At 38.7% G+C, this 72,089-nt stretch overlaps 4 protein-coding genes and 1 pseudogene across 4 annotated transcripts; 2 read left to right on the forward strand and 3 right to left on the reverse strand.

Moving 5' to 3' along the window:
* Positions 1 to 2,491: 2,491 nt before the first annotated feature.
* Positions 2,492 to 3,778, forward strand: LOC143581190 (uncharacterized). Its single transcript, XM_077064020.1, has 4 exons — positions 2,492 to 2,596; positions 2,674 to 2,910; positions 3,008 to 3,055; positions 3,144 to 3,778. Exons 1-4 carry the CDS (start codon positions 2,507 to 2,509, stop codon positions 3,630 to 3,632), a joined length of 864 nt encoding a protein of 287 aa, XP_076920135.1. The 5' UTR covers positions 2,492 to 2,506; the 3' UTR covers positions 3,633 to 3,778.
* A 142-nt stretch (positions 3,779 to 3,920) lies between these two features.
* Positions 3,921 to 6,526, reverse strand: LOC143581186 (pentatricopeptide repeat-containing protein At3g02330, mitochondrial-like; annotated as a pseudogene).
* A 7,090-nt stretch (positions 6,527 to 13,616) lies between these two features.
* Positions 13,617 to 18,734, reverse strand: LOC143581180 (uncharacterized). Its single transcript, XM_077064015.1, has 12 exons — positions 18,397 to 18,734; positions 17,347 to 17,432; positions 16,987 to 17,066; positions 16,860 to 16,915; positions 16,673 to 16,721; positions 15,562 to 15,708; positions 15,386 to 15,481; positions 15,188 to 15,301; positions 14,995 to 15,125; positions 14,678 to 14,919; positions 13,775 to 14,602; positions 13,617 to 13,689 (listed from the first exon to the last, which is right to left on the reverse strand). The coding sequence occupies exons 1-12, from the start codon at positions 18,732 to 18,734 to the stop codon at positions 13,640 to 13,642; spliced, it is 2,217 nt and encodes a 738-aa protein (XP_076920130.1). The 3' UTR covers positions 13,617 to 13,639.
* Positions 18,735 to 25,504: 6,770 nt separating this feature from the next.
* On the reverse strand, positions 25,505 to 26,626 carry LOC143581187 (uncharacterized). The gene has a single exon (XM_077064018.1). It carries the CDS (start codon positions 26,624 to 26,626, stop codon positions 25,505 to 25,507), a length of 1,122 nt encoding a protein of 373 aa, XP_076920133.1.
* A 19,013-nt stretch (positions 26,627 to 45,639) lies between these two features.
* On the forward strand, positions 45,640 to 46,247 carry LOC143581191 (basic leucine zipper 43-like). Its single transcript, XM_077064021.1, has one exon. It carries the CDS (start codon positions 45,640 to 45,642, stop codon positions 46,183 to 46,185), a length of 546 nt encoding a protein of 181 aa, XP_076920136.1. The 3' UTR covers positions 46,186 to 46,247.
* Positions 46,248 to 72,089: the final 25,842 nt, after the last annotated feature.

The following is a 72,089-nucleotide window of genomic DNA, read 5'->3' on the forward strand; positions in this document are numbered from 1 at the left end:
CATGCGCTTTTAAAGTGGAGTTTTCATCTTTGCCATAAAACTTCAAACAATGTTTGCATCGAGCTTTTTGGCTACCGTTAGACATTTCGCATAGGTCGAAATGTTGCCAAACATCATGGTTTCGTTTCGTGGGGATGACCCGAACGACCGTTTCTCCCGTGTTCGAGGCACCCATGTTGACGGATGAAGTAGCACTTTGGGAGGCCATGATAATCGACTACGAAATTAGAGCGTATGGAGTGGTAATGTGGTATAATAGAGCGTGAGATAACAAAATAATCGCGTATGAAATAAACGTTTAGAGCGTTTGGAGCGTTTGGAGTTGTATAATCGAGTGTGTTCTAACCAATATCCAACCTAAACTATATATAGATGTTTGTGGGGGTAGAATGGTAAAAAAAAAAAACGGTCAAAATTGAAAAAAAACGGCTATATAGCCGTTTCACAACGGAAATAAACCGGTTTTTAAACCGGTTACTAAAAAACCGGTTAACCGGTTTTTCTATAACGGTCATAAACCGGTTTATAAAAAAACCGGTTAACCGGTTTTTTAGTAACCGGTTAATTAAAAAAACCGGTTTTTTTTTATAACCGGTTTCAAAACCGGTTTGGGCTCTAAAAAGTATAACCGATATACAAACCGGCGGTTTGTAAACCGGTCAAACCGGTTTTAAAAAAAACCGGTTTTTAAAATAACCGGTTTCCGGTGCAAACCGGTTCGGGGACCGGTTTTTTTTGAACACCTCTACCTTGAGCTAGACAGCTAACCACATATTATTATAATAATAATAATAATAATAATAACAATTCTCCCCCCTGTACCTTCCTTCACCTCATATGATTACCATTTTTTCCGTTACACTTTTACTTTCCACGCCGGAAATCCCTCTTCCTTTCTTTTACTCATTTTCAGTATATGACTTAATAATAACATCTACCAGTGTTTTCGTAAAATTTTCAATCAATCTGATCTCTCCAGATGGGAGGCGTGACGTCATCCGTAGCAGCTAAGTTACGGAGTTACAGTGAGTGTTGACAGGTTAACGATGACGGATGTTCCCGAGAGAGGAAACGTGGACGTGTTGAAGCTGAAGACGAAGCGAGGGACGGTGTATGTTAAGAACCCAGCCGCGTCGTTGACTGTGTTGTATTCGCACGGTAACGCGGCTGATATTGGCCAGATGTATGAGTTGTTCTGTGAACTCAGTCTTCAACTTGTTAGGGTTAGTTAGTTTGTTCGATTATTGTTGTGTTTTAATTTTATTTATGATTATGAAGATACAAGATTAGATTGGGGCTTTCCATATATAGATTTATGATAGGCAATGAAACAGTTCGTTTGGATCTCGAGCCCACTCGGGTTTTACACCTGAGAGTTCTGCTCTTGTGGCGGCAAAACGATCGGTATGGTTTTCATGGGGAACACATGAGCCGAACTCTGAAGCCATCGTAGGCCCGGTTAAGACAACATAAGTTTATACAAGTGGGGCAATGGGGCTCTCCAAATTGGAGAGTGCGGTTGCTTAAACACAAAAAAGAAAGTCATTGTTTTAAAAAAATATATAGATTTGTGATAGTTTTAGAATTGGATTAGTAGAAGTGGGCAAAAGAGCCGGTTTAAAACTGATTATGTAGAAACTTGTTTGGAACTGATTGAAACTGTAGGCTTGGAATTGGTTTGTAATTCTCTCCACCGAAACCGGTTAACCGAACCGAAACCGATCGTATTATGGTCAAGAAACCGGTTTTGACTTTTGTTGTCGAAACTGAACCGGTTTCAACCCAAACAAGTTTTGAGTTTTAAACCGATTTATGCACCTCTAGTTTTGGAATTGGACTAGCACAGGGATGAGATCGGTACCGTACTCGTACCGGACCCGAAAATCGCAATTTTTCGGTGCCGGTACCGTATTGAAGGTAAAAAATCGGGAAATACCGGTACCAGTACCGATTCCAAAACTCAAAACTTTGGTACCCGGTACGGTGCCGGCACCTATCGGTAACCAAGTTCCTAATTAGGCTTTTTAATTAAATTCATTTTTGTGATTTTTGAACTTTCTTATTTTTATTTTATAAAAATCAATATTAAGTCTGGTGACATGTATCAAATTAAATTTTGTGATTTTTGAAATGATTTTTCTCAATATCTAAATTAAATGTTTTCATTTTATAAAAAATACATATATTTATTAATTTCTTATTTTTTTTGTTTATAGTTATTGTTATTTTTTTTCCTTAAAATTCAGTTTATTCAAATCAACCCGAATTTGAATTAATTTATTAAAATTCGAATAATCTGTAAACCGATTCGATGAAGAACACCTGATGCTCTAGTTTAAATATATAGTCAATACTCAATAGTGTTCAACTGTTCAAGCTAGTGTAACTGTTTTAAGGATCTTTCATGTCATTTTTTAATTTTAATATTGTAAACTGAAATGATAATATAACTTGTTTGAGTAGGTGAGCAAGTTAGTTAAACTGTACTTTGAGTAGGTGAATCCTTATGGTTGGTATGCTATCTTTATGCAATATGTTTAATGTTTTGGTTGTTGCCAGGTATGACTACACCGGGTACGGGCGGTCTTCTGGGAAGGTAAAACTCTTGAAACACGTATAATATGCGTGACTATTTAATTCGCCTAATCTTTATTAGTTATGTTTATATTTTAGCCAACCGAGCACAACACGTATGCAGACATAGAAGCTGCATACAGATGTCTTATAGAGACATACGAGGCAAAAGAAGAAGACATTATATTATACGGTCAGTCTGTTGGTAGTGGGCCCACTCTAGATTTGGCATCTCGTTTATCGAGACTAAGAGCCGTTGTTCTTCACAGCCCAATCTTGTCCGGACTCAGAGTCATGTATCCTGTAAAACGAACTTACTGGTTTGATATATACAAGGTTAGTTATCATTTATCAACCTGTTATAGTTTTATTTGATTTATAACGCGTCAAATATAATATGTTCATTGATGAGTTTTATTTTCTTGTGATGCAGAATATTGATAAGATAACGTTGGTCCGGTCTCCTGTTTTGGTCATTCATGTAAGTTGTTTAATATAATTAAAATTGTTACATTTGAAAGAAATTATATTATTATTGTACTAACATTGTTTTTTTTTTTTTAATGTAGGGAACTGCTGATGATGTTGTGGATTTTAGTCATGGTAAACAGCTATGGGAGTTATGTGTCGAAAAGTACGAACCTTTATGGGTAAAAGGCGGTAACCAATGTGATTTGGAGCTCTTTCCTGAATACATACGACATCTTAAAAAGTTCATCTCGGCTGTTGAGAAGTCAGCCCGTTTGAGAAGCCCATGTGGGCCCATTACCGAAAACGGTGACAAGCACCGTATGAGTACGGATTGGAGAGATAAGCATAGACCGAGTACCGACTCGAGGCTGAGCGTTGACTGCAGAGACAAGTCAAGATCGAGCGTTGACCGGAGAGAAAAGTCAAAGAAGAATATGGAAATGGGCAGGAAGTCAACCAACAGCATTGACCAGCCCGAGAAAGGGAGAAATAGTATCGATCGGTTTGGAGGTATGGTTCGGTCCGCGGTGTTTTGTAATATTGATTGTTTCAAGCCTAATGGAGCAACAGGGGTAGGAAAGTCATAATGTCAGAAATGAAGAACTTCCAGAAATACAAATGATTTATGTATTTTAGTGATTTAATGTAGGTATGTTATTAAATGTTATTAAATTTATTTTATATTTTTCTAGCTGTTCAATGTCATGGACCAAAGTAACTAATAAGATTAGCTTGATCATTTAATCATAATTGTCAACAAATACTTACAACTTTAAAGAACCAAACCGGTACCAACCGAACAACGTAGGTACCAGTATCAATATCAGTATCAGTATCATCTAGACATATACCATATTCGTTTCTATAGTTTTCAACTAAAGTAAAACACATATATTATCAGCATTATCCACATATCCAGACCATGTCATCTCACCTACTAACTCATCCAACATGTCATAAATCTCATTGCATCTCGGATGAGCTTTATCCGCAATCACAAACATATGCACCTCGGACTGCACCTCAATCCAACTACAACCAGGTTCTTTCTTCAACCCTACATGTCTCATTGTCTTCCTAATCTTTGACATGTTTTCCCACATGCCAGCATCAGCATAAATATTTGCTAAAAGCACATACGCGCTCGAATCTTGCGGGTCCCACTGAATAAGCCGACTCGCAGCCGTCTCAGCCACCTCTACATTCCTTTGTAACTTGCATATACCAAGTAATGTTCTCCATATAACATCATCGGGTTCAATCGGCATATCATTAATAAACTTTAACGCCTTGTTAACCTGACCCGACAGACCAAGTATATCCACCATGCAAGAGTAATGTTCTAATTGCGGGTTTAGTTTATAATCACTAGACATTGAGTTAAAGTATTGTAACCCGAGTTCCACGTGTCCCATATGCGCACACGCTCTTAAAACCGACACGAAAGTCGCATGGTTCGGTTTCACATTATGTAATTTCATGGACTCGAATATACTCACGGCCTCGTTTCCGAGCCCGTGGTTCGCGTATCCACAAATAATCGCGTTCCATGTGACAAAATCTTTATTATTCGACTTATCAAACATTAATCTTGAATCTTGCATGTTACCGCATTTTGAATACATGTCAACTAAAGTGCTGCAAATGAAGACATCAGTTTGCATTTCTTGTTTAATAATTTGACCGTGTATTTGTCTTCCTAAACTTATGGTTGCAAGATTCGCACACGTGTCGAGAACCGTTGCAAATGTGAAGTTGTCGGGTTTAGTCCCGGAGGTTAACATATTATGAAAGAATTTTTGAGCTTCTTCACTTTGTTCGTGATCTGAAAACCCCGAAATGATTGCGTTCCATGACACCATTGTTTGATCATCCAATCTTTCATGAAGCTTTTTCGCATCTTCAATATTCGAACACTTGCAATACATATCTACAAGCGCGCTTCCAACAAAAGATTCAAAACCCGACCCTGATTTTATAATTCTACCATGAATCTCCATCCCATAGTTTAAAGATTTCAGACCCGCACACGCTTTCAACACGCTACCAAAAGTGAACTCATCGGGTTCTAGACCCGAACTTAACATGGATACAAGAAGTTCTAAGGTTTCATCTACATTACCGTTTTGCTCATACGCAGCGATAATCGCATTCCAAGAAACCGCATCTCTTATTAACATTTCATCAAAAGCACGACGCGCGTCACCCAAAGCTCCGCACTTTCAATACATATCAAGTATCGCGTTTCCGACACACACGTTTGACTGCAACATACTCTTGATCGTCAACCCGTGTAAACCCACTCCAAAGTTGTACGATTTAACCACCGCACACGCACTAAACGCACCCGATAAACTAATCTCATCAAAACCAAGATCGGTGCTCATAAGGTTACGAAACAGCTGCAAAGCTTCAAACCCTTGACCGACACGCGCGCAGCCTATAATAATCGCGTTGTACGACTGCAGATTACGAATTTGCAACTTGCAAAATAGCTTCTTGCCTTCATTTAACCGGTCGCATTTCGCATACATATCCAAAGTTGCGGTTCCTACTATTAAATCAGACCCGAAATTCATCTTTAGCGAATGACTGTGTAACTGAGAACCAAAGCTTAACGCAGTCAACCCTGCACATGACCGAAAAAGACTCGCATACGTTGATTGGCAAACTCCTAACCCTTGTTTTAGCATATTCTTGAATAGTTTTAAACCAGATAAAAGCTCGTCGTTTTGTACACAACCGGCTATCAACGCGCTCCACGACACCCAGTTTTTAACAGGCATTTCGTTGAAAAAGTTTACGGATTCTTTTAGTTTCTTGCATTTTGCATACATGTCTACGGTTGCACTACCCGCCACCACATCATAAACCAATCCCGTTCGAACAAGAAGCCCATGAACCTGAACTCCTAACCCATAATCCTCTACCCCCAAACACGCCTTCAAAACGACAGCAAACGTAGTCACGTCCAACCCGACACCCGCTCTTCTCACCCGCATAAAAACGTCAACCGACTTCGCGTAACTCCCATTCTGCAAGTACCCTGAAATCAATGAGTTCCAAGAAACCACATCTCTCACAGGCATTGAATCAAACACCTTCTGGGCAATGCCCATTTGCCCGATAGCAGCGTACCCGAAAAACATGGAGTTATAAGACACGGTGTCTCGTTGAGGCATTTTGTCGAGCACTTGGTGGGCATACTGCATTTGGGAACATTTAATGTACATTTGGATCAGACAATTGGTAACAAAGATGGTGGGTTGGAACCCGGATATGATCATATGAGCATGAGCTTGTTTTCCAGGATTCAAAGTCTTGTGATGTGAGCATTGTTGGTATATGTGGGAGAATGTTGTTTTGGCGGCCAACATTTGAAATCATAATAATAAACCAAACAGTCAATTAAATATTGACCGTTGACACTCAGTAGACGTGAATTCGGTTAGTTGGGTATTATTTTACCAGAACTAAAACAAATAAACAAAATAAAATGGAAGTGGACCAATGGGTTACTATCATTAGGTAAAACTTTTGTGTTGATAATAATAAACCAACATTTGAAAGTCATAATAATATACCAAACAGTCAATTAAATAAGACGCGAATTCGATCAGTTTTGATTAATGTTTGTTATTGCACAGGAATTAAACAAAATAAATAAAATAAAATTGAGGTGGACCAATGAGTTACCGTCGTTCGGTAAAACTCGAGCGTTGGTAAGACCGACCGTTGTCGATCCTGGGCTAAGGCGGTGAGTCTACTCAAATTTGGTCACGTTTGTTACCATACTGGAACTAATAAAAGTAAGTCGATATTTGATCGTTTTTTGTTATGTTAGTTATGGTACTGGAACTAGAACAAAACGCAGTGAGTGTACGAGAATCCAGGCGCAATCCGTCACATTTGTTACGGTACCCAAACTAAAAAAACAAAAACAAAATCGCGTAGAGTTAGTTTATATAAAAGGATAAAGATGTTTTTGGTCAATTTTCGTTATGTATGTTACGGACCAGAACAAAAAAATGACTTAAACCAATAAGGTGTTGCCAAGTGGCCCAATAAGGGCGTGACACGAAATTGGTTGGTTGTTACATATATAACTAGCTATAAAGCTCGTGTGACACACGAGATGATTTAAATAATTAAGTTACAAAATAAAACAACACATAATGTATATAGAAAAATGTATTACATTTATGAGTGTAATACATAAATTGATTTCAAAAAATAATGAACTTAATAAAAAAAATAATGTACGTGCAAAAACATACCCAATAACACTCCATCTATTGAAAATATTATCAGTATCATATATGTTTAATTGAAAGAAATTTTGTTATGGACCAATTTCGGAGAATACTTCTCATATAATATTAGTTTTGAGCTACACCATGAAAAAGATTTTGATAAGTTTGAAGAGTCTTTCGACTTTGCCAATTGACAAAAAAGAAAATCACAACCCGTTTAATTTTGTGAGTGTTTTACTTCACTTGAGCATACTTTTGTATTACATGTTTCATATACAACTTTCTGATCACTATTCAAGAAAAAGTCAATGCTGACATAAAATTTTATAATTTGATAAAAGTTAGAAGCATTGATAGGCCTAGATGTGGCATGTCGGAAGTGTTTGTCGTTTTCTTAAATTTTAATAGTCATGGGGAAAATACTCAATATGCAAAATCCCGAATCTTTTGACTATTTCCTAAATGCCCTTAAAAACAAATTTGAAATCCAATCATATTTAAAATTCTAACTTTTATGTTTTTACATTTTCAAGTCAAAACTTAAAACCCGTAACAATTTTGATGATAACTCTATTTGCATTCTCAAATTTTTAAAAATATTCAGATTACTTATTTTTTACCTGTAACTTAAAACCCGTAACTTATTTTTTACCTGTAACAAATTTGATCAAAATATAGTTAATTTGTACCAGACGATCTATTTACCGAAATTTAACTTCTAACAATCAAATTTAAGTTCCACAAATATAGAAGTAATAACCAACTCATCACTTCGTATTATCTGGATGCAAAGAACCAGTTAAAATATGATATATTGGGTCATATTGTTGTAGCAACGTGAATCTTTTTATTAAAAAAAATTCTAAGCTATCAATCGAAATCAGAAAGAAAGGGAATAGATTAATGGAAGGATGAGAGAAAGAAAGAAAAAAAATAAAGAATATTGATAATAGAGATATAGAATTCTAAAATGTAAGGTCTATGAGTCATCTCAGAAAAACAATCTGCATAATAAAACATCAATACGGATTCATCATTTAATGTATATGCTTATCGAACAAAAAATAAAGAGCTTCGAGCCAATAAAGACTAAGAATATTGACTCAAAACTAATAGCTCTTTTGTAGAATTCAAACTTAATCATTAATTAGGAAGCAATGAGTACAATGGAACCTGTAAATTCAAAATATTTTAGTGAAAAAGAATTCGAATGATTCATTGATCGGGATGGCGGAACCGGCCAGAGACCAATTCATCTATTTTAAAAATTAAGAACTAATGAGAGAACCGAAATAGAAATGGAAAGAGTAAACATTCGCCAGCGAAAACTTTATTTTCTTGGATTGCTAACATTAGGAATCCAATACGATAAAGAGTAAAACAAAAGAAAGATTTGTTTTAACATTATAAAACATTCTAAAATAGATAAATAAAAGAAAAAAATAGTTATTTTATATATTTAGATTTAGTTATCGATAAAAAAAAGATATACAAATTACTAATATATTTGATCTAGATTAAATGAAATCCATGATTCAGTATATTATTTATTGAACTGAATTCAAATTATTTTCTATATGAATTGAATTAAAAATCTTGAATTTGAATTAATTTATTCGCGAGGAGTTGGATGAGAAGAAACTCTCACGTCCGGTAAAAACCGAAGAAATTCTTGATAAAAAAACCCAAGAAACTAAATATGATAAACTTCATTATATTTGAAAGTGATTGGTATATATTATCCTTACAATTTAACATATATATGCCGGCCCATTTAGTGAATAGCCTCTGGCCCAGTTAAATGGCAAACCCTAATTATGTGTATATATAGACACACTCTTCCTTCCTTCTTCTTGTAACCACCTAAATAAAGATAAAGTAGATCTAGTACAGTCGCCGATGTGATTCCTTCGAAGAGGTTTGCCAAAGTCACCGATGAGAATGGTGGTGATTGTGGTTGAATCAATGTTGTAAAAGTAGGTCTATAAGGCCGAGTACTCTCCGAGTACTTGCTACAAGGTATGGTGCCGAGGGGAGTTTCTTTTACTCTGCCTAGGTACTAAAAAATGTTCAAAGGTGGTCAACATCAGTCAGAAATACATCTAGTCGGTTAACTTGGGCCTATTTTACCTTAAAAATACAACATAATTCGTATTTCTATAGTATTAAAGAACAAATATCATTTTTTAAATTAATGATTTAACATTTTTTAGAATAATTTAGTATTTAAAAATGTATTTCTCTTATTTATATTGATATTAACTTATTTTGTTATAAATATTAGTAAACTTATGATATTTGAAATATATATATTACCCAAAAATTAATTTCTTTATATATATCATGTCCAAGTACTCTCCGAGTACTCCCCGAGTACATCGAGTACTCCCTCCAAGAGGGTCGGACGCCTAGATACTGCCTAGCGACTTTTGCAACATTGGGCTGAATAGTCTTATGAAAATACCAGTTTTCATTCCCACAGCCTTCACGCCACTCTAATGGAGAGTCAGGTGCAGTGGCGGATCTAGGAATATTTTTCAATGGGTTCACTGTTTGGGTCGGTCTTACGGTTCGGGTCGTTCTGACTGTTCGGATTGCTTCGATGGTTCGGTTCAATTCGACGGTTTCGGGTCGATTCAGTGTACCAAGAATGATATTTTACTAAAGATCATATTTGTTTTTTCAAAATAATTACCAAAACATTCTTTTAGAAAGGCTAAGCCTATCTCTCTTTATATGTAATACATAGCAATCAGATTTCCATGCTAGCTAAGTTGTTGGGCCAAATAGTAAGATAGACACATTAAGTAACTAGTTATAAAAAAGTTAAAGAATCTGCTCCAAGTGGGAATTGAACCCGGGTTCTCACCATGGTTCAACTTTGCTTATGTATTCACTCACAATTTATATGTTGGAGTCGATAATAATGATGTTGGAGTCGAAGGTCCAAGACATGGTTGTTTTGGTAAACGGTGTCCACGTTCTTTATGAATCCGTCATAAAAGATAAAGAAGAACCGAATGTGGTGGTGGTCGAGGTAGATAAAGAAAATGATGTGGAAGTTGTTCGGGTAAAACCAAGTGGTGGCGGTGTGAAGGCTGATGGTGGCGGTAAAAAAATCGGTAAAAAAGCTTAACTTTAGCAGGAATATGGCGGCAACATACATCGGAAGTCACCTCGTAACAGGCATAAACAGATCATCACAAACCCCAACCCAATTGCTAACATATCATCACAAACCCAAACCCTAACCCTAACTCAAGAACAACAAGCCCAAAACCCGAGCCCAAATACGAGAAACGCCAAACACAAACTTCCGGTGAAGCAAGTGTTGCAGAAAGCACGCGAAATTATTTCAAAGAAAACCAACCCAACCGGTCTAGAACCTGTTCCGGCGAACCAAGAACCGGTTCCGGTTCCGGTGAATGAGCAAGTCGATGGTGGTGGAAGCGACGGCGGTGGTGGTGGTGGCGGAGAGGGTGGTGGTGGTGGTGGCGGAGGTGGTGATGAAAACGGCGGTGACGGAGAGGGTGGTGGTGGTGAAGGCGGTGGTGGTGGTGGAGAGGGTGGTGGTGGTGGTGGTGAAGGCGGTGGTGGCGGAGACGGTGGAAGGGGCTGGTTCAAAACTGCCCGGGACGTCGTCATTTTGGCTAACGGGGTCTTGGCCTTCTATGAGTCGGTTAAGCGTGATAAAAAAGAACCACCACCACGTGGTGGTCATTAAGGCTAAGAAGGACGTTGAAGTTGAAGTAGTGGCCTGGGTCAAACATGGAGGTGAGAGTGGAGTGGAGCCCGATGGGGGCGGTGTTGTTAACGCTGCCCGGGAAAAGGCGGTTGTTACCGCGGGTGATAAAAAAGAACCGCTTCCGGTTGAAGCGGATAAAAAGGAACCGGTTGAGGCGAATGATAAGGTGGATGAAAAGAGCGGCGGTGTCGTTCGTGGTGGCGGTGAAAAAACCGAACATAAGCCGTCTGAATGAAAACCGAAGCTTACCAGCATGAAAGCGAGAAATAGTTGGATACAATCACAAATTGTAAAGCACTGTGTTGCATAGTATTAACCCCAAATTGTAGGGGTGTGTCGGTTCGGTTAGCAGCATACTTTTAAATGTTTGAAGTTGAAAATATAGATGTAAAAAAGATGAAAATTTGAAAAAGCATAAACAAGCAAGATTCGGTTCAGTTTCAGTTAACGAAGACACATTAACCGTAACCATAACCTTGGGTTACGGTTAATTTCAGCTTCGGTCAAGGGTGGTTCGGCACTAAATAACAGTTTCTGAACCTAAATTACAATAATAGATTAATTAGGGCAACAATTAGCTAATTCAAAATACTGTAATCAAAGCTTAAAAACTAATACATGAACCATAGTGAACTGATATTGGAGGTGGCGTAAGCTTAGTTTCTGCAGGAATAACTATTGTTGTATAAGAAAAATGGAAATAAATGTCAATAATAAACGATTCAATCGTCAGCTTTAGAAATAAATTTTGAAACCAGCCGAACTTGAGCTCGATCTCTCGTAAGTTAAACAAGCTAGTCGAGCTCAGGTTCAGCTCGTTACACCCTTAAAGATCATAAACCCATAAATACCTCGGAGGCAGCCTTGTCTTGAGAAAATGACCATCTCGCAAAATATTGCTTAGACCAAAGCAGCAAGTTTGACATTGCACTTGTCATCAAACAGTAGATTCTCAGGACATGGATTTAATTGTAAACAAACTTATATAAATAAGTATAAACTGTATGACATGATTTCATAAGGGTTAACAAACTTGATGGCTTTTCAACAAGAACAATATTAGCAATAAGACTACTCGCTATGGGGCGTGGAGGGCTGAGGTGGCATTGGGCGACGGGCGGGGAACACCGCCGTGGGGCGCGGTTGATCCTTGGGCGCAGTGGATTTCGCTGTTCAAACGGCCGGCGCGGATGGTGTGGCTTTGGTGGGTCCCCCCACAACGTTCATTTGAACGGCTAGTTTAAAAAAAAACTAATTATTTTATTTATAAATACTAACTCATTTTATCATTCTATACACAAACAAATACTAAATACTATCAAATTTCAAAACAAAAACCTCTCAACTCTCTACCATGAATCCTTTCTCAAATTTCACCGGCTCGAGCTTAAACCCGAACCCAAACCAGAACACGAGCTCGAGCTCAAACCCTAACCAAAACCCGAACACCAACCCAAACCCGTGGGATCCGTCTCAAAGGTGGTGGGCTAGTTTACTCGCAAACAATGAGCCTACCAACCCTTACTTTGCCAACCAGAATGTACCCGCAATGCCTCCAAACGATATGTTTTATCGAATGCCAATGCCGTTTATGCCTCCGTCACCCCAAACCCAAACACCCCAAACCCAAGTTGTGGAAACCCAAATTCCCGAAACCCAAGTCGACGAACCCCAAGCTCCTCGCAAGCGAAGCCATAAAAAGAAGGTCGTTGCACTTAAAAGAGTTTCGCGAGGAAAAAAACACTCGAAAGAGGAACTCAAGATAATACACGAAGAGAGAAAAGCGATGCATGCGGAATACAAAGCCATGCATGAAGAAAGAAAGAAGGCTAAATCGGAACGACAACGAGAGAAGGACTTCAAGCTCCTCGCAAAGGATCTCTCGCATCTAGATTCGGCCACGCGGGCGTTTTTGGAGAAAAAGAAAGAGAGGATAATGGCAAAATACGCAAACGAGGACTCGGACGCCGAAAATTAGTTGTATTTTTTTTTTTCTATTTGTATGTTTTTTTTATGTATTTTAGTTTAATTAAGTTTGATTTTTATTATTTAGTTTGTTATATTAAGTTTGTTAGTTTTATTAAATTAAAAAATAAAACAAAATTAAGGGGCTTCGAAGCCCCTCACCACAGTGACCAGTCTAACAAATATACAATACGTGTAGTAATATTTGTATAAATATTAATATTTTAATATATTTACTACAAGGGTGCAAGTATTCTTACATATATATATATATATTTAATTTATATATAATTTGTACATATACTGTTTTCGTTTGAAAATTCTGAGTTTGGTCACCACGGTTTATGAAAAGTTTTATACTTGTTGGGTCCAACCACCATGACATTTTCGTCTAAGCTTTGTCGCCCTTAACGAGCATTGTGTGTTTTTATGTTTTACCAAATTTGGCATTGGTGTACTACATGAGCCTTGTTTGTAATTTTTTTTTCTTTCAAAAAAAAAAAGTTAATGTGTATATAAGGTAATTAATACATAATAAATGATAGAGATCAATTATAGTTTAGCCTCTTAAGTGTCATTTGTCTATTCTTCCTGTGTCCTATCAAATGACACACTGGTTGACCATCTTCACTTAGTATCCCAAACGGTCATTCAACGATGTTCGGCCATCACCCGATTGACCTGAGTCAACAAAAATCACAAAATTAAACAAAACCACACAACATATAACCGAACTTTAATATAATCAACCCATAATAATAATTACCTTTTGGAGGCACCCAAGCCTCGTAATCAGTTTCACTTTCCAAAAACGAAGGCCTCTCGGGTCCCAAAACCTTCGCCTTTTTCGTCCTTTTCTTTCCGTTATTACCCCTTTCAGCCTCGCTACTATCCATCTCTTCATCGTTTATAGCTTGAACTCCTCTCGTATGCTTCAACAACAATGCTACAGCATCTTCTACTCCAACTGACGACTCAACCGGTTCTGGAATTACCGGTTTACCCTTATCCTTTTCCTCAACCTGTTTTCTCTTCCTTATAATCAGACCCGGTGCTGCATTTTCAAGATCATCTTTATTCACCAAAACCTCCTTTCGGTCCTTATAATCTACAAACCCATCTGATTCCGGTTCCAGTTCCGGTTCCGCTAATGGTGTCTCGTGATCCTTTTTTGTTTCTTTGGTTTCAACTGCCCCGAGCCATTGTGGCTTTGTAACAGTATACACAACAGCTTTCAGTTCGGTTGAAGTTTCAGTTGCTGAAACAACCTCAACCGACTCCTCTTTCTTGCTTGCTTTTGTGGTAACCGTGACGTCTTCAGTTGCTTGTTTTTGGACGTTTTTACCCTTCTCTACTGTTGCCTTATTCACAGCTGGCGCTTTGGGAATATCTGGTTTAACAGATTCTCTTTTTGTAGAAGCTTCTCCGGTAGTAACAGATTCTCTTTTTGCAGAAGCTTCTCCGGTAGTAACAGATTCTCTTTTCCTAGAAGCTTCTCCGGTAGGATCGGCTATTTTCAGCAAATATACAACTCGTTCCAGTTCTGAATGCAGCTCGTCTAATTCCTTCTGGATTGACTTTGTTTTGTCTTGCACTGCAATAGAAAAAAATTACTTATATACACCCAACGAATTCATGATAATATGATATATAAGAGAAGAATACAAACCTAGTTGAGAAGAGAGTCCAGACATGAACGCATCAAGTTCGTCTCCAGTTTCTGCCACGTCATCGTTGGTGGGGACCACTTTGTTCTGCTCCTCAACAAGCAGTTTCTGCTTTTCTTCAATTTGTTTATTGATCGCGTCTTTCTTTGTAATAAGAGAATCAGCTGTTTCAACCGACTTTCCATCTGTACCCTTCTGTTTAGACGGTTTCTTCTTTGTTCGGTCATAAAAGTCATCTTCATCACTGGAAAAATAGTTTAATTTAATTAACTGATTTGAGTAAGAAACTAAATATTTAAAGTTATTGTCGATAAAATACCTCATATATTCATCTTCATCATCAGCAGCGGCACCCTTTTTCTTACCATGCACCCTACCACCACGTGCACCTAAACTTTCACGAATACTGTCATTTAAAGTTTCTTCCAAGTTTTCAAGCTCTTCTGCAACCTAATAATCAAATTCATTAAAGCATCAAGTAACAAAATTGTAAATTTGATTAAAAAATGTACCTGGGCCATTCTCTGCTCGTTACGCGCAATCTGAGTTTGTTGCCCTTGTGTTAAACCACCTTGCGAGATGTCCTTTGCACGTATAGCATCTATCTCTTTCTTCATATTAGAAATCTGTAAAAAAAAAAAAAGAATATAAATTTCTATATAATTGAAAATGACTGAAATAAAGTGTTAAATCTACAAAAGTGGGCTTGCCTTTTCAAGCCTCTTTAAAACTTTCTCACGGGTTTTTTCTTGCTTTTCTGTAAGCTGTCCTTTGAATGTTTGCCAGGTTATTTCATCTAGATCATCCTGGGTTTAAGATAAATACAGTTAAGATTCCAACACAATACAGAAACTATATAACCTTTTAACTCAGAAACAAAGTAAACCTCGTTTTCTTCAACAGCATCTTCATCCATTCCCCATGAGATACCATCTGCAAGTGCGGCTTCCCGTTTTGCTCTTAGAAGTGAAGCTTCCATGTCACGTCTTTCATCTCCTATCTTCATATTCCTTATACTCTTCAAGTCTTTTTCCTTGCCAAAGTAAATACAATATCAAATTTTCAAAAAAATCAATATACTTAAATGAACAATTTTTGGGCTTTGGATGTTTCAAAATAGTTCTCAAGTTCTAGCTCACATAGTTTTATAGATTTTGGTCTCATTGCTTGCTGGACCTTGGGACTCATTGTTTGGCGGAGGGAACTTGCCAGCCTTCATGGTAGCATTGATAGCAGCGGCTACAAGTGGAGTCTTGGCCTTTATTTTGCTTCCATCACCACATGGGGAGGCTCTTTCAAATGCTTCTAGGACAGCAACACCAACAATGCACTAAAGTGGTCCATGAGCTTGTCATATTTTTTCAAACTTGGTACATATAAAGTGTACCAAGTTTGGAAAAAAGATAACAAGCCTGTGGTCCACTTTGGTGCATTGTTGGCTCTGCTGTCCTAGAAGCATTTGAAAGAGCCTCCCCATGTGGTAATGGAAGCAAAATAAAGGCCAAGACTCCACTTGTAGCCGCTGCTATCAATGCTGCCATGAAGGCTTGCAAGTTCTCTCCCCCAAAATATGAGTCTCAAGGTCCAGCACGCAATGAGACCAAAATCTATAATACCAAATATAAAAACTATGTGACTTAGAACTTGAAAACTATCTTGAAACATCCAAGGCCCAAAAATTGTTCTTTCAATATGTTACATATAACTTATTTAAATTTTAACATTCATTATCTTGCCTTGAATGCTCACTATTCATCTAAAGATAACAAAAACCTTCTTTGTTTTTTAAAAGGTATTTTAGTCCATTGATAAAAAACTAACACAAGAAATGGACGCGACTAGAAAATTGGGCCGAAAGAACAAAAAAATGATACTGGTTTTTGTCATCGAAAATATAAAAAAATGAACTAAAACGTAGAATTGTACCAAACCTAACCGTAATTTATTTGTAACATATTATATGATTAGCTAAGGTTAACGTTTTTAATAACACTTACTGGAGGCATCAAGTCAGACGGTCCTTGAAATATGTATAACCGAGTCGAACTGTACCCAAGAAAAAGCAAAAGAAAGAATTATTATCAGAATTTAGCATCAAACTTTAAATATGATGTAATGACAAGGCTAACACACACTGGCACGATGTAACTAACTTTAAGTTAACACACAAGGGTAAAAACTTACTGGCCAAATCGAAGGACATCACCAACATGCAGCTCTACATGCACCTTCTTCTTCACCTGAATATTGAAAAAAGGGGCCATTAAAGAAACCATATTTCACATTAATTTGCGAAGTAGAAAGAGCATACCTGGTTTTTGTTTATGAATGTACCATGTGTGCTACTAAGATCATATATAAAAGCACCACCAGATTTGTTGAACTGGAGAACTAACATAGAGAAAAAATGTGATCTTAGTTAAAATCCCAATGTGGAAAACAATAGCAAAATAATATTCATTTCTCAATAAAGATCAAAAGGCACAAAAGTATAATGACAACAGATTGCAGAACTCATAACTTAATAAGTATGGAACACAAATGTATACACTCTAATCTGAATCATATCAGATCATTATAAAGCAAAACAACTTCTTACATGATGCTTTTATAAGTGAGTATGAAACATCATGCAAAAAAACAAGCAGTCTGAATGGAAACCGAAGCTTACCAGCATGAAACCGAGAAATAGTTGGATGCTCAAGGATAAAATCACAAAGATCCACTCTCCCAAACATGTAAGCCCCCTTCTCATGCCTGAATGATCACAAACATAAACAATTCAACAATTACATTACAACAACAAAGCACAGAGTAAGCAATGTATCTCCTGTGTTGCACAAATTAATGTACTAACCCTAAACTGTAAGGGTTTGCGAAGTCGGTTCAGTTTATAAAAGACTGCTTAGCCATAACAGTAACCAAATGGTCGATTAACCACAGGTCGGCTATGGGTCGATTTCGCCGTTTCGGTTAAGTTCAGTTAATTCTCCAATATACTTTTTACGTTTTTTTCCCTATTATTCTAGTATAAATTGGTTTCGTTATGGTGTTCTAGGCTAAATTATAAGTTTTAAAGCTGGAATATGCCAATTTCCAAGCTTGGTCATGGTGTTCCGAGCTATGCTACAGTCTTACAGATAATTGCAGCATACATTTAAATGTTCGAAGTTGAAAGTAGATATACAAAAGATAAAAATAGGGATACAAAATTTGCAAAAACATAAACAAACAAGGATTGGTTCGGTTTCAGTTAACAAAGACACACTAACCATAACGCTAACCTTCGATTTTGTTCAGTTTCAGTTAATTTCAGCTAATCTTTTTCGGTCAACGGTTCGGTTACGGTGTTCCAAGCTCAATTATGAAGTTTCGAACCTGAAACATGCCTATTCAAAGCATGGTCATGGTGTTCCGAGCTATGCTACAGATAATTGCAGCATACAATATAATGTTCAAAGCTAAAAATAGAAATATAAAATTTGCAAAACATAAACAAACAAGGTTCAGTTAGGTTCGGTTTCGGTTTCCATTAAAGTCAGTTAACGAAGACGCATTAACCGTAACCATAACCTTCTGTTTCGTTCAGTTATGATTAATTTCAGCTAATATTTTTTCGGCCAACTGTTCGGCACTTAATTACAGCTTCTCAACCTAAACTACCATGGCAGGTATTACAATTAGGGCAACAATTAGCTAATTCAACATAATAATAACTTACACGTCCAATTGATCAATAATAGATCCATCTTTAAGCACTTCGAGAAAGTAATCGTGACACGGAGGCTCACTCCACGTCGGAATCGTGTACGGAACTGCTTGTCGAGTACCGGAATCGTTTTTCTTATTCTCCGGCACAATAATATCTTCAGTTGACGTCGAAATATCGGCGGAATCGGCTGGACCGTCGGTAGGTGGTTGTGGTTGTGTGTTTTGAGGAATAAGTTGAATTGGAGGTGGTGGTGGCATAAGCTTAGCTTCTGCCGGTGAAGATTGATCGGAATTGGTGGTGGTGGAGCTAGGGTTACGTGGTGGTGGAGGTGGCATGTCCGTCGTCATAATTTGGGGATTCTTTCAGGCGACTAGAGACGGTGGCGGTGGTTGTTAACTGTACTTAAATGGCTGTAGATGGGCTTACGAGTTGCTTGATTTTGGATCGATAAAAAGTTTGTAATGAGCCGGGTTTTTTTAAAATAAATAAAGCTCATTTAAATCGGAGTAAAATGTTTACCTTTTTGGGCGATTTACAAAAATAAAATGAATGATGATTAGTATGACGAGAATGTTTCTCTTCGAAAACATGCCAGCCTAGAACCGATTGTTATGTACATGAGGGAATGAAGATGATTGGGCCGGCCAGTGGTCCGTGAGTGATCTAAACTATCGCTTTTTTTAAAAATATAACATAGGTCAGAAGATGTCGTATCAACTTTAAACCAACAAGCTTGAATGTTTACCTTTCTTTGCGATTTACAAAATAAAACGAACAGTGACTAGGATGACGAAACTACTTCACCGACTACAACGGCTTCACTTATTGTGAAAATTCGTTGGATCCCGGGATCAAAGTTTTACGAATGTGAAAGACGGACACAGCTTCATTAACGACTTTGATTTGAAAAGTCAGATATCTCAATAACAAAATTGATTTCATAACGACAACACTCGATCAAATAAATAGATATTCATCTCCGTTTCTCTTCATTTCGATATAAATTTTATTAACTCGTTTTAGTTTAGTTTTACCAGTCACAACAAATGCCGGTATTATAACGAACCGAACCCGAGTTTGCCCACAATGGATAACAAAATAACACACACAGTCTTCCTCATCATTTTGTTTTCTTCATTCTCATTCAAATTAGGGTTTCTTTCAACTTGACACCTTCAAATCAATGGCGGATATTACAAATTCAATACATCCTAAATCCGATGAAGAAGAAGAAGATGATGACGTCGTCAACATCCACAATACAGACGTTCCGTACATCTTCACCTTGGATCCATATTCATCATCTTCATATTATAATATTAATATTAATCAGGTAAACTCGAATTCATGCTCTTGTTGCTCATCTGAACCAGGCCCAGATACGGATTCAGCTGATTCAACTGTTTACCCTGATTGCTTGTACGGACACGATGATGCAATTGAATATGAATATGATCAGATGGATTTCCTCACCGATTTGTTCGATTCGAGTAATCTCGATAACCCGGGTTTAGAATTAGGATTAAGAGTTACCGGAATCGATTCCGAAGAATTAGCTCAATTTACTGAACAAATTGATAATATTGATGATAACGATAATCCGATTCCGAAGAATTAGCTCAATTTACCGACCGACCTGTTTAACATCGGATATGGTGGAACGAGTTTCAGTTTAACGTATAGGACGGTTTTGGGTTCGATCATCGGCTTGGGAAATTTGGGAGTCGGTATCCTGTTTAAACTTATATGATTGATTGTTGTATAAAGTACGCAGAACACCTAACGATATATAAACTACATCCCAGAACCCGACTTGGTTATACCTGAATTGAACAAGTCCAGGTATTATTCGAATCGATTTTTGTTTAAGTACTTAACACACTTATAAAAACTGATTGGCCTGTAGGCAGCTTGACCGGTTCTTACTAGTTCTTTGTTTGTTTGGGCATGAGTGGTTGGATTTAGGGGTGTAAACGAGCCAAGCTTGAGGTCGACTTGTTTTGACTTACAAGGGCTCAAGCTCAAGTTCGGCACGTTTCGAGCTCTTTTTCTAAAGCTCAAGCTTAACTCGTTAGTTGTTTTTTAAGCTTGGGCTCGGTTCGTTTATTATCTATTAATTAATTTATATACAATTTTTATTTTACTATTTTTATATATTTTGAGAAAGAAAACGTTAAAACAAACTTAAACTCAGCTCGAGATCGTTTAGTACCTAAAAAAACCCAAAGCTCGGCTCGAGCTTGACTATGAAGTGTAAACTTAATACATAGAAGTCCAAAATAGGTAAAATTTAATAATACGCAAGGCTCGATAACTAAACGGGCTATATTTGAGGCCCGGGCTTGGCTCGAGCTCGAAAAAGCACGGCTCGTTTCGAGCTTTTATTGATCTGAACTCGAGTAGCTTGGCTCGTTTGCACCCCGTAGTTGGATTAGAGTTGCTCATGGTAGTTATGGGCCATGATATATGCTAATGGGCTTGTTTCACTTATTCCAAGCCCATTATAGAGGTACAATACCACTTTATTGTTAGGATTAACAAATTGCTGTCAATTTAGTACTTCGTATTTAACATAAATAAATTCTTATAAAACTATCTAATCTTGGTTTTAAATCTGCCCATCTTGAGCACATAATGCGAGATGCGCTTGATACAATGATGAGACCGCATCCTTGTAGTTGATGCGATTCCATGATGTGCGTGTGAGGTGACTGATGTGGCACCTTATGCAGTTGACCAGCATCTGAACAAATCAGACCTTCGCTTACCATGAGAATGAGATTCATCGATTAAACAAAGTAGAACGATTGAGCAATAGTTGGAACATACATGACCAAATAATGCCCTTATATAGGTGTTGAATCAACACAAAGAGGGGTAAAACAACACAATGTTCAAATGCAACTATGACATTAAGCAGTTACATTCAACACCAGAACTGTACTTTAGTAGCGGATGACGCAACCTTTTCATTACTAAATTTTAACTTCACTTCCGACCTTGTGTTTACTACAAAATGGCAGTACCTTTCAAAGTTCATTTTCAATCTACCTTTTGTCATCCATGTTGATATGATGCGTTTCGGAAGAAGCAACTTTTTTGCTATCATTTTTAAGCAACCTTTTTTTTTTGTTTTCCACTTATGCTAGCTAGGTACTTGCCAGGGCGTTGCCCTTAACCCTTAACGCTATAAGGACAACTGCCCATGGCCTGTTACTAAGCAACGTCCCTTGTAAGCCCGTCATAGTATTGAAGCATATAGGCCCCTCATCACCGAAGTCACAACAGTCTTGGACGAGTGTGTACTCCACACCTCCTAGCTTGTACACGGTATATTGTGAATTCTCATTGGTGTACAAGTTAACCCCGATCATCCAAATAGCCGAAAATCTACCTATACAAATATTGAAAATAATGGACAATTTTACAACAACAATATACTTCTTTTTTCTTTTTTAATTTTGATTTACTATTTTTCAAGAATAGTTTGCAAAGTACATTTGAGTACTTGTAGAGTACTAGCTAGTGATGAATGCGTTGGTGAATGAGTTGTGTACAAGTGGTGAACCATATGATGTATTGGGTTATTTCAATACCATATGAATCCAAAACACATAAACCCCACTTTACACTCACTCTCTTTCTCATCACAAACAGTAGCTGGTATTTGATGTGTGTAATTATTATTAGGAAACATGATTTGGTGCAGGAGCCTTCTTATGTTGACCTTGTTATGTTGTTTTGATTGCATCAAATAGAATCCTATATTTGTTAAGGAAAAGATAAAAACAAAAGTTGGAAGTCTAGAAAGATGTAGATAATAAGTCAATTTAAAATGTTTTTCATTATCAAGTATCTCAATTAGTTTCTATTGAAGATACTGGATCAATAGATTATATTGTAGATGAATTTGATAATAAGAGAATCGTTATTGTATTCTTTGGTAACCGTCAAATGTATCCAGGGAGGGTTATATATAATCCCTTTGGAGAAGTTAGGGTTATCCGATTAGCAATCATTTAATTGGTATAACCTAAGTACAAGAGTTACATAATTACATAAATAAACTATACAAATAATACTAATAATCTAGCTTATAATTATAATCTAATATCCTCCCGTAAGCTAGATGATTTGTGCAACACACATGAAGGCTTTGAAGCGATGAAAGTCCTTTGGTTGGAGTGCTTTGGTTAATATATCTGCTATTTGATCCTTGGTTGCACAGAACTGAACATCAATGTCTTGATTTTTCACCAAGCCTCTAATGAAATGATATTTTATACGTATATGTTTGCTCTTTCCATGGTACATTGGTTCTTTAGTGAGACAGATTGTAGATTTGTTATCACAAAACATTGTTGTGGGTTGCTCATCATTGAGTCTAACCTCTTTTAGTATTCCTTTAATCCACAAGGCTTAACATCCGGCTAGAGATAATGCTATATATTCTGCTTCGGTTGATGAAAGTGCTACTACCTTTTGTTTTTTTGATTGCCATGATATTATCCCTGACCCTAAGTGAAAGGCATAGCCTGATGTGCTTTTGCTATCGTCAAGGTTTCCCGCATAGTCGCTATCACTAAACCCGATTAGTTTTCCACTTCCTTTTGTGTAAATAATTCCATGATTCACTGTTCCTTTTATATAACGTAGTATCCTTTTCTCGGCTTCCCAATGTGTCTTAGTGGGTTCTTCCATGAAGCGACTTATTTTACTAACCGCATACATTATATCGGGTCTTGTGTTGGTGAGGTACATTAGACTCCCCACTAAACTTCTATAAAGATTGGGATCAATTAACTCTTCTGGATCATCCTCTGATAACTTAGTCCGTACTCCATTGGTGTGATAGCTGATTTGCAATCACTCATGTTAAATCTCTTTAACATGCTTTGAGCATACTTTTGTTGTGAGATGCCAATAGTAGTTTCATTCTGTGTGACTTCCATTCCCAAAAAATAGTGCAGCATGCCCATGTCGGTCATTTTAAATTCAGCCTTCATATCCCTTTTAAAAGTGTATATTTCTTCCAGAGAATTGCTTGTTATGATTAAATCATCAACATATAGACAAACTATCAATCTAACATCGTTGTTGAATTTTAGAAACAACGTATGTTCGAATGTGCATTTGCTGAATCCATGTTTTTGAAAGTATGCATCGATTCTGCTGTACCAAGCACATGGTGCTTGTTTTAGTCCGTATAGGGCTTTGTTTAGAAGACATACCTTGTGTTCTTGACCTTTTCTAATATAACCCTCAGGTTGATCTATATAGACCTTTTCATTTAAACTTCCATTTAAAAAGAGGCCGATTTCACATCCATTTGGTGCATGTACCATCCATATTGAGCCGCTAATGCAATGACTAGTCTCACAGTTTCAAAGCGAATAATAGGAGCAAATACTTCTTGATAATCAATTCCATATTTTTGCTTATAACCTTTAACTACCAACCTTGCTTTATATTTGTCTACTTCTCCCTTTTCATTGTACTTGGTTTTGTATATCCACTTTACTCCTATGGATTTATGTCCTGATGGTAAATCCACTATGTCCCATGTTTTATTTTTGATAATGGATTCTATTTCACTATCCATTGCTAATCTCCATTTTTCGTTCTTATATGCTTCTTCAAAACTTTGTGGGTCATTATCAATATATAAAGCAAAGTGTAATCTCTCTCTATTGTTCTGAGTTGTTTTATCAGATTGTTCATATAATCTGGTTACTTGTCTAGGGGTAAGTGGTTTCGTCCTTCGGTAGATGTTTTTAAGAGCCTTTTCTTTTATTGGTGGATCATTAACACTTGCTGTGGCATCTAGAGTGTTCTCGACTCCAATAGTTTGAGGCTGATTATTTTCCTCTCTTATTAAAGGACTGTTATTTGCTAAACTTTCGGATGAGTCTGGTTCATTGTGATCATCATCATTTACGTTTTGTGTCCTACCAGAAAGTGTGTTTTGTGAAGGAGCATTTTCTATCTTGTCTTCTGATATCCAAAATGGTATTTCATTCTTTCTTTCATTGTTTCTTTCCTCCCATGTTCTATTTTCGTCAAAGATAACATCCCGACTTACAATGATTTTCTTAGTTGTTGGGTCATAAAGCCTATAAGCTTTGCTGTTTTCGCTATATCCGACAAAAACCATTTTTTCTGTATATCATCTAATTTTCCTCTTTTTTGTTGAGGGATGTGAACGTAAGCCAAACTTTCAAAAACTTTAAGGTGCCTTATGTTTGGTTTTATTCCCGACCATGCTTCTTGAGGAGTAACCTCGGATATGCTTTTGGATGTGGTTCTGTTTAGTATGTACACAGCACATGCAACAGCCTCTCCCCAGTAATAATTAGGTAAATTCTTTGACTTTAGCATACTTCTGCTCATTTCCATTATAGTTTTATTTTTCCGTTCTGCCACCCCATTTTGTTGTGGTGTGTAACTTGTAGTTAATTGGTGATGTATTCCGTGATCGTTTAAGAAGGTTTGAAATTCATGACCGCAATATTCACCCCCCCCTATCTGTTCTAATGCCTTTTATCTTCCTTTCACTTTGGTTCTTAACTCGATTCTTAAATACTTTAAAGTAATATAGGGCTTGTGACTTTTCTTTTAAAAAATAGATCCAACATTTCCTAGAATGATCATCTATGAAAGTTAGGAAATACTTGCATCCCCCTATGGTTGGAGTTCTCATGGGTCCACATATATCAGAATGGATCAAGTCCAATACCTTTTGTGCACGCCATGTTGCTTTCTTTGGAATTGTTTTCCTTGCATGTTTACCCATAATACAACCTTCACAAGTTTGTTCATTTCTGTAAACTGATGGAAGACCTTTAATTGTTCCTTTTTTGCTCATTTCTACTAATGTGTCATAATTGGCATGTCCATATCGATGGTGCCATAAAATTGAATCATCCTTTAGGGTGACCTTTAGGGCAAGGTTAATATCACGATCTAAGCTTAATGGAAACATTTTATTTTCAGTCATTCTGACATTGGCTATGTTATACCCTTGTTGGTCTCTGATTTTGCAGCAGTCTTTCATGAAGAACACCTCATATCCTTTTTGAATTAATTGTCCCACACTCAACAAATTATGCTTCAATCCTTAAACATAGAATACATTAGGTATTATTTTTTTCTTTCCTTGTAAGTTAATACTTACTTCCCCACATCCTAGAACTGCAAGTTTCTTATCGTCCCCTGTCCTAACTTCCCGTCTATCTGAATTACTCAGTGATAAAAACGCATCTTTATTTCCAGTCATATGATTACTACATCCGCTATCTAAATACCAACTTATTTCGTTTGTGTTTTCCTCCATGTTAAATATCATAAACATCGTATCCTCATCATCTTCCTTAACTTCACTCTCATGCATTAATATATTCTCTCTTGTTTCATCCAAATTTCTGGTTGGGCAAAACCTACTTATGTGGCTTAACTTTTGACAATTATAACATCTAATTTGGTTCCTGTTTTGGGGTGAGAATCTGCCCCCTCGTCCTCTTCCTCTGCCTCTATTTGGAATAAAATTCCTTTGATTTCTTAATGTATTACTATACCCATTCATGTTTTGGTTTTGCATTTGAAAGGCTTGATCAATCTGTTGGGTATCATATTGCTTTATTCTCAATTCATGGGATTGTAGAGTTCCCATAAGTTCTTCCGTGGACAATGTTGTTATATCCTTTGATTCTTCAATTGCAACTACAACGGACTCGTATTTTCGAGTCAAGGTTCTCAAAATCTTTTCAATAATTCTTTGTTCATCAATCTTATCTTCGTTCATTCTTAATTGGTTTACTATTAAAGTGATTCGATTAAAGTATTCTTCTATGGTTTCTGTTTCGTTCATACGGCATATATCAAATTCACAACGAAGTGTTTGAAGTTTTACCCGTTGTACTCGTTGTTCCCCTCGATAGGCTTTATGTAGTATATCCCATGCTTCTTTAGATGTGTTTGCTGTTGCAATTCGTTCAAATATTGGTTCACTCGATGCCTGGAATAGAATATGTAGAACCCTTCTATCCTTTTTTCCATTTTCTCTATGTTCATTGATAACGGCTTCGGTTGATTCCGCTGGTAATTCGCGATGGCCCGTTTCAACAATATTCCATAAATCTTGAGATTCAAGTAGCACTCGCATTTGAATATGCCAGTGATAATAATTGTTTCCCGATAATTTTGGTATTTGGGTTTGTATTCCACTGCCTTGCATCGCCATAAAGAAATCTTGTGATTTTGTTTTTTTTTTCGTGATGATTGAAGGAAAAAAAAACTGTTGAATCGCCTGATTGTATGATTTGTTTATCCGGCTCTGATACCAGATTATTGAAGATACTGGATCAATAGATTATATTGTAGATGAATTTGATAATAAGAGAATCGTTATTGTATTCTTTGGTAACCGTCAAATGTATCCAGGGAGGGTTATGTATAATCCCTTTGGAAAAGTTAGGGTTATCCGATTAACAATCATTTAATCGGTATAACCTAAGTACAAGAGTTACATAATTACATAAATAAACTATACAAATAATACTAATAATCTAGCTTATAATTATAATCTAATAGTTTCTGAATGCAGTCATCTTCTCTATATAATTCCAAGTTTCTTAACCCCTTGATATAGCTTTTATTTCCCCTCATCATTAGAAGTAAGCATGATCACTAGTTTCGATTCGGTTATTCATTTTAAAACTAAATCTATAACCAATACTTAGGGTTTTTAGATTTTCATAACAGATTGATTTCGGTTATAAATGGCTTAGTTAATTTGGTTAACAATTAATTAACCATCGGCTTTGAGCGTGAATTCGAGCTAATTTTGATTAATAAGTTCAATAATATCTTAGTTTAAACAAATTATTACCAATTAACTTCATTTATAATATATAAAAGAAAATAAGCAACAACCAACATGTTGTTTATAAAAAAAATTATAAAGAAACTATTCATATACATTACTTACTATTTGATAAAAATAAATAATATACAAGTATTAATATATGTTTGTTTAATTCGGTGAACTTACATATTTTATCATTTTTCTTATGACAAATATATCCGAATTTTAACCTGGTATGATATGAACTAAATATAAAATGAAGCGAGAGAGGATTGAGTTAACTTGAGGTCCCTGGTCCCTACTTGAAAATATTTTAACATCACGAGTTTGACCACTTGCTTGAATTTGAACCCGCTACTTAAGAATGTTCTCTCTTTCATATATTTTAACAACTCATAATCTACTCGCATTCTGCACGTTACATGATTTGAACTCTCGACCTCTTATCATTATCGGTATGATGTCTCTTGAGTACAGTCTCTCACATGTTTAACAACTTAAAACACCTAGCTATGATTCCTTAAAAGTATTAAGTGAACACTTTTGAAGGAAAAATCGAGTATCGTAAAAGATTACTACTAGTGTTGATATTTGAGCTATCTTACCACCATAATGTCCCTTTAGTACTGTCTATCACATGCTTAACCACTTAAACACCTATGATTCCTTAACCATACAAAGTATTAAGTGGACACACGTGATTTGTAGTCTTAATGAAACGATTTTTGCAGGATAAATCGAGTATCGTAAAAGATTACTAGTGTTGATATATGAGGGTGCATATCTATATTGATTTAATTGTATAATTAGATTGAAGTCCTTGATATTCTTCCATCTTTGCCATGGGTACAAAGCATGGTGCAAATGTCACAAGTCAGACATCATGTTCATTTACAATTGGTATCAAACATGACAAAAATACTTGTCGTTGTCACATAGGTTTTACAACACACTTAACTCTATTAATAATATTAAGGGTGGCTTTCACCTATATTTTGTCATTTGGGTAATGATTGTAACTATCAAGGAGTCTACAATGTAGGCAGATAACATATGATGATTGTAAGAAGTAAACTCATTTTTTAAGGGTAAATAGTATTGAATTCTACTGGTTAATTAATCATCTAGATTTTCCGTATGCATTATATCATATGAAAAAGACTTGTTTTGTTGGTGATTAGGGATTAACTTCAACAAAATGAGAAATTTGAGTATATACATTGATACAAGTAAATTAGGAACGAGTCGATACAAAAATATGGTTAGTTTGGTTCAAGTAAGGTTGGTACGGGTTCGGGTTGATAGAGGTCAGATCATAGCAACTTTCAGGTTAAACGATGTCGGGTTGGCATGAGATTCGGGTTAAACTAGGTTGGTTTAAAAAATAATTTATTTAGATTTGCTGTATATTTCAGCTTTGCTTATTGATTACGTGCGTTCATGCATTAGTTAGGCGGATTACATTTTTACATGTACCAAGAGCAATAAATACATGCCCAGTGCCATGTAACGCACGTAACCCGACCAGTTATGCATTTGGTTGTGTTTCTCGTGCGTACTCCGCTGCATCGCACGAGCACCCAGCTAGTATCATATGAAAAAGACGTGTTTTGTTGGTGATTAGGGATTAACTTCAACAAAATGAGAAATTTGAGTATATACATTGATTGATACAAGTAATTTAGGAGTTGCGGAGTGCGCACGTGATCTAACTATTCTAATTTCTTGGAACAACGGGTATATATGAGGTAGCGACATCAACAGTTACAGAGGTTATAATCACCATCGGTAGTTACGGTCGTTATACAACCACCAATATTTTTTTAGAGAAAATATTGATCCTTTTATATATAACACAAACCAAACTACATCTGGATAATGGGTAAGCGAGCAACAAGCTGCGCTGCTATCCTAAACCCTAAACCCTAAACCACCAATATTAGTTATTACGATTGTATTACTACCAAGGGTTGTGATAGTTATGAAGGTTATAAAATTACTGGTGGCTTGAGAAAATAGAGGGATCAACTAGAGAACTTTTAAATGTTTCGTTTATATATATATATATATATATGTATATATAAGATTAAGATTTGATCACATTAAGTGATTTTTATTCTTCACCTAGCTAGAGTTAATGTGTCAATCACACATCAATACAAATAAAAGCTACATCTTTCGACTTTTTATATAAAATTTTCACCTCCTAGATTAAGTTTTCAGCTTTGGTTTATAAACTATCAAAGATACCCTAATCTAAGAAAGACCCACACTAATAATAACAGTGATAAATAATATGGTCATCCGAGAAAGTACTAGAAGGTATTATTTTTGGGTTAACTAATTTATGCTAAAGGAAAAAACAATTTGCTTTGAAGCAAACAAAACAACTTTATTATCCATGATCTTAGTGGACCAAGACTTTATTGTAAGTACGGTTGGTAAGCATATATATATGAAGCAATGCGTCTTTACAAAAGTAAATGATAATAAAAAATTATAATTCTTAAAAAGTCTATTGATCATAATATTTTATACAATTTCAGCTTGTGATAATCGCCTTATCCTCTTTCAACCAATCTTATGAGATATGGATGATGGCCCCTTGTTAACTATAAATGTATACATTATTATATTTTTGATAACTATTAGCACATCATGGTTATTTCATTGGTAGCTCAAGATTATGTAGACAAATTAATTATGTACCAAAAATATAGCTTTCATATTTCCTATAAATGACCTTAATTCAAAATGTTTGACAACAAGAAGGATGCCCATAAGTAATAACATATGAAGCAATGTGAATATTGTATCCAATAAGACCAAATATGAACTTTTTATAGGTAGGGAATCATCAACACGACGTTGAGTTGGCACGACACACCTCTTATTAGTGGTTATACCCGTAGGCTGTTATTCAGTAACATCTATAATGACTCGTCAGCAGGAAAAACCCTCAACGATAAGTCACTAACTATTGATGAGTATGCACATTAGTAATAACTCAATTACCGTTGATCGCCCAAGTTGCTATTAGTGCATACTTATAGCTAATATCAGTAGTAACTTCTCCCAGTTATCGCTCACAATCGTCACTGATGGACCAAGATAACGATTATCATAGTTGTTACAGATGTTGATTACTGAAGAGGTAGGTCCCAGCAGAGCCCAGTTGGACCCGCAAGACTCACATTAAACAGGGACGTCTGCGCAGAAACCAACTGGATCCGCAGGACCAACCATGCTCAGAGACGTGACGTCCTTACGCGCAGTACGCAAGCTGGTCCCGCAGGAAATGCCTCCCAATGGTGAAGGACTCCGCCTGTCCCCGCAGCCTCGGATACAAGCCATTAGGGAAGGCCACCCGCGCAGCAAGGCTACACGCACAAGGCACTTAGCTCTCATTCAGTGTCACCTGAAGGAATGAGCGAAGCCGGGAACAATCCCGCACAAGGGCGGGAGGGGGAATACTCCCGCCCAAATAAGCCAGTCCGTACGATACGGGAAGATCTTCTGTACTGTACCTGACGAGGTATGGGAAAAAGATCTGACTAAAGATACGACAGCTTATGGACAACAGTATGGCGAGCAGCATGCTCCTACACTGTATGTCACTATTAGCCGCTGCCTACTCACCAACTCCTGTCATACCACGTGCGTAGCCGGCAGTTGGTGGAAAAGGAATAGTATACAGCAGGCCTGGTCGCTATCAGCCGCTACCTACCCACCAACTACCAGCAGGGCACATGCGTAGGCTACTGTTGGTGGAACAGGAACACTGTTGCAGCCGGGCATACCTCCTTGGAAACCTACCTTCGGCTATAAATACCCCAAATGGTATGATCATCATATCTTATCACATTATCATAACATCTTATCTTATATCATCATATTATACCTGATATCTGCTCTAGCAATCTCTTAATATACTTTTATATTTAAAGAGCAATCTAGTCTGATTCTCACGCCGGAGGGTGGTCACAAGGAGGAACCCCCCCCCTTCTCAGTGACGAGCTCACGGTGTCTGTTTTGCAGGTTATCAGAAGAACCATCTTCCAAGGGTCTAACCCCTCGTGGGAAACATCTATCTAACCCTCAGGTTACCAGTAATCTGCCCGGGGTCCGGTTAGTGTTTCTTCATTGGCGCCATCCGTGCATAAAGCTAGAACTACATTTTTCTCCAGTTTTTTCAAACTTCTACAAAGATGGTTAGAGAAATTCCGATAACCACAACCCCAGCTACTGGGGGGTATACCGGTAACACAGTTTTTACAAACACTACCCCGGTTACCCAAGCCGGGGCAAGTGAAGTAAATTTTACGAACACTACCCCAGTTACTCAAGCTGGGGCAAGTGCAGTAAATGATCGCCTACTGGGATCCAATGATACCCAGTTTGAGAAACGAAGACTCCCCCGTCAAACTCTCGATGAAGTTAAGGCATGGGCGGAGGCACAACAAAAGGAATTCCAGGCTGAGTTGGACGAACGCTTGCGTTCCGTACAACAGGCCGACGAATCCGAATACTGGGAGGATGACTCGGAGGAATCCGACTCCGACGCAAACCCTCGCCATAGGGCAAAAGGGAAGCGTAAGGAAATGGAATCCCAACCGAAAAGGCATTTTGGACAAGCCTTCAAACCAAAAAGCACAGGTGGAAGTCCACGAGACTTCTCCAAAACGTTCAGACCAAACGTTGCAAATGCGGGAACGTCCAAAATTGCAAGGGACATTGCTGAAGCAATCGCCCCAAAGAGTGCCAAACAAATGCCTAACATAGGCACATATGACGGTATATCTGATCCAGACGATCATTTGAACAGGTTCATAGCGGGGGCAACCGTCAGCAATTGGACGGAACCTACGTGGTGTTACATGTTCCAAATGACGCTTGTTGGGGCTGCTAGAGCTTGGTTTGATCGTCTACCGGTAAACCACATCTACGACTGGGCAGACTTCCAGCAGAAGTTTAGCCAACACTTCAGCCAGCAACGGAAGTATACCGAGGAGCAATGGACAATCCTCAAATGCATACGAGAAGAAGATGAATCTCTGCCAAACTTCATCACTCGCTTCAACTCAAAGAAGCTAAGTTTGGGCAATATCAGCGAAGATCTTGTTCGCGCTGCCTTCATCCAGGGCGTGCATGACCCAGAGCTCATCCGCACCCTAACGGGTAAAGATGGCATGCCATCCACATGGGATGCCATCATGACAGCAGCAAAACGCTATGCGGAAACGGAGAAGCAACTGGGTAGAGATCTACCACAGAGCACAAACCTCTACACTCAGAAGACGAGAGAAGACAACGTCCTCACCGCCCGACTAAATAAAAAGCGGAAGCGAGGCATTTGGCAGTCAAGGGTAAACTTTGACACCTCATCCGACTTGCAACATCGATTGGGCGGAAGGGATAATGTACAGCCGCACCGAAACTCCAGATGGACGCCACTCACCAAAAGCGTCACTGAGATATTCGCCACTGAAGAGCTCCCGTGGCCAAAGCCTCCAATAATCCGACATCGTCACGATGCTGATCGGAGCAAATACTGTGACTTTCACAAGACAAAAGGCCACAACACTGAAGAATGCATAGACGTAAAAGACATGGTCGAAGCATTTGTCAGAGATGGGACGCTCGCGCACCTCGTGGCGCAATAAAGGCTTAGCAGGCGGGTGCGTGTAGAACCCCAGCTGGGGAAAACACGAATAAAAATTCCAGCTTCAATGTCGAGACTACATGCTGCGTAAAGAACGAGATCCCGAACCAGGTGCGTATCGGCTCGATGGCACTCCCATCCCAACAATATGGAAGGGAGCTTATTTACACAGTTTGCATGTAAATCAATTCCAATTTGTAAAGAAAAGGCCAAGAGCCACTTCTAATGGAAATGATTCTCTTTAGAACATCGAAGCTGATGATTTTACATTTAATACTTTTCTGAACACTGGTGACGGCATTCACATTACGTGAAGTCGTTGCGTGGGAAGGCGGTCCTACCCGCACAAACCCAATAACGTGACAAACCTTCACGCAGGTCAGTTGAAGGGGAAGAGTTCAATTATCCCATTAAATGAAAGTGCCGGTCTATCCGCACGAATCATAATGAGGAAACTGAACAATAACCTATCAACAACCGCGCGTCGAACGGTTAAACTATGCAACACTGGTGACGGCATTCACATTACGTGAAGTCGTTGCGTGGGAAGGCGGTCCTACCCGCACAAACCCAATAACGTGACAAACCTTCACGCAGGTCAGTTGAAGGGGAAGAGTTCAATTATCCCATTAAATGAAAGTGCCGGTCTATCCGCACGAATCATAATGAGGAAACTGAACAATAACCTATCAACAACCGCGCGTCGAACGGTTAAACTATGCAACACTGGTGACGGCATTCACATTACGTGAAGTCGTTGCGTGGGAAGGCGGTCCTACCCGCACAAACCCAATAACGTGACAAACCTTCACGCAGGTCAGTTGAAGGGGAAGAGTTCAATTATCCCATTAAATGAAAGTGCCGGTCTATCCGCATGAATCATGAAAGGAAACTGAACACTAACCTATTGACAACCGCGCGTCGAACGGTTCAAAACAAAATTCTTAAAAAGGATGAGGAAAACCTACACGCAGGTCATATATGGGTAAAGTTTTGCCATCCTACTAAGTGCAAGTGACGGTTCTACCCGCACAATCACGAAAGAGGAAGCAAAACTTCACACCTATTATCAACCACGTTCAAAGGTTAACTTATCCTCAAAGGATGAGGAAAACCTACACGCAGGTCAGATATGGGAAAAGTTTTGCCATCCTACTAAGTGCAAGTGACGGTTCTACCCGCACAATCACGAAAGAGGAAGCAAAACTTCACACCTATTATCAACCACGTTCAAAGGTTAACTTATCCTCAAAAGATGAGGAAAACCTACACGCAGGTCAGATGAAGGTTAAAGTTTAGCCATCCTACTAAGTGCAAGTGACGGTTCTACCCGCACAATCACGAAAGAGGAAGCAAAACTTTAACCCATTATCAACCACGTTCAACAGGTTAACTTATTCTACACTTGGAAAATTGCTAATTTAAAACTAAGTATGCAAGTCATAAGTTTATAAAGCAAGAAACCCAAAGAAGGAAATAACAATCTTATACACAAAAAGATTTATATTTCACAAACGAATTATTACAAGAATGGCCGGGTAACTACCCGCCTACGAAAAGAAAATAAATACATCTGTACAAGACTATCTTAGCAATGGGAAGGGATCTTCAGGATCAAGCTTCAGGGCCGCTTCCACTTGGACCCGCTCCATCAGAAGAACGGGGCGGTTCGAGGAAAGCTTTAAGGATAGCTAACCCATCATCAGCAGCAGCTACTTGGTTCACCTTCTCCATCACTGGATGCGGGAAGGCGGCGTATTGATTTACTGCTTGGTCATATATGGCTTCAGTATCAACATTGTACAAAGGGAAGTTGGAAGGCGGGAAGCCTTTCTCAACGAACCCTAGACCAAGCAGGAAGCCGGCCCGTTCCCCATCCTCGTGAGAAGCGTTGAGGGCTGTGCTCATAGCATCATCGTAGGATGTCTCTGAGAAGACCCGATGCACAACCTACAAAAGAAAATATAGTGTCAAAACCTTTTCTATGTACAAAGGAAAGCGTGAAGACGTAAAGCTAAACATACCTGAGGCAACGCTTCTCGAAGAAGCCATTCCTTGGCAACCAGAGCTTCTTGGAGGGCGGCTTGAGCTTGGGTGCGGGCGCGTTCGGCTTCGCTTTTGTTGAGATTGGCAAGTAGCACTTCCTTTGCAGCAGCCTCTTCAACGCCCTTAAGCTTCCGCTCGGTGTGGTCAAGCACGCCCCTCTGGTCCAGGATCTCTTGGAGCTTCTTGGCATATTCCATCGCCAAGGCATCATGAGCACGTTGGAGAGCCTCTAATTTGGCCTTGAGCTCCTCGTTCTCCACGCGTAAAGGCTCAGCAACGGCTTCAGCCTTGGTGGCCCTCTCGGTTGCGTTCCTCGCAGTCTCCTTAGCCAGCCGAAGCTGTTCGTTAACAGCTTGGGCAGCCTTGGAGCGGGCCTCGAGTCGCGCTTGAACCTCAACCTCGAGGGCCTTGAAGGCCTTCTCCTTCTCCGCAGCAGCTGCGGCCAACTTTTGGTTCTCCTCCCGAAGAGCCCGCGCTTGAGATACTTCCTTGGCGCGAGCTGCTTTTAACTTGTCGTTTTCACGACAAAGCAGCTCGACGCGCGGCTGCATCCGGGCCTGGAGAACCCGAAGCTCATTGGTTAGCCTACCCTCCTGGTAGCTAGCCATGGCTTCCCCCAACGCACCATGGGGAGCAGCATGGCGAGCCCATTCCACGCACTCCACAGGGGTACGAAGGGTTGTTCCTCGGCGTATGTTCCATCGCGGAACATACACTTCATTGGAATCCGACACTGCAAAAAACAAAAAAGCAGTTAGGAAAAGATGATAAAAAATATATAAGTGAAAAAGGGCCAAAGGAACCCTACGCACCTGTAGGGTCTATAACAGGCCGATAGCCGCCGAACCCATCACCTGAACCCAAAGGAAACCCATCCAAAAGGTCAGGCAGATGGGAAGGTGGCAAAGATTGGCGAGTACTCCCATGCGTACCTGATGGGCCGGCCGTCGGTGCCGGTGGCGGGGGCATGGTGGCAGCCGCCGCAGTCGCTGCCGCAGAATCCGCAGCAATCGTAACCGCCGACTCGGTGAAAGATGCTGTAAAAATAGCACTTACCACCGGCGGTGACGTCATCTCGGCTGGAACAGTCGGCTCAAGGGAGTGAGCAACTGATCCAGCGGAAGCAGGCGCAGGCGCCTGGGTCGTCGCCTCAGGTAGGCTGACCGAGCCTACCGTCATCGGCGGAGAGGTACTCCTCTGCGCTCCACCCTGGAATGCGTCAACATCCACGCCTGCACAAGAAGATAAGTGTTTCAATAAATTTATAAAGTGACAAATCTACAAAAACAAGGATGTTTGTACTTACGGGTTTTCTTGAGCCTGAACGTACAGACGGGCGGGGACGAGCCCGATGGAGCCGGTCTCTTGATACCGGTCACCGTCGTCGTCGTTGGTTCTCCGGAGGTAACAGTCGTAGCCTCCGGAGCAGTGGTCTTCTCACTACCGGGGTTCCCCGCCACCTCTTCACTATCTGACTCGGTGTCAGATAGAAGCACCGGATCAGCTGTGGAGGCCACCTTCTCCATCCCTTTCCCGCCGGCAGCCTTCTTCTTCCGCACCAGCGGAGGACCATCTGCGGATTCCTCAGAAGAAGACAGGATGTCAGGAATTCCAGCAGCGGGTACAGCATTGAGGGGTTGAGGATAGAGTATCGCCTTACCTGGCCGCCGTTGGCTCAGGATCTCGTGGCCCAGCGGATAGACCTCCACAAACCGATCCGCCGTTTGTTCCAGGATGGGCAACTCGTTCTCGTCTAGAGCACGAGTGCCCACCCGCACGGGACCGTCAGCTTCCCGCGGGTACAGGAGCGACTCCAAATCGTTCCCCTCTGAAAGAAAAGAAACAGTTAGAAGACAAACTCATATCAGCAAGAAAGACAAGACATACCATAAGGAATAGAGTTCAAACCGTATTCGAGAAGGATGGGAAACCGGGACGCATCCTTCCATACCCGGCTCATCCCCAGCATCACCATCCCGGACTCCGCAAACCGGTAAACCGGAGATTGGACCCGGGATATCTTCGCGAACCATTCCGCCTCCTGGTAGCTGGAAGCGTGAAGGCTCGGAAGCGCTTGTCCCTTCTTAAACTTCATGGCAATGGGGATGGCGCGGGCAGAAATGTAGAAGAACTCCCGCTTCCACGAGCGGAGACTGCGCTCGGTCGCGCAGATCTTCAAACCCTTAATACGGATTGTCAGGGTGTACCACCCCTGGATGCACCTCCAAGTATAGAAGGTCATCAGGCGGTCCACGTAGGGCTCAATACCCAGAATCCGGCACACCCACTCGAAGTGCCGGATCTTGGCAATCGCCATCGGATGCACCTCGGTCAGGTGCACACCGTGCCTCTCCAAGACACGGTACACAAACTTTGTCAATGGGAACCTAAGGTTCCCATAAACAAAGAATGCAGCATATACCCCGATCTTGCCACTGGGGGCATCGTACACAGTCTGGTGGGGTTCAGGAAACTCAGGCTCAAGAGACTCAAGCATGAATTTCCTGACGACATACTGGTACTGATCGACAGGTAGAGCACACTGGCACTCGCCAGCAGTACTCCTATCGTCGGCTACAGCTTCAGCATCATGGGAAGACATATTGCAGAGGAAGAAGAAAACGATTTCGGGAAAATGCTTGCCTGAAAAGGGGAGTATTTGCCGGAAATCGCTAAGAAGAAGAAGAGAAGGGTGAAAGTGTGGATTACAAATAACCCTCTCCCCCTTTATATAGTAATCGCAATTAATGCGGTGAATTTAATGCGGAGGAGAGAGAAATCGAAGGTGCAATGAAACTATGACACGTGGCAAAAAGCAAGCTGGAAACAGCTGTTGAAAGGACGTGTGCCAGTAATTTCGCGGCCACGCGCCCGAAAAATCGCGCCCACGCGCCTGAAAAAGCGTCTGGAATGACCATATAATGTCACGTCACCATAACTTCCTGCACGTCCTGACACAGTCAGAAGAAACCGTCGCACGACGTTTCAGAGGTTTGGACTGTTCCTATCTTTCCACCAACCTTTCGAATTTCGAAATTCAAAATTTAAAAATATTAAAAAGTAAGCGGGAAAATACCCCTTACCTTGGCAAACAAGTAACCGTAAGACGGATGCGGGTACAGTGTAAAGGCAAAACCCTTCACGCACCTAGCACCCGCAGGGAATTGAAGCCAAGTAAAACCTTGGCAAACAAGTAACCGTAAGACGGATGCGGGTACAGTGTAAAGGCAAAACCCTTCACATACCTAGCACCCGCAGGGAATTGAAGCCAAGTGAAACTTTGGCGAACAAATAACCGTAAGACGGAGGCGGGTACAGTGTAAAGGCAAAACCCTTCACATACCTAGCACCCGCAGGGAATTGAAGCCAAATATTCCTCGGCAACCAAGTAACTATAAGACGGGTGCGGGTACAGTGTAAAAGCAAAACCCTTCACATACCTAGCACCCGCAGGGAATTGACGCCAGGAATACCTTGGAAGTAAAGTAACCGTAAGACGAGCGCTGGTACAGTGTTAAGGCAAAACCCTTCACATACCTAGCGCTCCGCTGGGAATTGAAACCAAGAAGGATCTTCTGGGCAATGCTTGCGGAAACGGAAATAACATCCCCGCATAGCGGGAACGTCGAGAACTACGTTGTTGGAAGCTCCAGGATGGAATTGGTGGTTTTAACATAATTGATCACTATGTTCAAAACTACCAAAACCTCATGGAAAGTCCACACAAGTGGGACTCAACGCTCCTGACTTGCGAGGAGGTTACAGACCTACCCGCATCATACCCAAAGACCAAGCAGGAAACTCGGGAATTTCTGCAAGTGACAAGGACTTCCGCGGGAAGAATCCCCATGGAAAACCTTAAAAAACCCTTTTCAAAACCCTTTGCTTAAGTCCAAAAGTTCACCTCACTTTATTAAACACGCATGAGAAGAACATTGGACTGGGGGGACTTGAAGAGGTAGGTCCCAGCAGAGCCCAGTTGGACCCGCAAGACTCACCTTAAACAGGGACGTCTGCGCAGAAACCAACTGGATCCGCAGGACCAACCATGCTCAGAGACGTGACGTCCTTACGCGCAGTACGCAAGCTGGTCCCGCAGGAAATGCCTCCCAATGGTGAAGGACTCCGCCTGTCCCCGCAGCCTCGGATACAAGCCATTAGGGAAGGCCACCTGCGCAGCAAGGCTACACGCACAAGGCACTTAGCTCTCATTCAGTGTCACCTGAAGGAATGAGCGAAGCCGGGAACAATCCCGCACAAGGGCGGGAGGGGGAATACTCCCGCCCAAATAAGCCAGTCCGTACGATACGGGAAGATCTTCTGTACTGTACCTGACGAGGTATGGGAAAAAGATCTGACTAAAGATACGACAGCTTATGGACAACAGTATGGCGAGCAGCATGCTCCTACACTGTATGTCACTATTAGCCGCTGCCTACTCACCAACTCCTGTCATACCACGTGCGTAGCCGGCAGTTGGTGGAAAAGGAATAGTATACAGCAGGCCTGGTCGCTATCAGCCGCTACCTACCCACCAACTACCAGCAGGGCACGTGCGTAGGCTACTGTTGGTGGAACAGGAACACTGTTGCAGCCGGCCATACCTCCTTGGAAACCTACCTTCGGCTATAAATACCCCAAATGGTATGATCATCATATCTTATCACATTATCATAACATCTTATCTTATATCATCATATTATACCTGATATCTGCTCTAGCAATCTCTTAATATACTTTTATATTTAAAGAGCAATCTAGTCTGATTCTCACGCCGGAGGGTGGTCACAAGGAGGAACCCCCCCCCTTCTCAGTGACGAGCTCACGGTGTCTGTTTTGCAGGTTATCAGAAGAACCATCTTCCAAGGGTCTAACCCCTCGTGGGAAACATCTATCTAACCCCCAGGTTACCAGTAATCTGCCCGGGGTCCGGTTAGTGTTTCTTCAATTACTATTGATGATTAGTTCTATTGAGGACCATATACCATTGATATGGATAGCTACCACTGGCAACCATTACCAAATTAGAGGTGTTCAGGGTCTGGTTTGACGAAAACGTCGGACTGAATTACGAACCACAAATGTGTAAAAAGACATATCGGATTTATCTGGTTGGTTGAGTCGGTTGAATTGGCATGTTTTTCACGGTTTATTATTTGACGAACCGGGTTTGTCTGGTTTAGCGGTTTCATGTAATTTTTTTTCCTAAAATTATAAGTGCTATTTAGTTACCGAATATAACATGTTCCTAAAGTGAAAAAAAAGTTAAGTAATACATGTTAAACAACCGGTTCGTTATACATGAGCGGTTTCAAGTTCCAGACTATAAACCGGCACATCATTAAAAAATTGGCATTGAACTGATCCACACACACATATCTACAACCGTATAAAAACCGACCTGCTTCTGTTTGGAAGGTTCGATGGGTTTTAGCATTTTATGAACACCCTCTTCCTATTGATGCTTAATTTTCATGCAACCTTATATCAATCACGTAAATCGAAGCTAGTTTCTTTACCCTTAAACCCACCAGGACGCGGTCCCTAACCCTGCCAAGGGCGTTATGCCCCCTTTAAACCCAAGTCATTAGAGGTTTCACTCCTTTAAACCACATGTTAGAAGTTGCTTGAAATAAAAAAAAATAGTCTTCTACAAGTAGACAATTTACAACTTCTAACATGTGACAATGTTTATTCTAATTTTCTTGTGATAGTAAATCTAGTTGGAATAAGATCACTTGATTACACTAAAATCACAAAAAGAAATTAATATGGACCAAAGTAAAAGAATTGTTTTCTTTCCTTATTTATTTTTTATTTTATTTTTTTGTTAAGAAGGAGAGAAGTAGAGAGAGAGAGGGGATGAGGTAATACAACTTATTTTGTCTAGTGGGATTTTCAAGTTTTGGAAGCCATAAAACAAAGTGTATGCAATCAACTTTGTCCATGGGCTAAATAGTCATAATGCTAATCATTTTGGAAGAGACATCAACATAAACCATATCTTTGGCTAATTGAGAACAAGATCATTGCAATCAAAGCATTAAAAAAAATACTTCTACCGTATGGTAATGGGATGAATATACAATATATAATATAATACAATAAGCTACTTGGGATGAAATTAATTAAGCTTGAACTTTCTTTCTTTCATCACTACATATGGAATGAAAATGTAATACAACATTATAAAAAATTAACCTTAACATAACCTCTTTCTAAAGACATAAACAATAGGAGGATATAATAATTTCTGTATGTTCAAAAGATATTAACTTTTCATTTAACTAAAAAAAAGGATCCAGTTACAACAGAGAGGCAGGTAAGCGGACACCAAGCTGCGCCGCCACCCCCTTTTGAATGGCAAAACCGAAATGTGTAGTAGGGTTGCACATGATTGTCGTATGGAAATCGTGTGGCCAGTGGGGTGCACAAATGGGGTTAAAAGTGACGATATCCACAAGATATTCAATATCCAAGTATCCTTCCAAATATAATCATAACATTATATTAGCACCTGAGACTATTACTGGACAATAAATTACTGTTGAATTGACAGGTCGGGCTAGAGAGAAAAAAGCTTAATTAATGTGGTGCTCCCTTCATCACCCATGCGCTAGCTAGACCATAATAATCATGCACTAGAACCCTAGCATATATAGTACTCCTATATATGGGGATTATGTTCATCATTAGGTTATATTTCGTGCTCATGCAGTCCCATAATCATAAACATACACTCTACGTGTTGCTTTATGTAAGTCTCTAAAATACAAATGATTAGCATTTAACATATTATAAGTAATTCACTAATTAACTTGTATACCATGCAGTAAGTGTGTTTAATTAACCAAAGGACTAGATTGTGAGCTATGTAGGTATTTTCGGACTCCTAGTCACAACTCGTGGAACGCGAGGCACCAATTGTTGACTTAATTGGATCGAACAACACCGATATTTTGTGAGAACTCCTCACAACTCTTTCAATATTATCAAAAACGAAAACAACAGAAAATACAATGACCCTAAACCATCTATTTATACTAAAATCTTAACTTGCTCACCAAGAAACCTAATTAGACTCAAACTAGAAAACCAAATAAATAAATAAAAATAATCAAAACTTATTCGTAATAAAATAAACTAAATCAACTCAAACTCTTTAAGATTTTAATATTTATCAAATAATCATTCACCAATACATGACATGTCTTTTATTGTTGGTTATGTTTTAAAATTACAATTTATTTCTTAATTGTATTTTAATTAAAACCAGTAATTCTTTAGTTAGGAAGTTAGGGTTAGTACAGATAAACGAGTTATATAGTTATACATTATATGAACATAAGTGAATGAACCGAGTTAAGGTTTATCAATATTCAATAGATATGAGTTATGTGTAATAGAATCTTTTGAGTTATATTTCCTCTATAATATATCAAGAGCTATTCAATAATCATTTTGTGAGTTTTCGTTTTGGTGAGTTATACCAATTCATGATTCGATTTTGAAGCTACCAACACTAAAGGAATTGAGGAATCCCGCTGACCTTATGTCGACGATATGTCTTCAGTATAGGTTGACCAAATTGTGTCTTGCCTATGCTGACCACATGTCATTGTTGTTGGCGTTTTCCTACCCCCGACGACTTTTATGGTCGTTACAGTGTACCTACCGGTCAGATAATAACTCTTGTGGTGACCCAAAGAGCTAGATTGTGAGCTACCGGCACTAAAAGATTCAGATATTATGTTTTCACCACTATTACTACATTATTGGTTGGATAGAGATGAAGTTGGTGTTAAATCAGACACCGTCCATGTGGGACGGCCGTCCGTAACTTAAGGGCACTGTCTTTATCATGTCAATATTATTTTACCATAAGCTCCTTTATTTTTCTCTTGATTGCTTAATGAAATCAAGGGTGTAACAGGAACATCAAGCATTATATATTTATATATACATGGAATACAACATTTTAACTCTCAAATCATTTATTTCAGACTCTTTCCAATCCACACATTCTTTTTATTGTATGTTAACTCATGTTAATTGGTGTAAAAATTAAAAATATTTGATGATAATCAAGAAAATCTATTTTCTTCCTTGATAGATTTTTGCATACCCCACATGTGCTGTGTCTTTATGAATCAATTTCCGCATTTTGCTAATATTTCTAATCTCATGACTCTCATCCTTACAGGCGAAACGATACTCCAATATTATGCCATATGTACATCAACGCGAAAAGAAATGGAACATCACAAGAACAAATCAAGGACAAGAAAAGAAATACCAGTCTCTTCCTGTCCAAATATAACTTCAACTTATTTAGTGTACTCAACTATGGAGTATTAATGATTATTCCAAGTACAAAAGTGATTTAACTTCATATCATCACATAATACTTATAGACGGTTTAGGATTCAGCTAAGTACTTTGAATCGTTTAATTTATAGTTCTTGTACTTCTAGCCTGCGTGTCGATCTTTTATTGCAACTTCGTGATTTCTTGTCACTAATTGCATGATTAGTGGATTTACGAGTCAGTACTGAGACGATATGCATAAGTTGTAATATTTGGAAGATAACCAAGATCAAGACGGGCATGTGATCATAAGGTTCGATTATTGTCGAGTAATCTTAAAAAATATTCTGATGAAACATTCTTTGAGCAACTCCATTCTGTTTAGAGCATAAGGACACGAGATGTCGAGATATGATAGCTAATGCAATATTTAACAAGAAATTGTTTCATGTAATATAGCAATGAATGATTAACATGCTCAAGGGTTAAGACAGAATACCAGAAGCCATATGAACTTATGAAACAACAAGTTCCTCATAATATTCCAGGTAAACCAACAAAAGTCAATGCAGATAATAAAGTAGGTAACGCCCCATATAGCATAGTGCACAACATATAAAGGAAATATAGTGAAAACATGAGTTATTACATGCCTTGATTAGAGCAATAACAAAGTTCGCTACGATTAGAGGAGATAACAAATTCCTTCGACACTGGAGTTGCTGAACCAAAGTTAACGAAAGTGGAGTTGTTTAAGACATTGATGGAGCAAAGTCGTATCGGAACCACAAGAAACAACATGAGTTGTTCCTAGTGACAACATGAAACGAAATTTTAGACGTTAAAGAACAAAATAAACTAACTACACTAAGTTAATTAACTATCTTCATGACTTTTAACTAGTTACTCTAGCATATGACAACATACAAATACTATTTTAGCATATTCAATGGTATTAATGTTATGTATGACTATATGTTAATACTTTTAATCAACATATAAATTATATGATTAAACGTACAGTACTTTACATGGTTTTGAAAACATTTAGAGGTGACAATATCACATCACAATCACATCACACTTTCTCTAGCTTGACCACTAACCAATTACAATTAAATGTTGTGCCTTTTTTCCTTTTCCAAAATGGCCTTGAAAACTAATCATTTGTCATCGTGGGTTAACTTAATGCAACAATAATGACTATACGAATCAATACCGATTTTTAATATAATGTGCCACTGGTTGATTCCTAAGTGTGTCACCCGAAGCCGTGATTCATAGTGATCAGTGAGATTTCTTTAAGATTCCGCTCTGTGTTCCATTTCTTTAAGATCAGTGAGATTACGGATCAATCAGGTTAAACCAAAATTAATCGAAACAAGATGTGTCTAAACAAATCATTAGAGAACTAAAAACACTTTTATTTTCAATGCCCACGATCTCCTGTATAGTTTATTAAAATATCTGGCTTATTATAGTAAAGAGTAATTGTTTTTTTAATTATAATTAACTATTTAGTTATTAATAAATCATTCTCAAAACGGAGAAAAATAAAATAAAATCGCCCCTATCTTGCAACAAAACTATCTCATACAAGATGGTTTAGAGCATCTGTAACGGGGATCTGTCGACTCCCACAAACTCAGATGTTGAAGAGTGACAACAGAGATACAAGAGAGATGATAGGAGAAATAATGAAACGATCGTCCGTGACTTTATAGAGTTTTGTCGATGGGTATGATTAGGTTAATTTTAGTATTGAGCCCACAGACCTGATTTATTGAATGGAATGATAAAAAAAGTTTTACCATCATACATAACTTAGCAAAGGCCACCATTAATTAAGGTTGAGTTGCTAGTTGTTACCCTTTTTTTCTTTAATCTAATTGCTTTAATGAATTATTCTGCACTCTCTTCCCCATCCCCACCACTCTATGAGTGATGAAAGCATATTTCAAGATCCATAATCTTATCCACCATAAAAATAGTATGCTTGGCATTGGCCAAAAGAAAATGCCTTATGCAAATGTGCAATCATGTATCTAGTTGACCATTAAAGGGGCACATGCCTTGTAAATATCAAATATAACAATGAATTATTAATATATATATATGTACATAACAGTAACCGTACCTATAGATACAATAATAATAATAATAATAATAATAATAATACAAATAACATTTCTTCCACACATGCATAATACCCTACTTGTCCACAACACCCTTATTCTCGGACCCACTCAACCTTTTTGAATACTATAAATTGCCCTAAACATTCCTTATAGTACTTGCTATATGAAACCTAAATCTTGCCAAACTTAAGTTACTTAAATAATAAAATTATAGTTATAACTTATAACTTATAGCCATGCAAGCAGGTGAGTTTACTAATCAATATTCCCACTATAACCTCCAAAATCCGGACAACATAAACCTACACAACTCACCAATCATGCCGTTTAGCGTTATCGATCCGTCTAACTCGTTCTACAATCTTCATACGAACCCTCAATACCAAGAATTTAACATGCAAACGCCTTGTTTTCGAAGCAACTCGACTTCTGATGAAGCGGATGAGCAACAACTAAGCATTATTAATGAGAGGAAGCAAAGAAGAATGATATCTAATCGAGAATCAGCGCGTCGATCGCGTATGCGAAAGCAGAAGCGTTTAGATGAGCTTTGGTCACAAGTTGTTTGGTTGCGAAATGAAAACCATCAACTTTTTGATAAACTTAATAAGTTTTCAGGGATTCATGATGAAGTTGTTCAAGAGAATGCTAAGCTTAAAGAGGAAGCATCCGAGCTTCGAAAAATGGTGACCGATTGGCAGATTAATGGCACGTACCCGAGTTTAAGGGACCTTGATGATATTTCAAACCCTTCCATCTCAAGTTCCTCAGACTTCTTTTAGTTTGTTTTCTTTATTATTATGGTCATGTTTAATAAATATATTAATATGTATTCTATGAGTTCCATGAGAGGAAGTAGTATAATAACATCTTTATTTTTTCAATCATAGCCTATAGTATAAAAGGATGATATATAATTAACAAGTACTCCGTAAAAGGTTTGAACATGACAAAACATAAGACTAGTTTTGGAGACGCTAGTCTCCAACGCTGTACTCCATGAACCTCCACTTGAGCATGTCAGATCAGATTTCAAACCTCGCTATAAAACCTTAATTTTCCTTCAACACCAAATTACCTCAATAAACTCAATTAAAAAAAATAAAATTATACATGTGTGTGTGTATATATAGGATGAACTGTTAAATTATTTAAGAACTTGAAGGAACCTTTGAAAACTAACGTTTTTGTAAAAAAAATGTTGTATGTCAATGTTATTTGAGTGTAGTTTTATCATTTTTATATCTATATTTACGATTACAATTTTGAAAATTAGTATTTACACATATCTATGTTTTGTTTTACCCTTATGTAAATTTGCTAGTACATAAATTTTACACATATGTAAACTTATGATTAATATATGTAATAAAAAAATTTTATATAAAATATGATAAACTACTTTAAAATAGTGTTATAAATAAAAAAAATTTTAAAAATTGTGTGCGCGAGGGAGGGGCCCACATCCAAGTCCGAAACAAGGTTTGAAGAAGCGAACTTAGCCTTGGCGACTCGCGCCACACTAGTGGGTCCGGATTAGGGATTATTTGCTTACACATAATCCGGACATGGCTTGCAAATTTCTCACTGGAGGTGCTCTAATTAGTAAAGGTTGATCAGTGCAATATATTCTGAGTATAGTAAAGGCAAGTACTTTAATTGGACCTTTTGAGGTTAATATATAACAAGACAGTAGCAGTCACCTTCTTGGTTGAGAAGGGTGGACAGGATAAGCTAGAGCAAGGTGGCTTAGAAAAACTGCTGCTAAAAAGAAAAACATGTGAAAAGGTCCACCCAAAATGCTAACTTTTATGCACTATCCAACCTTGCATGATCCTTCACTGATTTAGTTTGGCTAATTATCCTAGGCTCTAAAGATAACATTAATGTGCACAAAGTATCAATATTATAATTTAACTAGCGGTTACAACTTACAAATATGTTGTAACCTATTCTGGACCTCATGACACATATTGTAAGTCTGTTTTCAAATATGTTACAAACTTTTCTTTTTTTCACTTCAATGTATCTCATTAAACATTACACCACTGTACCATCATCGAAACAGAAGTCAAACAGACAACAAGCTGCGCCGCTAGCCCTTACTTCTATATATACAGAGTTGAACATATGCAGGTGCAACAAGAGAAGTATCATATATTCCTATGTCAACTGATCGATAATCCATCTATTTCTCGATCTCTCCATTTTTCACAAACACACACATATACATAAATCTGATTTTTACTTTTTAATAGTAACTAACTCATGAGTTAATTAGTTGTTATTATTTGATTTGTGGGTTATATTTAAGAATGTTTGTTGATGAAGAGATTGAAGAGAAAGAGAGATCGATATATAACCGGAAAGTAAACCAATCGATTAATAAACTCTGTGACTCTAGAGATCGACACATCGCCACAAACAAAAGACTGAAAGCCACATGGATGAGACCGAAGCACTTAATATTGTGGTCTCTACCATGATTTCTTTTTGGCAAAGCAGCATAGCTTTTGACATCATATATTTCAGTATAATATGTACTCAATCATGTCTGCCATGAAATCATATATCCAAAAAGATTTAGCATATTAAACACGGAAGAAAAAGGTCTTATGCAACTTATCAATGTGTATTGTTAGCCTCATAATTGTTAACCAAGTTTGAGTCAAAAGTGTATTTGATTAGAAAGTATGTATATAGTGTCTATATATTATGCATTATTAATAGGTTAGGAACTCATTATATAAGGACTATAAATTAGATTAGGTTGTGTCGCTCATAAAAATGACGCGTTTGTTCATCATCGGATATATGGTGATCATGTAAAGATAGAACTCTTGATCGGTCGATGAGAATTGTGTTTTAATTAATTTAGGGTTAAATTATCCCTTTATGAGAATTGTGGTAAGTGGGAAATACTTCACCAACCCGCAAAGCAACTACATCCATGAAGTATTAGAAAAATCATGTATGGTGCGGCGATATCTCACAATCGCGTAGATGATCCTCCAAGCGATGAACTAGGGGACCATGGTATTCTTAAACATTTGTGTTCCCGCACATTGCCAAATTAGCCTTCGATCGGATATTATCGAGCATTTTTAGTATTTAATTTTAGTTTCAAGTTGTTGTAACTTTTTTTACTTTTATATATGTTAGGTGGCAGCTTGGCGTTGATGTGATGAAAATAGTGAAAACGGGACGACTCTATTTGCCCTGACAAACTTTTTAGTGTTTATAAGGGACAGTTTTCGTTTATTCATATACATTGAGAAATAATTTGTCACAAACTCAAAATAGTATTGTTATATATTTCGACCGAAGCTTTATTGAGGACACATATAAGAGCATTCTCATCCAACCCCTCATATTATATGAGGGGTGTTTTTATAATTTAGAGAATGATTTAGGGTGTTGTGAGTAAAGAGTTTTTATATTTTAGAAAAAGTTGTGATTTTTCTGTATATTTGAAAAGTTACTGTTCATCTCCTATAATTTTTTAATATATTTTGAAAGTGTTTGTGAGTGAAGGAAAGAAGAAAAGGTAATGATAAAAGGTATAAAAAGTATTATTTAATTGAAATGGAGAGAGAAAATAAAGTGAGTTTTAGTGTAATTTTTGGTTTGAAGATAGGGGATATGATGAGAATGCTCTAAGTCGTCTAAAATTGATAAGTTACGGTTTTAACCAATAGACTTTGTTGGATGTAGCATTCGATAAAAGGTTAAAAGTTGGATGGATGATTAGGTTTGGGCTGTTTATCCTCAATGGGGTGAATTGAGCCCAAATGGATGATACATGATGTTAAATCCACGTATGTTGTTCTTATTGGGCTTTAGACTTCCCCAAATGCTTCAAAATATGGTTAAAATTTATGTGCAAGATGATTATCTAAAATTACTACTGTGTGGTGTTCAAATCGTCAAATCTAATAGTTTAGTTTTGAAATTTGTATCTTGTAATTCAATGTATATTTAATATTTAGAAACTTGGAATTTTGCAAATCTATGTAACGCGTTGTGGTGAAAGGTCGTACGTCTTTGAGCCATGTGTCATCATTTTCCAAGACGCAAAGACAGTTAAACACCATTAGGTAGAGGTGTCAAGGACGGAAACGCAAGCGGATTGTCGAGTGTTAAAGGAAAAGAGAGGGATGTGTCAATCAAATGAAGCCATATGACCATGATCCCGTTTTGTGTATACTAGGTTAAAATGAAACTAAAAGAACCGAATTCAAACAAATATTGACGGTTTCTTTGACGTTTGCGTAAACGGAACATTTGGTTCACCTTTGATTTTACATGTAAATAATAATTAGAAAAAAAAAACCATATTTATTAATTTTTAGTATTAATTCAGTATTGTAAAGATTTGATAAATAGTGTACGCTAGATATTTAGCCCAATTTTATAATAACCAATTAGTAATTAACTAAAAGAGGTTTACACCCGAACCTATTTTTCTTAGCCTACGTCTTTTTCTAAAGGTGTATTGGTTTTTACTAACCTAAACTATCGTCTTTTGGTCACTGTCGGTACCAACTAACGAATTGGTTGCTAACGGTCTCAACTTTTAACATATTTGTTCTTAACGGCATGCGACTAACAGAATCTTAAAGTCGTTAGTTGCAGGTCGCTGGAAAAACGTTTTTTGACTGGAAAGTCACATTTTTTGTCGAAAAACACCACCTAAACACCGCCACATGAGCTACCAATTGGCTCATCGCCAACCAACCACCACCACTTGAGCACCATAAACTGATTCCGACGAAATCAAACAGTTTTTAAATGGTCCTAAACCAAAATTTCGCTTTTTGTTTAAAAACGCTATTTTTTTACTTCCCTTCAAATGATAAGATTCAAATGTTAAGACTATGAGTCAAGAAATTATTCTTTAGATATTCAATATGAACGGGTCATATATTTCACACGTTATTGATTGATGTCGTACAAACAATTACAATTGTTCTCTTTTTAAGATTGTTGGTTTAACTAAAAAGTTAAAGTAGTAATATTAATTATAATAAAAGTTAAAAGAAATATAACAATAATAACAATAATATGGATATAAATAATAAGTAAAAGAAACATAAATAAGAACATTTTTACTACCAATTAATAGGAAATAAAAGGTCAAGTAGATGAAACTTTATTTATTTCTTCAAAGTTATTCAACATTTATTATGTGTCCTAATAATGTGAAAGTTTTTTTTTTAATGTAAAAAAACAACTTAAATGAAACATACATTTATTATGTGTCCTAATAATCTTAAATGAAAATTTTTTAATTTTGTTCTAACAATGTTAGAAATGATAAATAAAACAGCTAAATATATTTTCTATTATAGGGATTGAACTCATGACTACTAAATTGACTAATTCACATGAAAACCACATTACCTACCCACCAAAGCATGAATGGTAAATGAAACATACACGAATCTTATTAGTTATTCCGTGACTACCTTTATATATAAAAGACTGATATAACTAAAACATTAATAAAAGTTAAAGTGACATGACTTTAACTTAATGTAAAGAAACTTAACTATTTTAATAAAAGAACTTAAAAAAACATGATTATTTTAAAAGTTTATTGTGATTCGTGAACTTGATTAGTTCATTTTTTTTTCATAATTTTAGTTAAAACATGCATTAATTATTTGTGATGTAAAACAGCGTTACGTGACCACCAAGCCTCACATAACTTCGTCAAGAAGCCGCGTCTCACCTCACCGTAATTATTCATTAATGCTAAAAAAAGGTTAAGTTATAAATGTATTATTCATGAATTAGACCTTCCTCCCGTTAAATACTAACTCTTTTTTCTAGACTTTGATATACTCGTAAAAGATATGTATTTAACGCCTTGGCTTTCTTCTTTGAGAAATCCGTATACTCGTAAAGTTCCAAAAAATCCCGGACACTAAAAGCATACACAGATGGTAACCAGTAGTTTTTGTTGTACTTTTTACTCCAAGTCTTAATGTTATCATTAATGTAGTGCTAGCCTACTTGGTAGAGGCACACACGGTTAGAAATTAAATATACTACATTCAAATCTAGACAAAAAAAATGTAGTTTATTATCATTATTAATATTATTGTAAATTAAGTATCATAAGGGAATGAACACTTATATGTACTACTCATGTATCGACCAATTCTACATTGTCATATCATTTTAACCCTTAATTACACACAAACTAAAAAATCAATGGTAGCACTTACCCACATGTGTAATAGATTAACTATTAATTCATTTTAATTCTCTAACATTTGTCATGGAATCAATTTCGTGGCAAGCATTTGCCAAGAAATAAAACCATATATGCACCCTTCCCAGATAATGTGACGATGGTGTTGTCATGTGGTTTGGAAGCCATGCACTCTACCTAAACAAGTGTCTCGTTCTCTCTTAAAAGACACTTATTGTTATTATTTGCTTAGTGTTTTGTAACTTATAGATTGCTAAGAATTAGAGGGTTCAAAATGTGGGTTATGAATTTGTAATCAAGTTATCAATCCTAAATCAATAATACAATTAAGGTTAGACTTGAAATCTAATTACCTTTTAGTTTTATAACACTACCGTTTTTCGCTCGATAGTGAAAATTTATTCTTTTATGTTTGAAAATTTTTATAAATAGTGTAAATTTACCCGTTTATGACCGAATATTTGAGTCCTCCGTTTTTTCGCTCGGCAATGTGAATTTATCTTTTTGCGGCCGAAAATTTGTATACATAGTGTAAATTTACCCGGTTCCGACCGAAATTTTGAGCCCAACTCCTCCGTTTTTCGCTCAGGAGTGTAAATTTATCTTTTTTCAGCCGAAATTTTTACACATAGTATAAATTTACCCGTTTTCGAACGAAATTTTGAGCCCACACCCCCTCTAGTTTATGAATTTTTTATACATAATGAGTCCGACCCCCTAGGCCCTTGACGTGTATGTCCAAGTTTCGCCACTGCTTCTACTAGGGGTGAGCAAATTAACCGTTGTTAATCATAAACCGAACCATAACCGGCATAACCGAACCGATTTTAACCGATAACCGCTATAACCGGTGGGTCGGTTTAATGATTTTTGACAACCGCCAAATACGGGTCGGTTTGGTTATTGATAATATCAAACTCGTCATAACCGAACCGCTCCGTTTATCATACTTATGAGTTATAAATTGACAAAGAGGTTTGGATATTGGAATTAGTGCCATAGCAGGAGACATTCTTTTGACTTTTTAGCTTGAGTTTCTCTTACTAACTTGTCTCAACAAACTACATCAATTGAAACGTTAATAATGGTGGCTGCCATATTCATATTCACAATCAATATCAATATTAATTACATTTGTTTTGGTCACGGTTAACCGACCCATAACCGACTCGTTATAAACCATCAAAACCGATTAACCGAAACCGTCATAACGGATCGGTTATGGTTATGGTTTTCTATTAACCACCATATTGGTTATGGTTATAGGTTTTACCAAAACCCGCCTCAAACCGCTCATGCACAGCCCTAACTTCTACCAATAAAATTAAAAGAAGAAATAAAGTATTTGATTAAACTCTTCAAATATACATATAATAATTCCTTTAAAAAACAAAAACAAAATTTAGAAACCCAAAACTGTCACTCCTCATACTTCACTAACAAACCGGATCAGTGTACACCGGCAGGAGCTGCAAAGTACGTCGGAATATTATCTCCGGCCATAACCACGACAAACTTAGGGCTGACGTCAGATTCATCATGATTAACCTTTGTGGGCTTAACACTTTCAATATCGTGGCCGGTTGCCGCCGACCATTGGTATTTCCGTTGAGAACAAACCAAGATAACCAACGCAACCGCTATCAAACTCAGCATTGCGGCTAACCCTCCGAACAAATAAATCGATGGCGAATCCATGTTCCAAAATGAAGAGGATGACGTCATTGTGTTTTGTGTTTGTTTCTAGTGCATGTGTGGAAAATGAATGGGAGAGAGGTGTGTGTGTCTATATATATGTATATATATACATATATGTATGTGTATGTGATCCAAAAGGTTTAAATGTTAATGAATGGTTATGGAATTGAGTAAGCAAATGGCTGTAATATTCTATTTTTGTATCATATGTGAGAAATACATTAATTAAACTTTATATAAATATAATTGTAAAAACTTTGTTTATGTGAATGAGCTGGCGGTTGAGTGTTAAGGAAAAGACTTGGTGTTTCATGTAACTTAGGTTCAAGCTTCGATTTATTTCCCTAGCATTTTGTTTCAACAGGTATCAGAGAGAGTGATGATGAGAGACAAGGTGAGTATGTGACGTTCGCTAGTTGGATTCTTGAACTGAACGGGTTTTATCTCACCGCACTGTTGTGCCTTCAGACGAGTGTTCACGTATAGAATATATTTTATGCATATCTTCACCTATTATTTTGGTTCTATTATTTATCCTTTTCCTTGTTTAGTTGGCTAAGTTTTCTATATATTTGATTGTATTGTTTGGTTAATGATTAATTGAATAATATCAAGATCTGCAATTCCCTCTACACCATCGTTTTCTTGATGGTATCAGAGCAGGTTTCCTAAACCCTAGATCCAACCTATGTTTGATCATCGACGGCTTCTTTAAAAAAAATGGCAGGTGATGAAGTAAACCAAACCAAAGCCCAAGAGATTTCCAGCCCCATACCAGGCCTAACCAACATTCAATACAAGTTGTTCATGGAACACTTTTATGAAACTGGGAACAAGAGAACAAGACACATTGCTAACAGCGCAGGCAAAGGAGAGATGGAAGGTGAGTGGATCATTGACTCGGGTTGCACCGAACATATAACTCACCTACCCGATCTCCTCGAAAATAAGAAAACAACCTTTTTTGAATCCCCAGTTGTTATACCTAATGGTGAAGTCATACCAGTAAGGGGAAGAGGCGACTGCACACTTCCTAGGGGGGTTAGATTGAACGGGGTTCTTTGTGTTCCAAACTTTAAATGTAATCTCCTTTCAGTTAGTCGTATAAGTCAAGATCTTCAATGTGCGGTAACTTTTTTTCCTGATTTTTGTGTCATGTGGGGGTTACGAACGAGGAACTTGATTTGGACGGGTAGATGCCGGGGGGGGGGGGGGGGGGTTGTATCGAATGGGGATGATCAAAGAGAGAAAAGCTATGGTGACCATGGTTGACACCTGGCACAAAAGATTGGGTCACACCTCAAAAGGAAAGCTTTCTAGAGTTGATTTCTTTAAAAATAATATTGTTGAACTTAGTAATAAAGTTTGCGATTCTTGTGCAAAGGCAAAACATACCCGAACACCTTTTCCTATTAGTATGATTAAAACCAATGCTACTTTTGAGTTAATTCATTGTGATATTTGGGGCGGTTATCGTATACCATCATACACACGGGCAAATTTCTTCCTTACTATTGTTGATGACTTTAGTAGATCGGTATGGGTCTTTCTTAATAAACACAAGAGCGATGCAAGCAAATGTCTCATTTATTTTCACAAAATGGTGGAAGTTCAATTTGGAAAATTAATCAAGAAAATTAGATGTGATAATGGTGGGGAGTTCACATCTAATATTATGCTTGAATTCTACAATAAAAATGGAATGTTACTAGAGACAACTTGCCCACCCACCCACCCCCCCCCAACAAAATGGGGTTGTGGAAAGGAAACATCGACACTTGCTTGAAACGGCCCGTGCACTAAGATTTGAGGCCAATCTTCCAAAGAGATTTTGGGGAGAATGCATTCTTACTGCTACGTACATAATCAATCGTCTCCCTTCAAGAGTAATTAAAAATAAAACCCCTTATGAAATGGTGTGGAACCAAAAACCCGAGTACGATCATATGAAAGTTTTTGGTTGTCTCGCCTATTTCAAAAACATCAACACGAAGGGAGACAAATTTAAAGAAAGGGGGAAACCGGGTATATTTTTAGGCTACCCTCAAGGTACAAAATCTACGACATTGAAAGTAAAAAAATTGTCGTTAATAGAGACATCTTATTTTGTGAGCAAACTTTCCCTTTCAAGGATGTCAAAATTTGTGAAGACGAAGAACCTATTAAATTCCAAGAGTGCTCTTGTCATGAAAAACATCACCCTATTCATACCATTGAAACCACTCACAGTGAAGAACTACCCAGCCAGACAACAAGCTCACAATGAAGTTAATGAAATTCATGTTGAATCTGAGTTCAATAAATCAGGTCCACATATAGAACCCACTAATTTGGTCAGCGCAGATTCTTCAAATGAAGATGACATACAATCTCTTGTACCAATTAATTCTTTGGGTGAAAATGTGCAAAATGTTGAGCTTCAAGGCCAAACCGATATCAGAAGCAAACGACACAAATCTCAACCGAAATTCCTTAATGATTATATTGTGAAGCTCCCTCCTTGGGTCGATCACACACAACCCGTCTCTGATGAAGAAGCTTCGACGGTATACCCTATCTCTAATTTTGTTTCATATGAAAAATTTTCCGACAATCACAAAGCTTTTTTGTCGGCCATTAATTTGAATAATGAGCCGAAATATTTCAAACAAGCTGCACAGGATGAGCGTTGGAAGGAAGCCATGCAACAAGAAATAAGCGCACTTGAAAGAAACGGGACTTGGGTCCTAACCGATTTACCGAAAGGGAAACGGGCCATAGACTCCAAATGGGTCTATAAGATAAAATATAAACCAAATGGTGAAGTTGAACGTTACAAAGCCAGACTTGTTGCTAAGGGCTTCACACAGTTAGAAGGGGTAGACTACCATGATACAGTTGCCCCCGTCGCAAAACTTGTCATCGTTAGAACTCTCCTAGCCGTGGCAGTAAAGAAAAATTGGGTTATTCATCAACTCGATGTAAATAATGCATTCCTACATGGCGATTTGGATGAAGAAGTATACATGAAAATTCCTCAAGGTTTCTCCAAAGAAAACGAATCTCGTGTATGCCGTTTAAAAAAGTCGCTCTACGGTTTGAAACAAGCCTCGCGTAATTGGTACCAAAAGTTCACCACCTACCTTGTAAGCCTACAATTTCGACAATCCAAAGACGATCATTCTTTATTCATACATGAGAAAGGGGAGTCTTATGTTGCCATTTAATCTATGTGGACGACGTAATCATTGTTGGCAATAATTATACAAAGATCCAACAAACTAAAACACAACTTGATGAAGCTTTCAGTATCAAAGACCTTGGTTCTTTGAAGTATTTTCTTGGTATTGAAGTAGCCAAGACTTCCGATGGCTTGGTTCTAAGTCAAAGGAAGTATACCTTGGATATTTTGACAGATAGTGGCATGCTAGGATGTCGACCGAGCTCGTTTCCCATAGAACAAAATCTAAAACTGGACAAAGGAGAAGGTGAGGCTCAAGTTGATGCTAGCCAATATCGGCGTTTGGTTGGTCAGCTCCTTTATCTTCAAGCTACTCGCCCCGATATTACATATGCTGTTAATGTGTTAAGGCAATTTGTTGCTGACCCACGACATAATCACATGGAAGCTGCGAATCGGGTCTTACGTTACCTGAAAGGGACACCGGGACAAGGTATTCTTCTCCCTCGTATCGGCGAACCAGTCTTAACTGCCTTTTGTGATTCCGATTGGCTTGGTTGCCCTTTCACCAGACGCTCTAGAACAGGATACTTGCTTATGTTAGGAGGTGCTCCTATTTCATGGAAAACAAAGAAGCAATCGGTTGTTTCCCGTTCTTCAGCAGAAGCCGAATGCAGGGCCATGGCTTCTACGGTTAGTGAAGTCTTGTGGGTCAGATGGTTGCTAACTGATTTGAGGGTCATCATCACCTCTCCAACAGCTTTGTTTTGTGACAATCAGGTAGCCCGCCACATTGCTAAAAATCCAGTTTTCCATGAGAGAACAAAGCATGTAGAGATGGACTGTTTTTTTGTTCGAGAGAGAGTAGAATCCAAAGATATCGTGCCTATGCACATTGACAGCAAAATGCAAGTTGCAGATTTGTTAACGAAGGGCCTCGGGGCACAACAACTTCAATTCTTACTTGTCAAAATGGGCATTACGAATCTCCATGCTCCATCTTGAGGGGGAATATAGAATATATTTTATGCATATCTTCACCTATTATTTTGGTCCTATTATCTATCCTTTTCCTTGTTTAGTTGGCTAAGCTTTCTATATATTTGATTGTATTGTTTGGTTAATGATTAATTGAATAATATCAAGATCTGCAATTCCCTCTACACCATCGTTTTCTTGATCACGAGCGTTGGACAGAGTGTTGTAAAAATTCCGACTAGGAGTCGATAAATCCCTAACTAATCGTTAGTCGTCACTTTACCGACTTGTTGCCGATTAATCCCCATTTGTCCAAAATCGGTTGAAAATGAGAATTTTATACATACAAATTCCAATCTGATTAATCCCGACTAATCCCGATTAATCGTTATGCCCTACCCCACCGTCCGATTAGCGCATAGTATTTTTTACAACACTGATTTAATCGTTAGATAAGAGTTTTTCCCAAATTAAAAAACGAGTATATTTCGATGTGATGAATTTAATTTGTAGCTCATTTGAATGATTCGTTTACCGTTAAGAAAATATGATAAATTACATTAATCAAACTTTTATATATATATTATTGTAAAAACTTAATATATTAAGCGTGACCACCAAGCCAACACTTTATGCGTCACAACAAAAGTCAAATAGAAATGAGTAATCTTAGGGAACTGCGTTAATAAGCCGCGTCTCACCACACCGTATTAAATGCTACAAAACAACTCACAATCTCGTATCACCGCATATTCACATCTTTCCATACACAAATATCGTCAAATTATTCAAACATTTATAACTTGGCCTTTTTTTTGCTTCTTTTTCTTTTTTTAAAATTGACCAATTGATTTTTCATTTTGATTAATTTTTAATATATTAAAGAGTGATGTTTACATCAAAATAAAATACAACTCTAGCATTTTGAGTAGTTAAATTAAGTCATTTAAATGCTACAAAACAACTCACAATCTCGTATCACCGCATATTCACATCTTTCCATACACAAATATCGTCAAATTATTCAAACATTTATAACTTGGCCTTTTTTTTTTGCTTCTTTTTCTTTTTTCACAATTGACCAATTGATTTTTCATTTTGATTAATTTTTAATATATTAAGAGTGATGTTTACATCGAAATAAAATACAACTCTAGCATTTTGAGTAGTTAAATTAAGTCATTTATATGCTACAAAACAACTCACAATCTCGTATCACCGCATATTCACAAAAGCGTGTAGAACCCAAGTCAAGGAACTCCTTGACGCAGGCATCGTACGCGTTAGTAAATATCAAACATGGGTTGCAAATCCCGTCATGGTACCGAAATCCAACAAACAATGGCGCATGTGCATAGATTTTAAAGACCAAAACAAAGCATGCCCCAAGGATTGTTACCCGTTGCCTGAAATTGACCTTAAGGTAGATTCATTAGCACCGTTTAGCCTTAAATGCTTCCTTGATGCGTATAAAGGGTACCATCAAATCCACATGGCTGTTGACGATCAGGATAAAACCGCATTTCGGACGCCCGATGGTACATTTTGTTACCAAATGATGCCACTCGGACTTAAGAATGGCGGGTCCACATACCAACGCCTGATGGACAAAGAGTTTCATGCCCAAATTGGGAGGAACTTGGAAGTTTACATGGATGACTTGGTCATCAAAAGCCTCGAGCCAGAAGCGATGTTGAAAGACATCGAAGAAACTTTCAACACGCTCCGAAAGATAAACATGAAGCTCAACCCTAGCAAGTGTTCTTTTGGGATGGAAGAAGGGAAGTTCTTAGGAGTCATCGTTACCAAAGATGGCTTCAGAGCGAACCTTGAAAAGGTCGAAGCCATTATGAAAATGGAATCACCTACTACCATCAAACAGGCTCAGACACTGAATGGACGACTAGTCGCACTTAACCGCTTTTTGGCAAATCATGCGGATAGGTCGTTCCCATTCGTGTCAACATTGAGAAATTGCTTGAAGAAAACGCACTTCCGCTGGACACCAGAAGCGGAAACAGCTTTTCAAGAGACTCGGTCACGCTTGATCGAACTCTCAACGCTCACAGCACCAGAAGTGGGGGAGGAATTAATTCTCTATCTCTCCGCCACAGACAGAGCAACCGGGGCAGTCTTACCAGTAGAACGAAAAGGCATCCAGATGCCCATCTATTATGTAAGCCGCGTCTTGACAGACGTGGAAACCCGGTACTCTACCCTGGAAAAATTAGTCTTAGCGCTTGTACAGGCTTCACGCAGGCTAAGACGATATTTCCAAGGTCACCCAATCACCATTCTCACCAACTTCAAACTTGCAAACGTTCTAGGCAAACCCGAATTATCGGGACGCCTAGCCAAATGGGCAATTGAGTTGGGGGAATACGCGATAAAGTACAAGCCAAGACCAGCCATAAAAGGCCAGGTCTTGGCCGACTTTATTGCGTAAGTCCCCGCATCGCGGGAAAAAGAGTGCCAGGAAGAGACTCAACCCTCTCCAGCACAAGACATTAACGATGTCTGACAACTCTATACTGATGGAGCAGCCAACAACGAAGGTTCAGGCGCAGGGTTGAAACTAACTAAGCCAGCAGGCCAAGAATACACTTACGCTATTCGGCTGGATTTCCCAAGTACGAATAACGAAGCGGAGTACGAAGCATTCTTGGCCGGATTAAGAATTGCGCGTAAGATGGGAGTGAAAAACTTGGAAGCCCACGTGGATTCCATGCTAGTAGCCAACCAGATAAACGGGACGTACACGGCCGTGAACGACACAATGGCCCTGTACCTCGCACAAGCAAAAACCCTTATGCACGATTTCAACGATTGCAAAGTTGTGCACATCAAGCGAAGCGAAAACAAATCTGCGGATGCGTTAAGCAAGCTTGCATCGTTAGCCTTCACCCACTTGGGAAAGGACATCCTCGTTGAACTTCTTGGAGCACCATCAGTCCTGCACAAGGAAATCTGTGTCATCCAAACCGGCACGGAAACATGGATGACACCAATCATAAATTACCTTGCAGCGAATATACTACCAGAGTCAAAGACACAGGCAAGAAAGATACGCTGTATATCACTGAACTATCAACTTATTGATGACATACTTTACAGGCATAATTTTCTTGGCCCACTCCTCAGATGCGTTGACGACCAAGATGCCGACTACCTCCTAAGGGAAGTACACGAAGGCATCTGTGGAGTACGCGCAGGTCCACGCGCAGTGGTAGCCAAGCTAAACAACGCGGGATACTTTTGGCCGGGGATGCATACGGATGCGCTGGCCTACATCAGAAAATGTAGATCCTGCCAGCTCTACGCACCCAACACGCATCGCCCGAAGAACGAACTTGTTCCAGTCACTTCTTCATGGCTATTCCAGAAGTGGGCGATCGATGTGACAGGCCCATTTCCCACAGCAGCAGGGAACGTTCAGTTCCTAGTGGTAGCCATCGATTACTTCACCAAGTGGATAGAAGCAAAACCCCTAGCCCAAACAACCGCAAAACATATCAAAAAATTTATTTGGGAATTTATTATTTGTCGTTTTGGACTTCCACAGAATTTGGTGAGCGATAACGGCACCAACTTTGCTGACCAGAAGCAACAAAAGTGGCTGAAAGAGCTTCAAATTACCCACACCTTTACCTCAGTGGCACACCAGCAGGGTAACGGTGAGGTGGAAAGAGCAAACAAAAGCATCGTCAATGGCATAAAGAAAAGACTCTTGGAGCATAGATCCAGTTGGGTGGACGAAGTTCCACATGTCCTTTGGGCAAACAGAACGATGAAAAAAGCAAGCACGGGCGAAACCCCGTTCAGCCTCACCTATGGCACTAAAGCCATGGTTCCAATCGAGATTGGTCTACCCTCACCAAGAGTCATAACTCAGCCAGAAGACAATGATGCGGAAAGACGGTTAGACCTTATGCTAACCGAAGAGCGCAGAGACTTAGCCGCAGCGCGTGAAGAGAACTACAAGCGACAAATGCGAAAGTACTACAACACGCGGATAAAACTCTGCAACTTCAATGTCGGAGACTACATACTGCGTAACAACGAGGCTTCGAACCAAGAGCGCCCAGGAAAGCTGGCCTCGGTCTGGGAAGGGCCATACATTATTAAAAAAGTTCTGGGAAAGGGCGCATACCGGCTCGAAAGGATCGATGGCACCCCCATCCCAAGAACATGGAATGGAGCTCAATGACGCAGATGTTACATGTAGATCAATTCCAAACTTGTAAAGAAAAGGCCTAGAGCCACTTCTAATGGAAATGATTCTCCTTATCACATTGATGTTGATAGCCTTACCTTTATACTTATGAACTGACCACACTGATATGCCGGTTTTCACCGCATAAATAAGTGAGGGAGGAAGTAAGTCGTTGCGTGTGGAAAGCGGCACAACCCGCATAAACACAAAAACAGTAAATATTTCTAAGGGGAAGATGAGGAAAACCTTCACGCAGGTCAGATATAAATAAAGTTTGGTCATCCTACTAAGTGAAAGTGACGGTCCTACCCGCACAATCATAATAGAGGAAACAAAACATTAACTTATTATCTGACACGCGTCGAAAGGTTAACTTATTCAAAACACTTAGAAAATTGCTAAGTTAAACTAAAATATGCATGAGCAAATCATATAATGTTTACAAGGGAAGGCGTTAACAAAACATTTATATTCACATTAAAAGCTGTTCAAACATTACAAAATGGCTAAGTATCTACTCGCCTACAAAATGTACAAATCTATCCTAACGGTTGGGAGGAATCTCAAGATTCAGGCTTCGGGACCACTCCCTCCAAACCCACTTGAACCCGCACCATCAGTTGGCTGCGACTGTTCAAGGAAAGATTTGAGAACAGCTAGCCCGTCAGCAGCAGCAACTTCATTCACCTTCTCCGCAACCGGATGCGAGAAGGCAGCATACTGGTTCACAGCTTGGTCATAGGCAGCTTCAGTGTCAACATCGTGTAAAGGAAATTTGGAAGGCGGGATGCCTTTCTCTGCAAATCCTAGACCAAGCAAGAAACCAGCCTTCTCTCCATCCTCATGAGAAGCGTTGAGGGCTGCACTCATGACATCATCAAAGGATGTGTTCGTGAAAATCCGATGCACAACCTACAAAAAAAAAATTAAGTATAAAGAAAAAAGCAAAAAGCAAAGAATAATGGAGCTATGCGTACCTGCTGCAACGCTTTTCGTAGAAGCCAATCCTTACTGGACAGAGCCACTTGAAGGGTAGCGTGAGCTTGATCGCGTGCGCGTTCTGCTTCATTCTTGTTTAAGTTGGCAAGCAGCACTTCCTTGGCAGCAGCCTCCTCAACGCTTTTAAGCTGGCGCTCAGTGCGATCAAGCACACCCTTCTGATCCAAAAGCTCCTGTAGCTTCTTGGCATCCTCCAAAGCCAAAGCCTCATGAGCCTGCTGAAGCTTCTCCAGTTTAGCTTTTAATTCTTCATTTTCAGCGCGTAGAGGCTCAGCAACAGCTTCAGCTTTGGTAGCCCTCTCAGTCGCATTGCGCGCAGTTTCCTTGGCCAACCTAATCTGTTCGTTAACAGCCTGAGTAGCCTTGGAACGGGCTTCATGCCTAGCTTGGATCTCGACCTTAAGATCCTTGAAGGCCTTTTCTTTTTCAGCAGCGGTGGCGGCAAGTTTCTTGTTTTCCTCCCGCAGCGATCGCACCTGAGCCCCCTCCAAGCTACGCGCAGTCTTTAACGTGTCGTTTTCACGACAAAGTAACTCGACACGCGGCTGCATCAGGGCGAGAAGGATTCGGAGCTCGTTGGACAACCTGCCCTCCTGGTAGCTAGCCATTGCCTCCCCCAAAGCACCACTAGGAGCGGCATGGCGCGCCCAGTCAACACAATCTGCGGCAGTCCGGAGAGTTGTTCCTCGGCGGATATTCCACCTTGGAGCATAAACCTCATTGGAATCCAAAACTGCAAAAACAAAAAACAGTTAGGAAAAAATGACAAGGATGGATAACAGGCCAAAGTAACCCCACGCACCTGTAGGGTCGATAACAGGCCGATAGCCGCTAAACCCATCACCCGAACCTAAAGGATATCCATCCAAAAGGTCAAGGAGATGGGAAGGAGGCAAAGATTGGACTCCCTCATCAACAGAGGTAAGTCTAGAGGTCCCAACTCTAAACATACCTGAAGAACCGGCCAAGGACGAGGTAGTCGTTGACGCCGAATGTGACACTGCAGAAGCCATTGAGGTAGAGACCATCGGAGATGAATTCATAACCGTGGTAGCCGCCGCAGATGAGCTCACGGAAAAAGTCACCGCCGGTCCGGTGAAGGATGTAGTAAAGATGGCACTGACGGCCGGCGGAGAAGTTGAACTGCTCAGCGCAGCAACGAAACTAGACGCCATCTTCGGCACAGCAGCCATGACAGATGACGTCACAACCGGAAAAGTTGCTTCAACAGTATGAGCAACTGAACCAGTACCAGAAAAAGGCGCAGTCGCCTGGGTCATCGCTTCGGATAGGTTGACCAAACCTATCGTCATGGGTCCTGAACCGCTTCCTCCCGCACCGTTCTCGAAAGCAGATAAGTCCACTCCTGCATGAATAAAAACAAGATATAAAAAACAAAGGTGGAAGGAAATGCGGAAAAGGTACACAAAAAGTATACTTACTGGTTTTCTTGATCTTGAAAGCCCTGACAGGCGGAGATGGACCCGATGAAACTGGCCTCTTCACGCCAGTCACCTTCGCAACGCTTGGTGGCTCGGAAGGGACAGCCGTTGCCGCAACCTCTGCGACAATGGCCTCGTCACCACCACCAAGATTCCCCGCCGCCTCCTCGCTTTCAGTCTCGGAACCAGACTGATTCCCCAAGTCAACGAAGGTAGCAACCTTCGTTTTGCCCTTCGCGCCAGCAGCCTTCTTCTTCCTCACAATGAAAGGCCCATCTGCGGATCCCTCATCAGAAGATGACAAAATCAGAGGAATTCCAGCAGAAGTTTGAGCATGAAGATGACGAGGATTAAAGAACTCCTTACCTGGCCGAGTGGTGCTTAAAATCTCGTGGCCTGGCGGATAGACCTCTACGAATCTATCCGCCGTCTGCTCCAAAATGGGCAGCTCGTTCTCATCGAGATCACGAGTACCCAACCGTGCGGGACCACCAGTATCCCGCGGATGCAAGAGCTACTGTAAGTCGTTCCCCTCTGAAATAAAAAAGATAAACAATGTTAGAAGAAAATCCTAAACCAACACAAAAGACGGAGCATACCATAAGGAATATAGTTCAAACCGTATTCAAGGACGATGGGTATTTGCGGCGTCCCAGACACGGCATCCTTCCACACGCGGCTCATCCCAAGCATCACCATCCCAGACTCCGCGAAGCGATAAACCGGAGTCTGAATCTGGGAGATCTTGGTGAACCATTCCGTCTCCTGGTAATTGGAGGCGTGAAGGTTGAGGAGTGCCCTCCCATTCTTGAACGACATCGCAATGGGAACGACGCGAGCGGAGATGTAGAAAAACTCCCGCTTCCAAGAACGACGACTACGCTCAGTAACGCAGATCTTCAAACCCTTGATCCGAGTAACAAGGGTATACCAACCCTGGATGCACCTCTAAGTATAGAAGGTCATCAGGCGGTCGACGTGAGGCTCGATACCCAAAATACGGCACACCCATTCGAAATGGCGAACTTTGGCAATTGCCATCGGGTGCACCTCCGTCAAATGAACACCGTGTTTCTCCAAAACACGGTACACGAACTTCGTTAATGGGAATCTTAGATTCCCATATAAGAAGAACGAAGCATAAACCCCTATCTTGCCCTTAGGGGCATTGTACACCGTCTGGTTGGCCTCTGGAAACTCAGGCTCATACGGCTCCAGCATGAACTTCTTGACAATGTAATGGTATACATCGATAGAAAGAGTACACTGACACTCGCCAGCAGTACTCTTATCGTCCTTATCAGACGTAGACGTCGGGTTCTCAAGGTAAACGTCGGACTCCTCGACGTTAACCTCTGGGTCATGAGTAGAAGACGACATTTTTCAGTGTTAAGAAAGAGGTTTCAGGAGAATGCTCGCCGGAAAAGATGAGTATTCGCCGAAAATCGCTTAAAAGGAAAAGGAGAGTGAAGTGAAGATGATGGATGAAATACACCCTCTCCCCCCTTATATACTCATCGCAATGAATGCGATGAATTTAATGCGGATGAGAGAGAAGGCGCAGAAGCAATGACACGGCGACACGTGTGGATAAAGCAAGCTGGCAACAGGTGTCAAAAGGGCGCGTGCCATAAAACCCGCGCCCACGCGCCTGAAAAAGCGTCCTGATTGACCACATGCTGTCACGTCTTCATAACTTCCTGCACGTTCTGAAACCGTCAGAAGACGCCAACGTCCCTTCAACCATTTGGACTGTCCTTATCCTTTCACCAACTATCCGAATTCCAAAAAGATTCAAAAATAAGAGGGAATATACCCCCTTACCTTGGAAAGCAAGAAACCATAAGACAAGTGCGGGTACAGTGTCAAGGCGAAACCCTTCACATACTTAGCACTTGTAGGAAATTGAAGCCAAGAAGATACCTTGGAAAACAAGAAACCATAAGACAAGTGCGGGTACAGTGTCAAGGCGAAATCCTTCACATACTTAGCACTTGAAGGGAATTGAACCCAAGACGGATCTTATGGGTCATGCTTGCGGAAAGGGAAATAACACCCCCGCATGGCGGGAACGTTGAGAACTAGATTGTTTGAAGCTTCAAGGTGGAATTGGTTGTTTAACATAACTGATCACTATGTCTAAAACTACCAATACCCCGTGGAGAATCTACACAAGTGAAACTCAACGCTCCCGACTTGCGGAGAGGTTACACACCTACCCGCATCATACCCAAAGATCAGGCAGAAAAAGTCGGGAATTTTCTTCAAGTGACATTAGGAAAACTACGGGAAGAATCCCACGGAAAACCTTAAAAAAAAAAACGAAAAACCCTTTTCAAAACCCCTTGCTTAAAGTCCAAAAGTTTCCCTCACTTATTAACAATTCATGAGAAGAACAATGGACTGGGGGGACTTGAAGAGGTAGGTCCCAGAAAAGCCATGTTGGACCCGCAAGACTCACCTTGAAGAGGGACGTCTGCGCAAAGACCAACTGGATCCGCAGGACCCACCATGCTCAGAGAGATGAAGACCTTACACGCAGTAAGCCAGCTGTTCCCGCAGGAAAGCCTCCCTTGGTAAAGTACCCTGCCTGTTCCCGCAGCTGCAGATACAAGCCAAGAAGGAAGGCTACCCGCACTAACAGTAAGGCTACACGCATAAGGCACTAACTCTTATACTTCAGTAATGTCACCTGAAGAAGGAATGAGCAGGGCGGGAATATTCCCGCCCAAATGAGCCAGTCCGTACGCTTCTAGAAGATCTTTTGTACTATACCTACCAAGGTATGGACAAATAGACAAGATCTGACGAAAGCGACCCATGAACCAATCATAGGGTGACAGCTCACCGACAATAGTACGAGGAGGAGCACGCTCCAGTACAAAATGTCACTATCAGCCGCTGCCTACCCACCAACTCCCATCGTGGCACGAACATAGCCCGTAGTTGGTGGAAAAGGAATATTATACAGCTGGCAGTACCTGCTTGGAAACCTACCTTCGGCTATAAATACTCCAACACCTTGGAACGGTATCATCGTCTTCTCTCTAGCTATTTCTCTCATATATACACTTATATTCAGAGCAATCTAGTCTGATTCTCACGCCGGAGGGTGGTCACAAGGAGGAACCCCCCCCCCCCTTCTCAGTGACGAGCTTACGGTGTCTGTTTTGCAGGTTAAGAAGAATAATCATCTTTGCCGGACCTAACCCTCATGGGAAACATCTATTTACCCTAAGATTAGCCTTAATCTGCCGAGGTCATTTAGTGTTTCTTCAACATGTGAATGGATGTAATAAATGTTATATTGATAGTGCTTCAAGCATATTAATTGAAATTGATTTCTTATTATAATTAAGATATTTTTTTTAATATCGTTTTCAACCGCTCTTAATATCTGGGTTAATTTTCCTGAGATGGTATGTTAATAGTCTATATTGATATTGACGCTATTCGACTGACTCACTCAGAAGGTTATTACCGCACAAAAAAACCCATCATTGTGAGAAAACATATCATTTGGGTCATTTTCTGAACTTGAGACCCTAAAATGCTATGGCTTAACCATTACCGTCATTCCATTGAATCATAAATCAATTACTCTCTTCGTTTCATTAAAAGTGTCCACATTTCATTTTTCATTTGTCTCATTACAAATGTCACTTTTAAAATTTATTAGCCAATTTTTAAGTTTACCCTTAAACACACACAACAAGTATTAATAAACAATATTTATGAACTCAATTTTCAAGGGTATTACTGTCATTTGATAAGTAAAATAAAAAATAATTTAATCTATCTTAAACTTTGTGTTTTTCAAACTAAGACGGACAGAAGGAGTAGTAATAAGTAATTACATGGATACTTTCTTGTGGTTTATGTATATTGCAAGTGTGGTCTTTAGTTTTGTAAAATGACAATGTTGGTTCAAATGGTTTGTTTTTGATAACACTAGCGGGTTCTTAACGTAAATGGTTGTTAACTTTTATAGTTAAGTGGGCATATTTTATTTAACCATTTGATTAATTATTTTAAAAGGCTAAATATATGTTGTATTTTTTAAAGAAAGAAGAAGAAGAAAAATAAGTGATTATCTTCTAGCCTGAAGCAAAAAGCCCTATGGACCACTAAAACACTTGGTTTTAAACATATAATGCTTTATTGGAGACATTGATCACCTGCTCTCCGTCTAAACGAATAAGATATTTGTCATTAATAGATGCTTATCGAATCAATGGATTTTTGGTTATTCAGATTATTCGAATTCGACTTCTTGAATTTTGATTTTTTTATAAGTAAATTTGTATATAAACGGAATTCAAGATTCAAATAGAATTAAAATTGACGAATATAAGAGTTCAATATATGTTCAATTCGAAACAAAGTGAATGAAGAGAGAATGACAACAATTCTAGTTGTATGTTAAGGAAAATCCTACCTTATATATAATATTGTTATTATGTAACAACATACTTATATAAACAAGCTTTTTTCAATTAAAACACGGTTAATTTGATAATTTGCTTCGTAGTGGTGTATGATATCAAAGCCTCATTTTCATAGAAGTTTTTGATTATCACAGACGTGTGACATGTCTTCTAGTTTGAGTAAACAAAACCTCGTCAAATTTTGAAATCATAACCAAATACCGTTTGAGATTAAGGTAATTCTTGTTTAAATTGAAGACCCCGTTTAAGATTAAGGTAATTCTTTTTTAGTTAAAAACTTAACCAACTACCGAAATCATTACCACTATGAATTATGAAACAACACCCAAAAGATGTTAAAATTCACAACAATTTCTGAAATCAATCCACATTCTACGAGCATCTCAATCAAACATTTACAAAGATACAATTTCGTGATGTCGTTAGGATTTATCTAATTACCTTTAAATATCTTGGTTGACTTTTCATTGTGGGTATGATTTTGAAAAAAAAATTCGAAATAGGAATATGAAAGTGTTAAAATGGTTTATATGAGAGAGTCAATATTTTCGGGTTTCTAGGTATTCCATTATTTGAAATTGCGGAACCCACAATGGTTTTAGAGCATGTCAGCCAATTGTTTGGTGAGTTGGAGGTTTTTCTGGGGTTCCGCCATTTGAAATGACGGAAGTGGCTTATTTACTATGTGTTCCGCTGTTTGAAATGGCGGAACCCCACTTTTACCCTTTTTAGTCGTCGACCCTATACATGTGTTTTACTTCCGTCATTTGAAATGACATTAGTGAATAGTAATATTCTTGATACGTTTGACGAGACTCTTTTTACCACAATGTTCATTCATGTCATTTCAAATAGCAAGAGTAAAATTATACTAAAATTGATTTGACCTTTTATACCTTCTATAATTCATATTTATTCTAAAAGAAAAGATGAAATTGTGATTTTTGACTCGTCTACTTCGTATGATGATGGTTGATCAAACGTAAAGTCATTAAAGTTCAATATTTCAACAAGATAAACAACATAAAGTTGCTTTAAAAAGAATAGTTGATAACTACTATTATAATTCATAAAATAAGTTTATGCATAATTTGCGAATCAAAATAAGGGTATACCTAGTGCACAAGTCTCCAACATGCACAAGGTCCATGGGTGCCGGCCTGTCGGGTCACTATGTCCACGACCGTTACTCAAAAAGATTAAATTAAAGAAAAACACCTAACTATCCATTTTGGCCAGCTGGCCAAAATAACTAACAAATAGCCATGGTTTTTTTAAAATTACTAATGCACAAGAATGATATATGTGTCATTAAGTCATTTCACTCATTCGTCATAGCAAATTTCAACCTATAGAGATTTCTACTTATAGAGATCAAGCATACACGCAATACTACATAGAAATAAGTTTAAACATGTTGAAGATGAGGATGTGGTGGGAGAGGCGTCGCAAGGTAGGCGGGGTTGGTGTTTCCGGGCATGATGATACAAATATGTGGCTCCATTTTATGTGACAAACGTGCCATACAGGCCGTTGAAGATGGTTTATCTCCATCATCACCAGTGTCGCGTGAATATGGTATCTTGTAGGAGCATGCTAGAATGATCAATGCACATGCTATCAAGCAGAAAACTAGAAACATTGCACCAAATAGGTACATCATCGGCGGGCCATGATATGGTTGAGGTGGTGGTGTTTCGGGTTAGTGTTATTTAAGACCCTCACTAGATTCTCCTTGTGTTTTTTTTTCTTTGTTTGGGAATGAAAAGAAAATTGCTATGGGTGTACTTATAGTGATGAGAATGTATTAGTGCATGAATTGATATATATATACACACACACACAAAAAGTGACCGATTATTTTAAGATACTAAAAAAATTCTTAAACGGTTAAAACCCATCAAAATTCAAAACACGACAAATGTACTCAAAACTCAAAAGCGAGGTATACTTGTGTCATACTACGTATGTAGCTTCCAACAAAAATACATGTAACATGCGGTCACACTATATCATAAGCACGGTTAACATTGCGTTGAACATGTTCTTGTTACGCATTTTGGGCACACATACAACTTTAATTTCTATTCCAACTTAAGACCAGATTCAAATGAAAATTAGAATCAATGTTCAGTCTATTCCATAAATTTCGTGGGGTTGTTTAATTAGCCATTCGAATGATTTAATTAATGTTTATAAACTTTTTTTGTTTTTTTAGTATTTAAGGATAATTTTATTTTATCCGCTCCGAGTATATATGATAAGAGTATCTTTAAAAGCTATCTTTTTTAGTTTTCTAGCTTTTAAATTATTATCGTACTACAATCATTATAATTATGAAAAAAAAGAAACATCAGCTACCATAGGTTTAAATAAATATTTTTTAAAGGTTGAATAAAAAAGCAGTCATAAGATAGTTGAGACGAGGCGTGTAAACGAGCCGAGCCCAAGTTTGATTAGGCTCGTTTAGTTTATACAGAGCTCAAGCTCGAGCTCGTGTGTAGTTTTTTAAGCTCGAGCTCAACTCAGCTCGGCTCGGACAAGCTTTTTCACAAGCAATCTCGAGTAAATTAGGATTAGCTTCGCTCGTTTGCACCCCTTGTTAAGATACAAGCTTTAATCATTTAATGTGAATGTTTTATAGAAACATTGCCAAACAACTTTTACTTTTGAAAGCAAATGCTTGTGACCAAACTTAAGTTATTTGTAATATTTACATTAAAAACCGCCACATAATTTAACTAGTACACAAACTTTTAACACTTAAATGTCGATTATGTTATTATAAATGTATTAATTGAATGATTAGTAGAACACATTCCACTTAATTAACTATTGGAATAAAGGTCGGTTGTCTTGTCATCGATCATAATATGATTACAAAGAATAACCTTTTGAGGTTTTGTAATTGTTTACACTTTCCACACGTCCAAATCACTTATGTGACATACCTAGAAGCTCATCTATGCAAATATTATAAAACTAAATCGTACGTTAATTTGTGACTTTGTCACATATATAACTTCATAGCATTTTCGTAATATATTCCTCCATTGCCTCGTTACTTTTCAGCTCGTTTTCTCTAGATCGTTAGAATGAAAAGAAAACACACGCTAGCGCATTACACTGCTCGTAGTATGTTCTCTGACCTCTGTGTTTATACGACTCGGGGCTTCTTGGCTTCTCGCAAACCTAAGATGATGATTCAACTCATGGCAATCTTCACAAATCGCAAAGTTCATTAACTACATGTTAAAAATGTGTGAAGTATTTGTCCAACGAGTCTTGTAAAGAGTTAGTGTTAGGCGTCTATCGTGGATGACATTCATCGGTCTTGTGTTAGACAATGACCTCGATATCAAATCCGATTACCACGTTTACACATTAACGTAAGTCAATCCAATTAGCAAAAATAATACGTGACTATGAAGTCAAGCATCATAACAACCTACTCAACGTTCCTTTTATATATTTCTATTTTAAAAATGGGACGTGAGAAGAAAAATAAAGAAGTATTATTTAATTGAA

This window comes from Bidens hawaiensis, unplaced genomic scaffold (genome assembly GCF_021521415.1).
Source record: "Bidens hawaiensis isolate Kalapana, Puna unplaced genomic scaffold, B.hawaiensis_p1.1 tig00030823_1, whole genome shotgun sequence".
NCBI lineage: Eukaryota > Viridiplantae > Streptophyta > Magnoliopsida > Asterales > Asteraceae > Bidens > Bidens hawaiensis.

Excerpts from the sequence above, each read along its gene's own strand:
- LOC143581190 (XM_077064020.1), top strand. The coding sequence starts at position 2,507 with ATGGTTGGTATGCTATCTTTATGCAATATGTTTAATGTTTTGGTTGTT. Across the intron at positions 2,597-2,673 it reads ACGGGCGGTCTTCTGGGAAG|CCAACCGAGCACAACACGTA; the intron begins GTAAAACTCTTG and ends TTTATATTTTAG. Across the intron at positions 3,056-3,143 it reads CTCCTGTTTTGGTCATTCAT|GGAACTGCTGATGATGTTGT; the intron begins GTAAGTTGTTTA and ends TTTTTAATGTAG.
- LOC143581180 (XM_077064015.1), bottom strand. The coding sequence starts at position 18,734 with ATGACGACGGACATGCCACCTCCACCACCACGTAACCCTAGCTCCACC. Across the intron at positions 15,709-16,672 it reads CGTCTGACTTGATGCCTCCA|GAAAAAGACTTGAAGAGTAT; the intron begins GTAAGTGTTATT and ends TACTTTGGCAAG. Across the intron at positions 14,603-14,677 it reads TGGACTCTCTTCTCAACTAG|TGCAAGACAAAACAAAGTCA; the intron begins GTTTGTATTCTT and ends TTTCTATTGCAG.
- LOC143581187 (XM_077064018.1), bottom strand. The coding sequence starts at position 26,626 with ATGGCGATGCAAGGCAGTGGAATACAAACCCAAATACCAAAATTATCG.
- LOC143581191 (XM_077064021.1), top strand. The coding sequence starts at position 45,640 with ATGCAAGCAGGTGAGTTTACTAATCAATATTCCCACTATAACCTCCAA.